This window comes from Protopterus annectens, chromosome 13.part0, assembly GCF_019279795.1.
Source record: "Protopterus annectens isolate FY-2018-M chromosome 13.part0, PAN1.0, whole genome shotgun sequence".
NCBI classification, from domain to species: Eukaryota; Metazoa; Chordata; order Ceratodontiformes; family Protopteridae; genus Protopterus; species Protopterus annectens.
The window spans coordinates 67,577,554-67,649,642 of record NC_056747.1 but is presented as its reverse complement, the minus strand read 5'-3'; positions in this window follow the sequence as shown (position 1 = coordinate 67,649,642).

Genomic DNA, 72,089 nt, shown 5'->3' with positions numbered 1-72,089 from the left:
CCTTAAACAAGGCTTTGAGGACCTGCTCTTCAGATATGTAAGGTGGGGTGGGGGGAGTTTGGGGGAGGGTTTTTGTAAGTTAGGAGGGGATAAAGGAGTGAAATTTTTGCCAAACCTATCCAGGTTTGCTATCTCTGTGTTGTCAGTGTGTGCAATGCCATTGGCCACCAGTTCTGCACATATTTGGGTCCTACTGTTTAGGTTATGTATGTAGCTGTAAAAGACCTTATGGTTATCCTTGGCAGTACTTGCTAGGTTTCTCTCAAAGGAGCTCTTGGGGGATTTGACAAGTTGTCTTATTTGCCTGTTTATGCTGACGGGGGTGCTTTTCTATTGTTGGGTCCTTGTCTTTGTTTTCTTGGACAGCAACCTTTTGTATTTATTGTAGAGTTTGTTGATGCTGGAAGCCCACCATGGCAGCTTGATTTTACTTGGGGGTCTGGCTTTGAATCTATCTTGTACAGCCGAGTTTATACACTTATGCAAGTGATTGTACAGGGCTTTAGTGTAAGCTTTGGCATAGTAACCACTTTCAGCTTGGGTTGGGGCTTGGAATGCATTTACACCTTCACCTAGGATGGTATTGTTTGCCTTGGTGAAGTTTTTTAGTCTGATTTCACACTTTGTGAGTTCTACTGTTAGCATCAGTTTGAAGGTGACTGATCTGTGGCCAGTTTTATCTAATAAGGGTCCAACAGTTGCAGCAGTGCACCTGTTTAAGATGTTGGTGAGGAACAGATCTAGAATGTCTGTTCCTCTTGTCAGGGTATGGATAATTTTCTCCAGGGCATTTGAATTCACAAAGTCAAGGAACTCTTGTGCTAGCGAGTTTGGGCTAGAGTATGTTTCCCAGCTGATGGTGTGATAATTGAAATCCTCCATTACCAGTGTGTTTGGTAAAATTTGGATTGTCTTCAGTTTGGTTAAGTAGGCTTTGTGGGTGTTGTGACCTATGGAGGGGGATCTATAACTGGCTAGGACTTGAATGGGGGGGTGTTACCCACTGCAACCTGGACCTGGAGTAACTCCATGGAGTTGTCCAGTCTAACTAGACGGGAGATGAATTTATCTCTAATATAGACTGAAACACTGCATCCTTTGGTTTTCACATGTTCATTTTGTGGTCTAAAGGTGTGGAAGGCATTGTAGCCTTGCAGGGCTGGGGTACTTTCTGAAGCCTTAAACCAGGTTTATGTGACTGCACAAACATCTACATCTTCTAGTGACAGAAGTGCTTCCAGGAAGTGCAGTTTTTGGTTTAAGCTACTAGCATTTAGCACCATGACCCTTATTTTGTTTTGGTTGGTTAATTTCATGTCGATAATGTTGTTTTTAAGACTTTGCCTTAAAAGGCACTATAAGAAAGGCAAGAACTTTTCCCAGCAGCCAAAAGATGAGGAGTGCCAAGTGCAAACCATCTCTGGCAAAGCAGCGAGGTTTGTCGACCATGGTTTCCCAGGCAGACAGGAACTGGATCTCCTTGAAATTACACCAAAAATTGAGCCAATTGTTGAAATCAATATTTTTTTTTATAATGTGGCATCATTCTAGGTGAGGGTAGTATGCTGCTCAAGGCTAGGGACATACCTGCCTGAGACTCATATTCAGAAAGCTCAATCATGTCTCTCTTCATATAGTCCTGTGAGGTACATCTCAGGTCATTCACTCCAACATGAACTATGACAGTCATAATGGTAGTTGTTGCCTAGAGACCTGAGTGCATGTGTGATCTGATGAATTTTGGCACTAGACAGGCAGCTGACTGTGACTTTCTCCTTATCTAACATGTTGAATGGGACATCCCTGTGTCTCACTATGGAGTCTCTAATGACAAGAAAATTTGGTTTATGAGTGTTACACCTTACGGGCTTGGCAGGTGACACTGGTGTTGCTATGTGTCTTTGGCACTGTGGGAACTGTGTTAGTTATAACAGTCTTGTGTTTTGGAAGTCTCTGGTGTTTTAGTAACATTTTTGAGAGAACATCCATGTATGTTGATTGATGTGTTGGATGCATACTATGTGTATGAGTAGTGGTACTATGTGCATGAGTAGTGGTGGGTGAGATGAGAACCTCTTTAGTGCTACTGCTTTGAGTGCTAGAGAGCAGGGTTTCAAGATTCTTGGAGTAGATACTTCTCTCAAACTCTCTACTAGCATGAGTTATTAATAGAGGGTCATCTGTGTACATGAAGCAGTTGGTAAACTGGCTCAGGATATCCAAGTCTTGTCTTTGATATGGTCACTTATAAGCATCAGGAATACCTCTATCTCTTTTCCTTCAATTGACTTAGAATACTACTCAGTGTTTATTCATTAACTACATGTTGGCTGGTGGCCTAACCAACAGAAATTCTGGCTTAATTCTGCGTTATCTGACCAACAAACCATTCTGGCAAGGAATGGCTGGACCTGTCTACTTATCTGTGCATGAACAATCTATTTGTCATTCAATGGCCTCCTGTACGACCTTAGTGATGAGAGGCTGTGTTAACTGAATTTCAATTTGTAATTTTTCTTTAATTAAAATACCATGCCAATGCATTCAATGTGGTTGTTTATATACCCACATTTATGGGAAAGGTACCCACCTACTGTTGTGGACAATTTGGCACTGCACTGGTCTACAAGGAAATCCATACTGATGTGCTACTAGAAGGAATGCAGAAAAATGTGAAGAAAAATAGTTTCTTAAAATATCGTTTCTGTTGGTAGTTTATAATAAGGATTTTAGCTAAAACTGATGAGGAAGTATTTGGCCTTCGAGAGTGTATGGTATTCTAAGTTAATTACATTTTTTTGATTTTGGCAAGCCTTTTTATGTGCATGACAGTAGTACATGTTTAGTAACTGGCTAAAAAGGTCATACCCTATGTCACAGTAAAAAGAATATAAATACCATCACTAATTAATTCAGGAAAAGTATCCAATATGCAGCTATAACAGAAAAGGTGCTGTGATGATTTAGGTGAAACAAGTATTAAAAAGTGTCTGTAAAAAAGCATTCCGTGACAAAGGCATATTTGCATTGATGTAAGCTGAGTTACAAATAACAGTTCATATATCATGGCAATGCAATTGTCAGGTAACAAGAAGGTGCGATTTTTCAAGACAACATTGCATCTGTTTTAACCTCTCTTGCAAATTGTTTGAACAAGGGTAAATTAAGTTTCTGTATTTCTCATTTTCAATTGGAAACAAGATATATCTCGGTACCTTTCCTAGCCAAAGAATTACTATTAATCTCCATTAGTTTAGCAGCTGAATTTTTAAAGCTTGTGACTAAAGTTCTCCATTAATCCATCCATTCTTCATAACTATGAATGTTAACTCTGCTAAAGAAAGCAAAAATGTTTAAAATGTGATGCAGCAAGATGCGATATCTCTGCAATATGCGATATCTCTTCCCCTCTCCATGAGGATGTACCAACGCCAGCCTAGATACTTATATGTACAAACTGCCAACCTCTGGCTTGTTGTTTACATGTACTAACTACAATCTCCAGCCTTGATACTTACGTACTAGCTACCAACCCCACCCATGATACTTATATGTACAAACTGCCAACCTCTGGCTTGTTGTTTACATGTACTAACTACAATCTCCAGCCTTGATACTTACGTACTAACTACCAACCCCAGCCATGATACTTATATGTACAAACTGCCAACCTCTGGCTTGTTGTTTACATGTACTAACTACAATCTCCAGCCTTGATACTTACGTACTAGCTACCAACCCCACCCATGATACTTATATGTACAAACTGCCAACCTCTGGCTTGTTGTTTACATGTACTAACTACAATCTCTAGCCTTGATACTAACGTACTAGCTACCAACCCCACCCATGATACTTATATGTACAAATTGCCAATCTCTGCCTTGATACTTACATTCACTAACTACCAACCCCAGCCTTCATACTTATATGTGCTAACTAGCAACCCCAGCCTTGATACTTACATGTACTAACTACCAACCCCAGCCTTTATACTTATATGTACTAACTAGCAACCTCCTAGCCTTGATACTTACATGTACTAACTACCAACCCCAGCCTTGATATTATTATGTACTAACTACCAACCCCAGCCTTGATATTATTATGTACTAACTACCAACCCCAGCCTTGATATTATTATGTACTAACTACCAACCCCAGCCTTGATATTATTATGTACTAACTACCAACCTCTGCCTTGATACTTATATATATATATACAAACTGCCAATCTCTGCCTTGATACTTACATGTACTAACTACCAACCCCAAGCTTCAAACTTATATGTACCAACTAGCAACCCCAGCCTTGATACTTACATGTACAAACTGCCAATTTCTGCCTTGATACTTACATTCACTAACTACCAACCCCAGCCTTCATACTTATATGTGCTAACTAGCAACCCCAGCCTTAATACTTACATGTACTAACTACCAACCCCAGACTTTATACTTATATGTACTAACTAGCAACCTCCTAGCCTTGATACTTACATGTACTAACTACCAACCCCAGCCTTGATATTTATATGTACTAACTAGCAACCCCAACATTGATACTAATATGTACTAACTACCAAACCCAGCCTTGATATTAATATGTACTAACTACCAACCCCAGCCTTGATACTATTATGTACTAACTACCAACCTCTGCCTTGATTTGTTTGTTTGTGTCTTTTGGCTTTTCCCGGTTAGGGGTCGCCACAGCGGAACTCCGGTCCGCTAATGATTGGCAGTAGATTTTTACATGCTGGCTTGCCGGGCCTAACGCACAACCTTCAACGAAAGAACGCCCATTCACGCATGTTGCCACACAGAAGATGCTCTAACTCAGAATCGAACGGGCAATGTCTAACTGTGAGGCAACAACGCTACCGCAGCATCACCACCGCAGTGAACCTCTGCCTTGATACTTATATATATATATATACAAACTGCCAATCTCTGCCTTGATACTTACATGTACTAACTACCAACCCCAAGCTTCAAACTTATATGTACCAACTAGCAACCCCAGCCTTCATACTTACATATACTAAATACCAACCCCAACCTTGATACTTATATGCACTAACTACCAACCCCAGCCTTGATACTAGTATGTACTAACTACCAACCCCAACCTTGATACTAATATGTACTACCATCTCCAGCCTTGATACCTATATATACAAACTACCAATCCCCAGCCTTGATACTTATATGCACTAACTACCAACCCCAGCCTTGATACTAGTATGTACAAACTACCATACCCAACCATGATACTAATATGTACTAACTACCATCCCCAGCATTGATACTTATATGTACTAACTACCAACTTCAACATTGATACGTGCACTAAGTATCAACCTCAGTCTTGATACCTATATGTACTAATTACCAACTCAGGCCTTGATACTTATATGTGCTAACTACCAACCCCAACCTTGATACTAATATGTACTAACTACCATCCCCAGCATTGATACTTATATGTACTAACTACCAACTTCAACACTGATACGTGCACTAAGTACCAACCTCAGTATTGACACCTATATGTACTAATTACCAACTCAAGCCTTGATACTTATATGTACTAACTACCAACCCCAACCTTGATACTAATATGTACTAACTACCATCTCCAGCCTTGATACCTATATGTACAAACTACCAACTTCAACATTGATACGTGCACTAAGTACCAACCTCAGTCTTGATACCTATATGCACTAATTACCAACTCAGGCCTTGATACTTATATGTGCTAACTACCAACCCCAACCTTGATACTAATATGTACTAACTACCATCCCCAGCATTGATACTTATATGTACTAACTACCAACCCCAGCCTTGATACTTATATGTACTAACTACCAACCTCAACTTGGATACTTACCTGTACTAACTACCAACCCCAGCCCTGATACTTACATGTACTAACCACCAACAGCATCCTTGATGCTTACATGTTCTAACTTGGAGTAAATAAATTTCTCTGATTTACAATGCCAAATGTGCAGCTTTTAAACAAAGTAGCAAAACTCTAAACTTGCTGCAACATGTTCCCCAACAATCCCCAACCACCTAACATGGGAGAAATTGCCCCCATATCCATCCTCAGACAATGAATAGCTCATAGAGATAACAGTATGTCACATTCAAAGGGTACTTATAGAGAAAACATTGCATCACATTCAAAGGATACTTACAGAAACAACAGTGTGTGACATTCAAAGGATACTTATAGAAACAGCAATGCATCACATTCAAAGGATACTTATAGAGAACAGTGCATCACATTCAAAGGATACTTATAGAGAACAGTGCATCACATTCAAAAGATACTTGTGGAGACAATAGTGCGTCACATTCAAACAGCTGGAAAGGCCACAAAAGTACCTCACAAAGAGGATCCTAGGCCTTAAATGTCCTACATGGACAGACTCAAAAGACTCCAGCTATTCTCTGTCTCATATTGCCTACTTAGAGGCGATCTCTGCCTGACTTGCAAAGCCATGTCTGATCCAGCTCTGTTAGAAATGCTACATCTCAAGAAATCCCAATCCCTCCACACCACATGCTCCAGAGACCTCAACCTCATTACCACAATCAACAGAACGTGCTGGAGGGACAGGTTTATAACCCAAAGATTGGCCATGCTATGGAATAGACTTACCGTACACATCAAGCAGGCCACCTCACTGGCCATCTTAAAGAGAAATCTTGATGAGTGGATGGGAAATAGAAAGTTCACCTTGGGGATCACTCCAGTGGCTCTACTCGACAGAGGCACTGGGAACTAAGGTCAGGTGGCATGATGCCAGGGTAATCCTATGGGCTAGGCTTATAAAGACTCCAGGGCCATTAGCCTAGTACACACTTATGAACCTGTGACCCTAAGGATACTTACAGAGACAACATTGTGTCACATTCAAATGATATAACATTTACATTCATCTGTAGATAACTGATCCAAAGAAACATTCAGAATTTCATGAAAGAAAACCAACAGGTCATGTTTTTTTAATACATGTATCTCTTTAGATTACATCTTTTTTGGCAAGTAGGTATAAAACTAATGCATGCAACACTATAGAGTGTGTCAACCATATCTGCATACCTGATTTTGGGGCCTTACTGCTTTGTACATTTGGTCTTTCTGTCCTTAATGTGTGTCCTTAGTGACTGTGCTAAGTGTAGCTAAATCTGTCAGTCTCTCTGACTTCAGATTTTTTAATATGCTTGAAAGTATAAAATTCAGAGAAACTACAGGTTTCATGTAAATGTACACCTGGATTCTCTGATTTTGTTTCAGTGGCCTTGTCATATTGAATCAGTGTACTCTTGCTGAGACTGCTGCTTTAAACCACAGGCAATTTATTCACTCTTTGTTGGTTTGTTGATATGTGTGGTGTCCCAAAATGAAATGTCAGTTAGATACCAGATACTGCATGTCATTTGTTTGATTCCAAGTCAATTGTGTGAATCACACCAGTCTGAGTTTACCTTGAATTAAAAAGTCAATTTGAAACAAAATCTAAGTTGACTTTTATTTGAGGATCAGCACTGCCAACATCCCCTAGTGCAGAATAATCAACTCTGATATCACTGCACCTGAGAAAATGGCAAACTTCTCCATAGCAACTACACATAAAGGCTGTAAAACCGAATTCAGCGATGTTCATACTAGCGGTTGTCATCCTCATTGCAGACTATTAATATTTTCATATAGTACAAGTTTTCAGTCACAAACCATCCATCACAATTTTTAAAGCAGCAATAAAATTATTTGATTCAGACACAGTGCTGCATTCAGAACTGACTAGACAGCAAAGTTCAGAAATCCTACTTTATCAGCTGCCTAAACTCTATGACCCTCCTAGATGTTCATAAATACTGTATCTATGTCTCTATATACACAATACAGTGAGACTTCAAATCTCAAAAGGTACGTTATTAACTATTATAGCAAGCTGAAGTGCTCATTACCAGGGCACAAGATGGGAGGTGGAAGGCTATCTTGACTATCACATACCATAGTTTCAGCAGCTGCCATGAAGGGTCATTTTCTTTCTTTTTTTTTTTACATTCTGCAATGGAGGAAAATTACCCTATTTTGTGGTGTTATGACTAGATAACCTCACATCCTATATGCATGCTGAGGCATGAGGCAAAGCCAAGTGCATGCAATCCCTCACAATCAGACAATAATCATGAGACATCATCTTACTACAATTATAATATGGATATCAGAGAATTAAACAGCACTCATTGTAAAGGAGTCCCGACTATCACAGCAATGCTGCTGTGATGAATCACATGGAGTACTGATTGCTGAGATTAGTCAGATTTAGAAGTGGATGAACATCTGAAAACAATTCACGCCTTTCTGAAATATAACATGTCAGAAAAACCTCAGCTCACACAAACACACACTGCTTTAGCTGGCAGTCCTAAGACATGCTGGATCACAGTCTGTTCTGAAACTTGTGCAATATTACACAAACATAGACACCTGCAATATGACTGATGACAAGGTTCCAAGTTGAACACATTTTTCTGAAGTGCATTTGCCTTCCTTTGGCTTGAACATTTGAAACAAATTATTTTCAACTGTTTCAAAAAAACTACGGATGCTATAATTTAAAGCAGTTACTACTGGGACAATTTTAGTTGAATTCCATTCTAAATATAATATGCCAATATTCTTTTAAAACAAGTTTGTTGTAACCCCTGGTGGGCAAGTAATTACTGACTTGGAATAGAAGCAATGAATTATTTTCAGGATATGCTAAATGTAATAACTCAGAATGTATACATACGTACATCTATAAACGTATGCTTAGACATGAGTTTGCAAACTCATAGCATGAATTTAGTATGACCTATGCTACAATAGAATACCCTAATAAAATGGAGAGGAAAGGGACACTTGTATGTAAAAACAGAGAAGAACCAGCTTTTTGTGAAATGGCTGAGACATCTGAGTATATATGGCTGGGATTTAGTTTGTTAGATATTAGGTAGAGAACATTTACTTTCTGCAATTTGTTCTAGGGGATTTTTGAACTTTAACATTTTGCATGTGTTGGAAAGGAATCTATGTATTCCTTCTATTTAGCCCTTTTTCAGTAGTGTAGTGTAGTGATCTCCATGGCTTCTGAAGGCGATAATGCAGTCTTCCTCCTGATAAGATTGTTGAAGTTAATGGATGTAGTAACTTACTGTACATTAAAAATTTGCCAGCAACCTTTTCATCTTGTGCTGTCAATTATACTTGTTCTATGTACACTGAGAATGCCCTTGCAGAGGCAGGAACTACAGAACAGGACACTGCACTCCATCCTGTAGGAATGCATTGTTGGTAGAATATATCAGAGTTTTATGGGGCTGAGAAGGTAACGGAATTTTATTTTCATGATCTGGCATTATAATAGCTCAGCAACTGCAATGAGTAAATAACACTTGTATTTTTATCCTAATTTAAATTTAGTTTAAGAAACAAAGCAATGTCTGTACAACAAAACTACTCTTTTGTTTCAGTACAATGCTTCAGAGGTTCATGTGATGAAACTAGGCTATTGGCCAAGAGGGCCCTTATAAGCCTAGCCAAAAACTTTACCCATGTTCCCACAAAGTCAGCACCTGTTTTTCCTGTCCATTACAGACACAGGTGTGATCCCAGGGGTATATTTTATGTTTCCCATCCAGTCATCCAGGTTCCTCTTAAAGATGGCTAGAGAGGTACTCTGACAGCAACCTTTTCTTCTTGTTCCATCGATTATATTTGTTCTACATACAATGATAATGCTCTTGCAGAGGTAGGAACTCCAGAACAGGACACTGCACTCCATGACGTAGGAATGCATTGTTGCTAGGTTACTCTTCTATGAGAGGTTGACATTCCAAAAGAACAAGAAAAAAAAATATGCCAGAAAACTATAATGATGAAAAACTAATTTTTTCTTGTTTTTTGGAAAGGGGCAAACCTCCATACCTCACGAACTTAAATATGCAAACCCAGCATGACATCCTGCAGGTATAAGTTTCCTGATCCTGTAGGAATTCTGTCCCTGAGTACTGCCAAAATTATAACATGGCATCATGCAGGCATTCTGTCCCTGAACGCTGACTTCATTATAACAAGGCATCATGCAGGTTTTCTGTCCCTGAATACTGACTAAATTATAACATGGCATCATGCAGGTATTCTGTCCCTGAATACTGACTAAATTATAACATGGCATCATGCAGGTTTTCTGTCCCTGAATACTGACAAATTATAACATGGCATCATGCAGGTATTGTCCATGAATACTGACTAACTTATAACATGGCATCATGTAGGTTTTCTGTCCCTGAATACTGCCTAAATTATAACATGGCATCATGTAGGTATTCTGTCCCTGAATACTGCCTAAATTATAACATGGCATCATGTAGGTATTCTGTCTCTGAATACTGACTAAATTATAACATGGCATCATGTAGGTATTCTGTCCCTGAATACTGCCTAAATTATAACATGGCATCATGTAGGTATACTGTCCCTGAATACTGACTAAATTATAACATGGCATCATGCAGGTATTCTGTCCCTGAATACTGACTAACTTATAACATGGCATCATGTAGGTATTCTGTCCCTGAATACTGACTAAATTATAACATGGCATCATGCAGATATTCTGCCCTGAATACTGCCTAAATTATAACATGGCATCATGCAGGTATTCTGTTCCTGAATACTGACTAAATAATAACAATACATCATGCAGGTATTCTGCCCATGAATACTGACTAACTTATAACATGGCATCATGCAGGTATTCTGTCCCTGAACGCTGACTTCATTATAACAAGGCATCATGCAGGTTTTCTGTCCCTGAATACTGACTAAATTATAACATGGCATCATGCAGGTATTCTGTCCCTGAACGCTGACTTCATTATAACAAGGCATCATGCAGGTATTCTGTCCCTGAATACTGACTAAATTATAACATGGCATCATGCAGGTTTTCTGTCCCTGAATACTGACAAATTATAACATGGCATCATGCAGGTATTGTCCATGAATACTGACTAACTTATAACATGGCATCATGTAGGTATTCTGTCCCTGAATACTGACTAAATTATAACATGGCATCATGCATGTATTCTGTCCATGAATACTGACTAAGTTATAACATGGTATCATGCAGGTATTCTGTCCATGAATACTGACTAAGTTATAACATGGTATCATGCAGGTATTCTGTCCCTGAATACTGACTAAGTTATAACATGGCATCATGTAGGTATTCTGTCACTGAATACTGCCTAAATTATAACATGGCATCATGCAGGTATTCTGTCCATGAATACTGACTAAGTTATAACATGGCATCAAGTAGGTATTCTGTCCCTGAATACTGACTAAATTATAACATGGCATCATGCAGGTATTCTGTCCATGAATACTGACTAAGTTATAACATGGCATCATGTAGGTATTCTGTCACTGAATACTGCCTAAATTATAACATGGCATCATGCAGGTATTCTATCCATGAATACTGACTAAATTATAACATGGCATCATGCAGGTATTCTGTCCCTGAATACTGACTAAATTATAACATGGCATCATGCAGGTATTCTGTCCATGAATACTGACTAAGTTATAACATGGCATCATGCAGGTATTCTGTCACTGCATACTGCCTAAATTATAACATGGCATCATGCAGGTATTCTGCCCCTGAATACTGACTAAATTATAACATGGCATCATGCAGTTATTCTGTCCATGAATACTCACTAAGTTATAACATGGCATCATGCAGGTATTCTGTCCATGAATACTGACTAAATTATAACATGGCATCATGAAGGTATTCTGTCCCTGAATACTGCCTAAATTATAACATGGCATCATGCAGTTATTCTGTCCATGAATACTGACTAAATTATAACATGGCATCATGCAGGTATTGTCCATGAATACTGACTAAGTTATAACATGGCATCATGTAGGTATTCTGTCCCTGAGTACTGCCTAAATTATAACATGGCATCATGCAGTTATTCTGTCCATGAATACTTACTAAATTATAACAAGGCATCATGCAGGTATTCTGTCCATGAATACTGACTAAGTTATAACATGGCATCATGCAGGTATTCTGTCCATGAATACTGATTAAGTTATAACATGGCATCATGTAGGTATTCTGTCCCTGAATACTGCGTAAATTATAACATGGCATCATGCAGGTATTCTGTCCATGAATACTGACTAAGTTATAACATGGCATCATGTAGGTATTCTGTCCCTGAATACTGCCTAAATTATAACATGGCATCATGCAGTTATTCTGTCCCTGAATACTGACTAAATTATAACAAGTCATCATGCAGTTATTCTGTTCTTGAATACTGACTAAATTATAACATGGCATCATGCAGTTATTCTGTCCCTGAATACTGACTAAATTATAACATGGCATCATGCAGGTATTCCCTGACTACTGCCTGCATTACAACATGTGCACTTATTCCATTCCTGACTAATGCATATATTATAGCACAGCATCCTGCAGGTATCTGATTCCCAACTACTGCATGTATTATAGCATGGCATCCTGCAGTTTGCCCATTCCCAGCTACTGCATGTATTATAGCATGGCATACTGCATGTATTCCATTCCTGACTACTGCATATATTATAGCACGGCATCCTGCAGATATCCCATTCCTAACTACTGCACATATTATAGCATGGCATCCTGCAGGTATCCTATTCCTAACTACTGCATGCATTATAGCATGGCATCCTGGATGTATCCCATTCCCAACTATTGCATGTATTATAGCATGGCATCCTGTAGGTATTCCATTCCTAACTACTGCATGTATTACAACATGGCATCCTACGGATATCCCATTCCTAACTACTGCACATATTATAGCATGGCATCCTGCAGGTATCCCATTCCCAACTACTGCATGTATTATAACATGGTATCCTGAAGGTAACCCATTCCTAACTACTGCATGTATTATAACATGGCATCATGCAGGTAAATCATTCATAACTATTGCATGTATTATATCATGGCATCCTACAGGTATCCCATTCCTGACTACTGTATGCATTATAGCATGGCATCACGAGGTATCCTATTCCTGACTACAGTCAGTATTATAACATGGCATCCTACAGTATTCCATTCATGGCCACTGCCTGTATAGTAATATGGGATTCCTACAGGTATTCCATTCCTGGCATGGTGTCCTGCAGGTACTTTGTGCAGTTAGAATGCTGACTGCAATCCCTGCACTGTTAGATATGTTATGTGGAATAATATTGAAGTTCAATGACTGTCAAAGTTAATATTTTGTTCATATATTTATATATATATATATATATATATATATATATATATATATATATATATATATATATGTTACTACCATAGGTTTAGTTATGGAAATTTAGGGGGGGCATGGGAGTGTATCCCTCATGCAAGCGATTTTTGGTTGGTTCAACTTTTTAGAAAACTGACTTTTTGCATGAATTCAGTTCTAGTAGTCATGCACTGAAGGATATTTTTCTGTGCTACAGTCATATAAAACTTCCTTGTCCTACTCACATCACTGCTCTAGTAAGTGAGACGGGCTACTTTCAAGTCATCTCTGGTGCCTGTGCTCTGATTTAGTTACAACTGTTTACCAAAATGTAAATGATTTTTAATCATCTTCTGCTTCATCTCAGCACTACTCAACAGGCACTAAAAATCAGCTGTTACTCATATCAGAGCTTAGGATATGAAGATACAGGCAGAGAAGCATTTTTTTTCTTTATGCTTCAGTGTCTGAGCTATGTATTGCAACCCTCAAGCTCTCCTTGCAGGGTAGGTCTGAAAGTGTAAGGAAGTTGTGATGTTATTAATTGTAAGTGCTTATCGCTGTATATTCTGTTCTTGTTGCCCTGTCAATCAAACATCGCCATCACCCTGAGAATTCAGAAATGCCTTCTGAATGTCTTAGGTTTCTAGTAGATTGGAGCATCGAATGCTTAAATTCAAAAACCAGCACTTTCCAAAATAGTTAATTTTGCTACTCTGAAGTGTATAACTGTTATTATCAAGATTCTTCAGTCATGAGTCCTTTCTCTGGTTCGTTTCCAAGCAGTCATAACATTATTTCTATTTACTTGTTTATTAATGTATGCGTGTGTTTGTTTATTTATTTATTTCCTTTGTTACCTGGGTAAATGAAATAGTCCTAGCCACTGAATCATCTTCAGCTTTGACCTGGGCCACTTTGCAACACTACATGTTGTTGTCTTTTCCCGGTTAGGGGTCGACACAGCAGAACTCCAGTCCACTAATGATTGGCAGTAGATTTTCACAAATGCTGAGGTGCCAGCTTGACATTCAACCTTCAACGAAGGGACACCCATTTACGCATGTCTTTCGAACGTCCACCCAACTGCGGGGAGGACATGCATACTCCACACAGAAGGCACTTCCCGCACTCCAGCCGAGAATCGAATGGGAGAACCTCTTGCTGTGAGGCAACAACGCTACCACTGCACCACCGCAGAATAGTCTCACCTCAGAAAGCCTCACCTAATAATTAATACACAGGGAGATGCATGAGATATATGCATGTATTTGGACATGATACCTACATGTAAAAAAGGATATGCATGACACAGAGGAATAAACTGTAAAGCACATGTCAACAGCAAATCCATTTATTTTTCCCATTCAGGAATATGTGAGTAGCAGGAATCATTTCTCTATGGGAGAGAACAGGAATATAAAATATTATTATTACTATTTCCCTGAAACGTGTTTACAGATGCTAGAAATTATACTGCCAAATGACAGGCAATCAGTTTACAAGGCACTAGCTAATGACAGAAGTTGCTAATGGCTCTGTAACAGTAAAAAATCATTTAAGTGGAATATTTACAAATGCGGTTTAACCAGGATCCTTCAGACAGTTGCATTGTTATCTTTCTGCAATCGTATTTTATTTTATTTGCTCCCATTTAAAAGAACTGGTACATTTTTTGCACTTCAGCAATTATGACATAATGTAATCTTGTCTGCCTTACAAACTGTTAACAGGATTTATCTCTGCTGTTTTAATGCATTTCCTTGTTCTTCACTTTCTAAAGACTGTAATAAAAATGCTTGTAGAAGGTTTATGTCAGGAAAAAAGGTGAATAATATTTTGGTGGTAGTGCCCTGTATTCTGCTAACCACACAGCTAAGCAATTTACATAATTTTCCCTGAGACTGCACAATCTCAGCTGATGTTGCGTTAACTAAGACGTGTAGCCCCCACCCACTTCACCAGAGCCGTCATTTTCTCCATAAAAATATGATGAGAAGCTTTGTACGATATAGTAAAAAGGTACACATTTCATGAAATAAGCTGATGTTATCAAGGGAACAGTGAAGTACAAATGCCCTTGATCCAAAATGCTATAATGAATCATTTTAACTAAAATAATTTATTTATGCACAGGTATAAGGCTACATGTAAAAGGTTATAGGGTTGGTTCCTGGCAATACAGAACATCTTAAAAGGTACTCGTAATGGGAATATTATATTATATTATTATCACTGTGTGATAAAGCAGACTATAATGACTTTATATAGCATACTGTAAAAGATCACACCAAACACATGATCAGTCTGGTTGCAGCATTTTGAGGTTGGTAAAACAGGTTTGTATGGGGGGAGAGTTTGGTATAAGAAATTATAAAACAAGAGAAACAACATTATTTACCATGAGCAGCTGAGAGGAGGTCCTGTTGTGTAGCTATATTTTAGACCTAACAATATGATTTACCTGATGACTTGAAACTTGATTATAAAGGGGTGAATGGTACAACTAGAATTGTTTGGTCTGACAGAGTAATTGGAGACATTTCTCCTATAAGTGGTAGAGTATATATCAGAACATATGAGTTTCCAGTTGGTAAAAGGTTAATTAGTTTTAGACACAGTGTGTTGCAAGCTAAAGATATGGAGACAGTAGGTAAATGATGCAGGACTGGTGTGGTTTAATATATAAGGGGGTAAATAAGTAGCTCGAAGGAGGATTTGTTAACTGGCAAGTTATAGCATCAAGTCTAGGAAGATATTCCTGCATGGAAGTCTCTGTACAAACAGTTCTAGATCACACAAAGAATAAGAAAAATATTCCCAGATGCACATTTGTATTGCAGAAGAAATGAAGAAAGGATGACTGCTCATGAAAACACACTTTTGGTCCTTTCCAGTAATAAGTCTGATTAAAAATGAACTTCATTTTTATTTTTTGTCAGGAGTAAATTCTTGAAGTAGCAAAGTGTAGACACAGTCCTGGTGAAATCCTGTACTCCTACACAGTTGCCAAAATCTGGATTTCTCTTCCACCAGATATCAGAATGCAAAGGAGCAGTCCCATCTTTAAAACCCAGTTAAAAGCCCACCTCAAGCTTATCTGGCAATGTAACTGTGCTGACCATGGCTAGCACTACTACCACCATTCATATAAACCTTCCTCTGGCACTACTCAAAGGTCAAACACATAGAAAAAAAACCTACCATAACGAATTGTATTTTTAAATGTATGTATATAACTGTATATAGTATTACTGCACTTTCTTAATCAGATACATTATATTTTCTGCTTTGTTACTGTACACCCTATATATTGTATACTTCTGTAACTTCTCATCATACTATGTCATGATATACTATTGTTTGCTCTATTGTTTGTTTGCTCTATTAATTTGTTCTCATCCCTGACTTTTGTATTTTTATCATGTAATGTGGAGCTTTTGTATTTTTATTATGATTGTCTTGTATGTGAAAGCTTTTCTCCCTGGGTCACCTGATTGCCCAGTCAGACCAACCCAGTAATCAAATATTAAATAAATAAATAAATAAATAAATAAATTAAATAAATATCGGGCTTATCAAGATGTTAAAATTATTAGGATATTGTAAAAAGTTAAGATGCACAAAGTTAGATTAGAGTAGTTTGTGTTGATGTTAGGAGCTGAGCTATAAAAGCTATTACAACGGAATATAAATCAAAAGATTCATGTTAAGTGGATGGCACTATTGAAATTATGGATTCACTTGACAAAAGAGTGAATTGCATAGCCAAGAAAGCTTCATGGGATAAATATTTTCATAGGTTTGTATTAGGCTATCAATCTGCAGACTACTAAAGGTCTAGTTAATAACCAGAGGTCAGAATGACATCTTGTACTTTGCATTTGTGAGCTAAAGACCTTAAGCATTATGCCAAATCATTTTCTATTACTGGATGGTGAGGTGTATGTATATATATATATATATATATATATATATATATATATATATATAAAATATATATATAAACCTACACAAATATACTCACAGGCATTTACCTTTAAAGACATATGCATTCACATGTGCGGACACACACACACACACACACACACACACACACACACACACACACACACACAGAACTGCAAAAATAACTTTTTTGAAAATGTTTTGGCATCCCACTGGTGCTCACCAACATCTCCCAGAATCTCCCCTCAGCTGTAGAATCTACCAAGCTAATCTGAGTCTACCCTGGGCTAATCCCAACCCAGTTTTTCAGGGCCAATGAGAAACCTGATGTACCTGGGTCAGCATCACACCGCTGTCACCGAGTGCATAAATAATTCCTTGTCCATTGCATGCTCTTGTTTCATATCCAGGAGTTGGCATGCATTCGTCTGTATGGCCTTTTGCCCATAGTTCCTCATGCAACTAAGCAGAACCCCCAGTCCCCCATCACCAACAGTTCAACACCTCTGCTGTGAGTACCTGGCCTCCCCAAGGGATGTAGCATAATGGTGGATGCCCTGGCTTCCCCCATGGATCTAGATTAATAGCGCATGCCCATTATCCTTACTCATGTCATCAAGCACCACATCGGCTAATCAAACATGGGTCATTTGGGATGTAGTCATGGCTTTATCCTTCTCTTCCACCAGGGCAGGCTTTTACTAGGAAATAGAATACTGAAGTAATTTACTTTATCACTCAGGTCCTCATTCACTAAATAAAAATGCTAAATTCTGAAATAAAGCAGACAAAATAAAATGCATTCATCATTGCATCACTTAAGTAAAATAGCTACTAAACAAAAAATGTACAGATATTGCAACAAACCAAGATTTCTCCATCTTACGCTTCTTTTTTTCTCCTGGTTACATTTGCATGTTTATTCTACATGAATGTGGCATTTTTTAGACTCAATTTGTATTTTAAATAATTTTATTCCTATAATAATGTCAATGTAAGCTTTAATCTTTGTAAAAAGCAAAAGCAGTGTGCCCATTGTAAATCGAGCATATACAAAATGAAAAAGGTCCAACTGCTTAAGTATCACTGGGCAGGCAGACTTTTGATTGGCATATATTTAGAGGACAAAGTAATACAACCAAAATCAGTATGTTATGCAAAACTTAAGAATCAGAAATGTACCTGATTTTCTTTGCATTTGTGCACTATCCCTTGTAAAATCTCAGCAGTAAAAAAAACAAATAAAACTTCCCCTGCACTGCACTCATGTAATGTACAAGTGTGGGAATGTAAGTCCCATACACATGCACAGTATATCAGTGACCAAGGAAGAATGCAGAGGAACATTATAGCACCCTTATGCAAAGACATTATTTAAGAAAGGTATACAATTTCTTTCTTAAATAAATATCATTTTATAATAGCAATAATTCACTCCTGCTTGTAGGAAAATCAGGATTTACCTATGATTAGTTTCACCCTCATGATCAAACCATACCAACCATGGGTAAATCTTGTTACAAGCACAGTCATGCATTATTGCTTAATTATAATTATGATCCTGACATGAGCTGAACACATTGAGGCATAAGAGGCAGATTGTGTGGCTGAAAAATAATACCAAGAAAATTGTCGTAAACATGCTTCTATACAATGTTTACCACCCACATTAATGAGTGCAATTCCAATTGAATAGCTGTGGAAATGTTAAGCAGAGTAAGTGACTTACTCCATGACACTTGCTCAGAGAGCATGTCTTTTGAAAATCGGTCTCCTGGTGTAAGCTTATTTATAGATACGCCTTACATAGAAGTAAGTCAGGTACTACCAGGATACTAAAGACAAGTAAAAGAATACTCTGTGACAAACCCAGTCAAAAAAAAAGAAAAATAAAAAATAAAGTCAGTAGAGAAAGAGTCAGTAAGTGCTAACAAATTTTTGCATTTGACTGCAACTTAAGTAAGTATACATCCTGAGACTAAGTACAACTACAAGCAGAACAAGCTTACTTTTAAGCCAAGATTTTAGCGACCACAGCTGATTCAGTGAACAATGTAGTATTTTATGCGGGTCAATTTAAATAGCCTTAAAAAAACGTAAATAACTAAAAAAATGTCAATATAAAAATAAAATGATATAAATGAAATTAAATACTAAATGCCTTGCCTAAATGAATACAATAAGCAATCCTTCATTCATTTGTATTCAGGGTATGTTGCTAGTAGAAAAAGAGATTATAAAGGAGAGAACTATATTAATTTGTTAGAACTTTTAAATTGAAATGGATTAAAAAATTGAAAGACAAACCCCTCCAGGTTTAATTTAAATTCATCTCATCAAAACCTCATCTTAATGCACGCAGATAATTGAATGTGAGCTGACAAAATGCAATATATACCTAATACTGGAAATATAGTCCTTGATATATGATATGAATTAATTTAATTTCTAATATTTATGTGTTTATGTGTTTTATTTTTATTTCCTTTTTTTTTTTTCTTCTTTTCTTCTTCTTTTTCTATCTTTTCTTTTATTACAAATTGTTTAATCATTACATTTTACATTTGTAGATTATTAGGGTTTACAATATTACAATATTATAATATTTACTATACACTTACATATTTAAAATAATCGCTATACTGTGCTATCTCATCTATCTTTAGTCTTCATAAATTAAATTTTTTAAAAAACATCTTTTGAATGCTATATACATATTTATATCATATTTATATTTATATATTATATATTATATATATTTTTATATTATATTATTATATCATATTAAGTATACTATATAATATTTATATGTTATATATTCTGAGCTGTCTTTGTCTGTTCCTTTTGATTCGATTATGTTACACAATTTATTATTTATATATTTTATATATTTATATGTTTAGTGATTTTTTCAGCACCAAAAATCAAAAACTCAAGCCCCTTTGAATAAATGGTTTTTTAGCATACCCTTTAATGTTTGTTTTAATTGTTTTTGTTGTTGTTGTTGTATAATTTTAAATTATTTAATTATTATAAGTGTTTGAGTCACAGTATATAAAAAAGCTGTAAAATCTGCTGTGTAATTTGTGGTCTGAAGAAAGGAAGAAGAAAGTAAGAAAGCGCTTACCAAATAAAACATACAGTCTTTTACCTAAAGTGTTTGCTGAGTCGTGTTGAGTCCGAAGTTTATCATTCATTCCATAGAAGTAAGTCACTTACACAGAGAATACGTCTTTCAGAATCAGGGTACCTATAAAAGCTTTCCCTATAACACTACCACTGTTCAGACAAATTTGAGATCAATATGGTTGGGTTATTGGAAGAGCATCAGAAAAGGAAATTTGTTTCCATTTTTATGTACCGAGTGTCAATGTGAATAGTGTTTGACACAATGAATGTTTGACATGTTGTGATCGATGTTGATCATTCGTTATATAATCATGCATGCATGCGCGCGCGTGTGTGTACGTGTGTGTATTTATATCTTTCTCTCTATAAAAATATATATACATTCATACATATACATACAGAAAGAGAGAGAGCTGATATATATATATATATATATATATATATATATATATATATATATATATATATACACACACACAGTAAGTAAAAAACCTAGGGATAATACTTTCAGATACAGCTAAATTAAACAAATAATGAAATACTGTCAGGGAACATTCATTTTCATCCAAAAAAGCAACATACAAAAAAGTTCTCATGTTCATTTTATAACTTTTGCTAATCGCATAACCTTTGACACTAACCAGCTGTACATTTTGTGTGTTTAAAAGAAACATGAAAATATATAAAAAGTTTTTATTACAGAATTTATATTAAATTTAAAATCCCAGCTATAAAAGACACACTGCAACATTAAAAAGTATATTCATCTATTTTTCTACTATACAACTCAGGTTTAATAGTGACTCCTTCATTTCAATTGGTGAAAGCTGAGCTTCTAGCTACAGCAGCCATTGCTTTTTTTTTTTGTCCATCAAAGTGTCCAAATCGTCACCTATTTCATCTACCATCACAGCATCCAACACAAAGAATCTATTTTGTTTGCCTGTCCCATACTTCTTTATATGCCTATATACAACATATTTGTTGCCAGCTTTTATTATATAAAGATGATCTCTTACCCTTAAAAGTAATTTCCTAGTAATATTGCCAATATAAAAACTTGTACATCTATAATATCCATCATAAATCTGCAAACAAACAAAAAGGACCTTTTCATATGGGCTGATCAAAGTTTGTAGATTTAAAATGAATAGTACATATTATGTGAAGAAAGAGACAAAATATAATGGGCAAAGGATTGATATTATTGTAACTTGAAAAATGTTGTTTATTTTAATAAATCATAGGCTTGATATTTGGGCAGAGGTTGCCTTTTGAGTGCACCTCCTTGCCCAAATCAGGACATCCAAAAGTCATAGCATCTTTCAATAAAAAAATATTTTTGGAAAAAAGATCTTCATAGGATCTTGAGGAGTCTCAGAAAATAGACTTACCTCAACATTATGTCACCTTCCTTTTGTGAAACTTACCTATCCTATTTTACTAAACTTGTAAAAGTGACAAACCCACCTGCTACATTGAACAGTAGAACTCACAGCACAAAAGCAGAACAAGGATTTAAGAAAAATGTAACACAAGCAAAGTGGGCTTCAGAATTGATCTCAATAAACCCTAATGATGTGCTGCATTCTTCCCATGAACTTCTCAAACTTTAATGTGTAGACACGTTCTTATTAATACACATCCATACAGAGGGGAATTGCAACATTGGATTGAGGGGCTACATGAGACATCTTTTCCAATCAAATAGTTTCCATAATAGACAAAAATACATTATTTAATGGGACCAGTGCAGAAAACATCTAGTCAGTGCGGTTTTATTCCATAAGGAGGGGCAGAGCAGACATGTTGGCCTCAGTCTTGGCAGTTCTAGAAATATTTGATTGATCATTTTTGATAAGGGAGTCTCCTTTTAAATCCAATCACTTTTGTATTAGTAACAATTCTATAAATAATCATCAATAACCTTATTGTTCTAGTGTTCCTCGTCATCCTAGCATACTTATAACCTAACAACCAGCGTTACAACAAATCATCTCAACCCCTGTGACTTATTTGAACTCTGTATGCCCATCTTTCACTTTCAGAAGTCACAAGAAGGCAAGTACATAATTATTAATGACATCACAACATTTGCACTCAAGTAGGCAACTTTCACTATCAATACCTAAAATTAGCATTTGATTTCATCAGCACATTCCTCACACATGACGTCAACCTAGCATTAATACAAACTTTTTTTCCCCAACATTTGGAAGAAGACACTAGTCATAAGCAGCTCCTGTTAAATTGTTTAGTGCCACAATAGCTTCAACTTTCATTATACAAGCACAGTGTCCTGGTCAAACAACAGCTTGGTTACTGCTACTGTCCTGTGGCTCTTTTAAAAGGCAATTACCTCCTGAATGGTCATTTATTTGTTGATTTAATCCAAGATTTTATTAAGTAACTACACCTGTTTTATTCAAAGCACTGTGAAAACCTGGCCTAGCTGAAGCTGCATTTTGCTGGTTTAATTGCTGCCATAACTATAGGTTCCATATGTTAAAAGTACATAATTTCCAAAGCCCACCCTATATCATAAGCATAAGAATTCCTCCAAGCAAGGTTATTGGCCATCTTCTATTATAATATTTATCAGTGATCTCCCTGCTGTGGGTGCAGAAATGAACATGACAGAATATTGTCCAAAATCCCAAATGAGTGCCATATCACATTCTTGAATGGATCACACAGATGAAAGAATCTCTACATTCAAAATCTTGGGAAATGTTTTAATTCAGCTCAGTCCCTTAAACTCTAAAAAAACAGGATCATTAAACAACTACATGAGCCCTGAAAATGTCAGTACTCCTTGTTGAAAAACATAAAATTACTACTGACATACTTATAATGCAGCTGGAATAAATATTACCACTCCTCGTATATTCCGTTATCGAACAAACGCATAGAAAATTGCAAAAAAATTAACGGTTATGTTTTTGTCTCCTAAAAAAAAGCATTAATTAAGTAATTAATTAATTAAGGCAAACTGCTTCTCCTGACATGCTGAACAGTAACTTTGTTCCCTAATAAAACAATAAAGGCCTGAAAGCAATTGCACACGCAGTGATTATTTGGCAAGACAAGAAATAGTTCAGTTATTTATAAACCTCCTTTTAACAAAACATCATGTCAGACAAATTTAAAAATAAAATTGTTAGCGTGCATGCTGTTCAATGCACAATTGCGTGCCATACTTCTCAACTGCCCAGAATTTTGCAGAATGTCCAGATTGTTGCCTCATATTATTGGTCTATTCCTTATACAGTTTATGTTTTTTCTGGAAAATCTCTGGGATGATGAGAGGATTGAAGTCACTAAATTATGACATACATTTGAGTTTCCAGACTTCAAATACTTCAGAAAATGTATGTTAATAAAGTAGCAAGTTTCTAAGTTTGTTAAAAAACAATATTTTAAATTTGTCCAGATTTCTTGCAGTAAGAAGTTGAGAGGTATGTTACACACTGACCAACAAATAGCTATATAAATGCTTCTCACTGTTTGGACTTGTATGTCTGAAATCTAACTGTACCATCATCTCTTAGTCTATGACTAGGAACCAAATATCTTGAAATAAATGAGGAAACATCCTACAGCAAATGTATATGGGACATAGCCAGAGAGACTTTGGTAAAAGAAAAAACATAATAACAAAGATCTTTGCATCCACACTTTATCACAGCATCATGGGATAAATGTATACATTCCCTAGAAAAATAAAAATAATCATATGTCATGATACAGATGTGGTACATGACTAAACAGGGACTGCAAAAAATAGTTCACTTATTCAGTCATTACACATAAAAATATTATATCAAATCACAGCAGTAATAAGCTAAACTATAGAAAATATCATAGAAGTCACAAAACATTTTAAGGATAATTAAATAACGTAATAATAAAGCCTCCTTGATATTAATCTGACTTAGAAGATGGAATCCCCCCACCTTAATAAATAAATAAATAAATAAATAAATAAATAAATAAATAAAAGCCAGTAAATATCACATAAGGAAACCAATACACTCAAATTCTACCACACCATTCTTCAATTATAAGCACTTTCCAAGACAGGAAATATTCTAGTAATTCCATCAAAGCCTCTAGTATTTGAAAAAAAAATTGTTTCAACCTTTGCTCCACTTATTTATTTTGATTATCCTTTATCTGCATTTTATGTAAATGTGACTCGACATTATCCCAGTGTGTCTATCTCAGAAATGAATTTATCCAAAATCCCCTATGTGGCCTTGCATCACAGTTACGTATCTAGTTTGACCCTTCTGTTAAACACCAACTCAGTCTGACCACGTTGAATTATAGGTATTGATTTATTTATTTATTTAGCTTTTGTTATCTTGGAAGGTGAGCTGTAACAAGGACCATTTTCAGCCATGACCCAAGCCAAAGGCAGGTTAGCAATACTGAGACATGCACAGGTGAATTAATCATATCCTGACAGCAGTATCAATACAAAACACTGACAATATTGTCCCAGACATAGTCATATGACATACTGACAAACAAAGTAATTTACAGCAACAGAAAACATATTCAGATACAATTTCATGATATTCATGCAGTCTTATAGACACTATAACAGGAACATTAATGTGCATTGGAATTTGATGCCCTACTGACAGGCATTACTGTAGATCAGAGAACATTTCTAGAATATATATGCAATAGCAGAACTCCTGGACACATTTCTGCCTCCGTTTAGATCAAAGTAACATCCCATGTACATAACATTTTGATGACTCTGTATGTATGTAATATCTGTTAGTAGTAATGATTGTGTAGATATTAATTTTATGCCCTATATTTTATCTTGAAACACTTATTGTAAATGCAAGTGTACACACACACACACACACACACACACACACACACACACACAAATTTATCCTACCTTATCCAAATGCAAGGTCATGATATGGCATTTAAGCATTTGCAGCCAGATCTTTTCTAAAAAGGCAAAATCATGCATTGAAGTTTTCTAACTTTATTCATTATATTTTTTATTCAAATTGCAGTAAAGGATTTACCTTGTTAACATTTTAGAAATCGACTTCTTCAAAATGTGGTTTTAAATGTTTTGTTGGTAGAAAAAAAAACATCATCTATGAAGCCAGCATTTTATCCTACCCTCAAACTAAGTAGCAGCTCAGTGTAAGCAAAGGACATTGCTAGAAGGGTATCATTAATTTTCATCCATAATATTACCCAACTTCATCTTTTCTGTTTTAACATTTTATTACATTTCTTCAATAACTGATTATATTCGGAACTGCAGCTCTGTGTTACATGCTCCTATGTATAGCACAGCATATATTCTAGCATCTTCTCAAACTGTTAAGCACATGACCAGTGTGTAGCACTGAGTGGTTAGGTTCCATCTATCCTTATCCTATTTCGGTTAGTAATTTCTTAATTTGTAGACAGTTGTGTATTTGTTATCAATTTGCCTAATATGTGCTCTTTGTTGAAATGTATATAGTTGAAACAAAACCTGATATGTCTTTGCCTCTATAAAATGTAGTCACCTAGACTGCATTGTTGTTGTACCTGTACATACACAACTTGTCTTCGGCTGTTTAGAAAATTATAACTGTTTTGTAGAGCGGCCATGCCTTGCTTATCTCTTAAATCCAATTTTGGATCAACGGCTTTCCAGAGAGTTACCGACAGAAAAAAGTTTTGATGGAAAGACAGGGCCCCATACATTGGATTAAGTCACACACACTAAGTGCAACCCTTCTGAGACCAGGACACACATACACAATAAGTCACTTACACTGAGAGTGAGTCTTTTGGAATCTGGCCCACAAATATGAAAAAGAAGGCTAGAAAAAGACAAAAAGTGCCACTGTAGAGGTAACATTTAAACTACTGGCTTATGTTGTTGCTCCCTCACTTTCTAGCTAGCTATTAACAAATTGTATTGACCCTGTGTATGTCTAATACAACATTTGTGCTTACTCACTGCAAGTAAGAAAAAGGCTAGCTTCAAAGTAATGATACTCGCAGCTGTAATTATAATCCTACAGGCAGCAAGTATAGAGGATGTGGAACAATACTTGTTTAAAGATTGTTAACTTCCATTTTTAGCATTGTGTGTTTCAGTTGTTTTTACTTACATACATGTCTTCTTGACTGACTGTGCATTGAGGTCTATATATAAAATTCATCCTAAATTGTAATCTTATGTAAACATTAGTGAGCTGGCCAGTAAACATGTTTGTTTAGCAAATTTCCCAACATTCCGAGTTACTAAATTTACTTGTTAGCAGCAGATTACCACACTCCGGAACTTGGATTCCAAACATTCACAATTGTTTAATAATAAATTCTGCAGTATGCATTTAATAACTTAAAGTCACCGAAGAACAGAAGTAAATCATCACGTCTTACACTGATTAATCCGTAAAGGATGATTGTCTGTGGCTCGGCGATATCTCTGTTGCCTTCTCGTTGCTGCCGCTGCTGGTGATGAAGAGGATAATGAGGAAGATGCCAGATGATTAAATTTCTTTTCTCCAGTGAGCATGATCTTACAGATTAAGGCTGATAACATGGAACTAAGGACTATCGAGACAATGGCTGCAAACTTCCATACCTTCATCTTAGGACGTCTCAGAACATGGAAACTCTAAACGAGATAACATGAAAGGGAAAAGTAGTCAGACCACTATAGTATATGATCTGGAAACTGTTTCATTTTATTACTTAAGAGAACTCTGAGTTGACTAAACAATTTATGTGTTGCTTTAAAAGAGGAAGTAAAGAATATAACCTTGTTTATTTGCAATAATTCAACAGAGCTGTTTATATCTCACTGTGAAACTCTATGCTGTTGCTTAATTCAAAATATACAGCAAAGTTATTTACATTTGTACACTGTTTAAATAAAACTCTTTTTTTAACTGATTTATCTATTTTAATTACTTTTTAAGGTCAGGAACATTTTTTGGCAGAGAAATATGAATTTCTGGACTGTTCTGTTTACAGTGGCATATTATTTTTAAAGTGTTTCTTTCTTTTTTTTTCTTTGGTAAAAATGGCCATAGTGTTATAATTTCACAAACTCAAATGGATGAATGGGAAAAATAAAAAAAATGCATCTTTATATATTGTTCAACAAAAATGTGTGTGTATGTGTAAAGATAAAGCAGTTCAGCACTCTAATGCAATTGTATTTTAACTGTAATATAAAAAAGGTCATCTAATAAAGGACTACATGAGAAGAAAAATGCTTTGTACACAGAAGTTTGCAGCTTATCACTCATTTGATCTATACAAATTTACTAATACTTTGCAATATACAAATTGTTCATGGTGATGCACAAAAAAAAAAACAATGCACAGTTTTTGATAAAATGTCAGTATCAAACTAACCGTACTATTCAATGCATACTTATGGAACCTCTGACCCTTTAACTCCAAGTAGGGAAGTAGGGAAGTTTACCCACTTATGGAACCTCTGACCTTTAACTCTGAGCAGGGAAGTTCACCCACTTATGGAATCTCTGACCCTTTAACTCTGAGCAGGGAAGTTCACCTCCTTATATTCTTATCTGAATGTCAAGTGCTTTTTCAGGTTGAAGTTATGATCCTACTAAGACAGCCTAAACAAAATCATTATATAACATAACTGGTCTGGGTACCTGTCGCCTGTGTCTTGTTCCCCCTAAACTATAACATGCAAAATTTGTATTTTGAGTTGTTCTTTTTGACTCATCAGACTCACGTAAAGTAGGCTAGTGTGATTCCTTACTTTTTTGCCATGTTAACTTTGCTAACTTTAGTTTTGCACATAACAGTATGAAGGTGAGGCGGGACATATTACTTGAAACTATTCCAAAACTGTTGGGAAGGATCACACTCCTTGAAACCCCCACAAGATTACATGTCCCTTTCTTGAAACATTTTCATAATGAGTACCAGGAGAAAAGGAAGTTTGAGTCCCTCTTTTTAAACCACCCCTCTATCATCCCTCTGTTTTTCTCCTACTCATTTTATATTTCATGCGTTATGTGAGTTCTAATCCCACACCGGTCTATTTCTTGCTTACAAATGAAAGAGATTAATTTGCTAAGAATTGACAATTATGACATCATACCACATAATGGCATTATATATATTTTATATATATATATATATATATATATATATATATATATATATATATATATATATAGCAGTCCCATTCATAACTCATCACTTAGCCTGCAGAAAACTTCGAATTGTTGGGCTGAATTCTCGGCTAAGTGCTAAACTGCATCTGCACTACATTTTTTGAGTCTTTTAGTTCAATTTGAATAGAATGATTGTGGCTGATACTTTCCCTGCCCTTTTTGAATTGTGAAAAGCTCTGGGATATAATAAATAAATAACCTTGACTGAATGTTCATTCTCATTTTCAAAAGCACCATTGACAATATAATTCTATAAAACGTTATGATAAAAAATTCTCAAAAAATTCCACATTGTGGAAGAACAGTGGTTGAAATCCCATAGCAACGAAAACACATGGAATTGAAAAATAATGTATTTAAAAGAAATGTAATGCTTCTGTCAGGATACTACAACGAAGTAAAAAAATGTGCAGCACTCCAAAAAAAAACAATAATCCAACCAGAAGAATGCTTCAGAGCCGAGAAAAACACCAGTTGTCCAGTTTACCTTGTTTTATTCACGAACAATGGAACAGTAAACACTTCTGTTAGGATACCAAACTAACTAGTAAAACTTATCAATGAATTTCTTTATTTCTAATAGTTAAAACAGACACAGACAAGTCAGTAAATCATTCAATCATTCTTTAATTTGTCAAACAAATTTTTCAGTTAGTATTGACAACCTGATGGTCTATGATACGTATGTGTGGGTAGTGTAAACATTTTCTCTTAGATAACTTTCCAACAAATACCTGCTTAGTTTTACATGAATATACATAATAGAACTAAAGTTATTTTCAGCATTTATTTTCAAAAAGTCCAGGAAATAATTTTCCGATGTCCTTTAGCACTGTTTTCGTCTGAACGTTTATTTCCTCCTCCTCCTTGCTTCCTATGTAAAGAGAAACATGGCATTGCTATTCTGTTTTTCTATAATGTAGCTGGAGTGCATTATTTCTTTGTCATCATACCATATCATAACTGAGTGCCAATGAACACCTTCAGGTGCTTCGGTAGATACTAGGCTAACTGCTCTTATGAGCCATTTTAAGTCTAGCCAATTGTCTTTGGTAAGAATCAAATCCTATATCTTTTGTTTGTCAGGTAAACACCTTAACCATTATGCCAACCCCAACCCCATATACAATATCTATCTATTTTTATCTATATGTACATGTGTGTATTAATACGGTCTATATTATATGTTCGAAGTTTCAAAACTTCAAACTTATATGACCGAAGTTTTAAAACTTCGAACATATAAAAAAAAAACATCTATAAAAAAAAATCTGAACACTGTAAGCTGGGGGGCAAGCCCCCCTGAACCCCCACACCCCCCGCTACTTAAATATACCAACTCCGAGAATGCACTATGGGGAAATATTCCCTATGGCGAGCTGACTTCACTGAAGTGCAGTCTCAGAGTTGGTATATTTAAGTAGCAGGGGGCTTGTAAAAGTATCACCAGAACCTTCACAAGATTTGATAAGATTTTTGATAAAACTTGATAAGATGACTTAGCTAGTGCATTACTCCTATCTAATTTACAAATTTCACAAAGATGCTCATTTATACATTGACAAAGGGCCACATTTTTTTTATTTTTTTAGTGCTGTAGCTGATTTCAGAGAGTATGAGAATAGGAGATCTTACTAACAAAACAGAGCTTTGGCAGTCACTTTGTTTCACATTGTGTATTTAAAAGTGTGCTTGTGTTGTTTTTATGGTCTGATGAATGATTTTATTTGGGTTTTAAGCCATGCTCTTGGATTTATTTGCATGTTTTTTACCTTTGATTGTTTTTGCTGCCTTAGAGAAATCTGTATACTTGGACATCGTGATGTTTTTGCTGTTGTTTAAAATAAAAATAAACAAATAAAAACAAGCAGATAAACACAAACACAAATAAGTTAACAAATAATGTTAGCATGTAAGTAAATAACATAAAATGAAATAATGTGCTGCTTAAATACAAGGTTATGGAGTAAGAAATAAATAAGTGGTTACACACAAAACATTTCTTAAAATTATGCAACAAATTAATTTACAATAATGTATTATACAGACTGGACTGGGCTTTCATAAGCTCTATTCTAATATCTTTAAACTGTCACTGTTACGACTCATGAGGCCTGCCTTTAATGAGAGCTTCATGGAAGAGTTGGCAAGCTGAACAGACCACAATACGGGAATATCATTAAAAGGGGCACAGAGTTTGTTGGGTGGGAGAAGAGCCTGGCTGCAATGCGACTTGTTAGCGCAGTAGTGGCCAGATGTTTTTTGATGTACAGTCCTGTAGTAAAATTCCCACAGCACCTCTTGCATGCAGGAAGTCAGGCATTAATGCAAATGTCTTTGCTTCTTCTGTTTCTACACTGGATTTATTCTGTTTCATTGCTCAGTGTCTTTCTAAATATTGATACTAAGTGCACCATGTGAAAGAATATCTGACTGCAAGCCTACCTAAATATTTTGTTTGTATTTTTAGATAAATAGACAGACAAACCTAGATAGATATGCAGACAGACATGGTTATACAGGTAGAGCAATAGATTGGCAGACAGATACACAAACAGACCAACAGATAAATACCTGTTTTAAGTATATCATGTCAAGAAACTGAGACATTTTTGCCTTTTCATGAAAATCATACTCACATCACAAAGAAATTTGTACAAAAATGTAGCAAACCACCTTTAGTCCTAGAAGAATGAACATCACTCTCTCTTACGGAGTAGAAGATAAAATAAGAAGTATGAACAGTCTGGTAGTTTGCTGCACAGGATTAAAGCTCTGAGCTATAAATGAGCTTCATGCTCTAGTCCTAGGTTAGATTCTCACAGTCTCCACATCATACTTTGCTATTTAGAGCAAGTTGCTTAAACAAACAATGCTCCCAGGTCACTCCTGAAAAGAACTTAATGCTTAGTAGGTTTATGGAGTTAACACATAAGTAAAAAAAGATGGCATATTAACTGCAAGAATGTCAGATATGTGCAAAGGGGTTTGAAGTTAGTAGGTCTCGCAATCAGTTAGACCTTAAAGATGGCTGAAGATAACAATGTGAACATTTTTATTCTAGGAGAAAAACTAAACAAATCATGAATTGTAAGACTAGGAGAATCTCCTAGGACATTGTGGATACTGGAGAATGATGTGTTGACCAGTTCCTACCTCTCAACCTCTTAGAGCAAGAAATCTGGACAAAGCGATAAATAATGGAGGGAAAAAAGCCCAATAATTCTGCTATTACAAATGCTCTTGGCTAAGCTAGGGAACGAAATGAAAAGGGATGATTCTTTTCAATGCCCAAATCCTCAGTTGAAGGTAACAGAAAATGTTTTTAAATAAAACTTTTTTTTTAATTTCAGGAAGTAAAATTGGTAATCATAGAAGTCATTTGTGTCCCTTAGTAGATTTCTTATACTGGGGTAAATACACACCTCTAGTGTCTGTATAAACAGTTCTTCACTGGGTGAGGGTGTCAAACCATGGTGATACCGACTTTGCTAGGGCCTTTTTTTTTCCCTTGATACGTGTAATGAGCCCTAAACCATGTTCACTCAAAAACGTAGGTTTTCTGTCCTTTTGAGAGAAATAGGGAAAGAAGAGGTATTTTTATATCTGCCATTGCTATCTCACATTTTCAAGCAAAGCAGCATTGTCATGTAGTAGATTGAATCTTAAAAAGGCATCATGGTTCCAAAACTTAAATATACACTGCAGTCGAACAGTTCACAATAAACAAAAGCATGACATTAGTTTCCAACAACTACTTGTCATTACAGAGTATTACAGTTTGCTCCTGTTGTTAAATTGATCTGACAGAGACAGAAAGTTTTGAAATATTCAAAAGTCACATATGTGTCTTCAAGAAAATCTAAACTTTGAGCAATAATGCACAAATATGGATAATTGAAATAAGGACTTTCTTACAGACCTCTAAATATTTTCCACACAGTCCTCAGAAAAGGAGGCAGTGGGCCAAGGCAGTAATATGAAAGCAATTAATTTCTAATTGCATCCGATCTCTTTATGGTACCTGGTAAAGAAAATTCTCATTCCTTTCAAAGGCTGCAACTCCTCTTGATAAAAAAACAGTCTAAGCACAGAGAGAGAGAGTGTGTGTGTTTGTGTGTGTGTATAAACGTTTTATATATAAATATATATATATATAAGTCAAAGTAAACTTTGTCATACAGATCAACACAAAGGAAATAGTACATGTCACTGCACGAAATTTCGAAACTCAGGCTCATACCATAAGAATTATAGTTTACAGAAGGAAGATTAATAATAATTTAAAAATACTCAAAATAGAAATCAAAATAAGATACTAAAAATAAATACAATAAAAAAATAGATAAAAATTTGAAAGTTCTTTACAGCAGAAACAAAAAGAATACAACAGGAACAGACTTAGTAGAACTATAAGGATATATACCAAACAGTACTATAAAGAAAGAGGCACACACTTAAAAAAATAAATAAATAAATAACTTACCCACCACCAATATATGCCATAAACCTACACACACACACACACACACACACACACATACACACACACGCACATACACACACACACACACATATATATATATATATATATATATATATATATATATATATATATAATCACTACTGAATCCTGACGCTTAAAACACTGAGACCACATGCCCGAAACCCCACAATACCGAATATGTAAAACCGCGAAATTCAAAATCGCGAAGGTTACACAACCAAACAACACACACACACACACACACACAGACCTTCCCCCCAGAACCAAACAATGCATCCTACACTAGACATAGGTGGGGGGGGGCAAGCCCCCCTGCACCCCCACCCCCCCTCTTTATTATTCTAAGTCCGAGATCACACAGACACACAAGGCAAGCTCACACCCACACATTACAGTCCCTCACACACACACACCACAGTCACAAAACACACTTACACACACTACACCCCTCACAAACACACTTACACACACATACTTACATGAACCGCAACATCAGAAGCGCTAATGCAAAATCCCTTAACATCGAGATTTTGCATTTCGCGCTTCTGGTCTTTCTGTAATGCGGGGTTTCGGTCATCTGGTCTCGGTGTTTTCTGCGTCGGGATTTTGAGCGTTCGGTATTTCGTAGTGATCATATATATATATATATATATATATATATATATATATATATATATATATATCAACAGAGAGAGAGAGAGAGAGAGAGAGAGATTTAAACAGTAACCTTAATTTTGTGCCTTGATGAAGTATTTTATTCATACTTTTATTAAAATGTATTGTAATAGTAAAGCAATACACCATGGTATAGGGTATGTATGCCATATTTTATTAATGCAAGAAAAGAAAAAAAGCACTGATATATTCTACTGCATCAGCAAATACAACTGAAAAAAAGAAAAGACTTTACATTATAGAAAAAATAAAACATAAGGTGTTCAATCTTACTGTGTAATGTTACTATTATCCACATGGTAGGTGTGATAGAGACTACGGCTATTTGAGTGGCCTATACAGTGTCACCAAATACATACACAAGTATTCTAAGAGCTTAAATATCTCTAAACAAACAAGTCACAATTAAAAGGTTGAACTATATTTAATAATAAATAATAAAAGAACAAGACAATACTCAATTAACACAGTAACTACAGAGTTCAGAATCACAGGAATATTTTAAAATAATATTGCAGAACAGTCTCAAATAAATACAGAAAACATCTAAACTAATCTTTACTATATTCCTATCTATATCTAAAAGAAATTACTGTACCCTAGTTACTTACGTGGCAAATGCAGATGAGTGGATGTTCTTGCTAGGTCTAAAACAAGATACAAGATACCAATTATCTCTGTTTGAGAGAGTTCTTAAATTAATGTTACATATTACTGCTGGCTTAGCATGGATGGCATCACTCTTTGTCACCTGCCATTAGTTTCCAGGCTAACAGAAACTAAGAATTTTATCATCTCTGTGTGAGAAGTACATATCTCTCAGATGTGCAACTGCTAGGAAGCAATAAAACACTTTACATTTTAAACCTAATAATTAAAATTACTTTCAAGACAATAGAAAAACGTCTAGCTCGAGACATTATGTCTGCTTATGGATAGATAACACAATCATAAAACACTTTACTTTTCAACTTATTTTCTAGAAGTTTTGCAAGTTAACTCTGTATGTTCCAGCTTCAACTATTAAAGCATACATTTGCACAGGTATATTCTTTATATACAGTTCTATTCTTTTCCAGTAGGGTACACTGTGGTTACATTCTTGAAGCTCAGTACATAACATACAGTTCAACACACACTTCTGCACCAGTAGTTTAATACACACATAACATATAGCTCTCTTATATTTGTAAGACAAGCCCATGGCTCATATTAATATTCACAAATGACATAGAATTATTTACAAAATTCTAGCTAGCTGCGCTGGCAGTGTCACATACATATAGACAAAGACTGTTAGCAAGTGCAAACTTTTCCTAACTTTAGTACTGTGGCTAGGTATATATTTGAAAATGTATTTCTTCATAGGATCATAGAACGTTACTATGCTAAGTGCTCAAGAACCTTTTTAAACCTTTTCATTCATGCGCCAATTGGCCTGTTTATTAATGCTTATGTCTTAGGGCCTCTTTCTATGTCATGAGATGGGCTGCCAATTGGCTCTCAGACAGAACCCTCACGGTAAGAGTGGCAGGTGCCATGTCTGACTCTAAACCAATCACAAGCAGAGTCCCACAGGGCTCAGTCCTGGGACCCCTCCTGTTCAGTATATATTTCTCCAAAGTACAGGCAATGGCAGAGGGACTGTGGTTAACTAAGTTCGCAGATGACTGCAAATTGGGTGCAATAATTGACTCTCCAGCTGACACAGACATCCTGCAAAAGGGTATCACAGCGACAAACACCTGGTGTCAAAGTCATGGCCTCAAGCTAAATGCCAAAAAATGCATAGTAATCTCATTTGGGAAAAACAAAGTACCTACAAACTACCACATAGATGGGAATCCACTAAGTACAGAAGAAGTAATTAGGGACCTGGGTACCCAAGTAGATAGCATGCTCTCCTTTGATAACCACATAGCCAAAATGGTCAGGAAATCCTTCTGTGTGGCACACCTGATCACAAAGGGTTTCTCATCCAGATCCAAGGAGGTGATTGTGCCCCTTTACTCCTCACTCATTAGGCCCATAACAGAGTACAGTGCCCCATTTGGGATGTACCTCACTAGACACCTGCAACAACTAGAAAGACCACAGATGTACCGCACTAAGAGGATTAAGGGCCTTAAACATATACCCTATGAAGCACAACTAAAATAGCTCCAGCTCTTCTCAGTCACTTACCGTCTGCTCAGAGCTGACTTATGCCTGACCTATAGGGCGATGTCAAACCCTGAACTAATGGACATGCTTCACCTCAAAAAAATGAGATCCCTCAGAACCACTCATTCTAGTGACTTGAACCTATGTACAACAATAAACAGGACATGCTGGAGGGATAGATTCCTGTCCCAGCGACTCCCCTCACTCTGGAATAGAATCCCAATCCATATTCGACAGAGCTCCTCTCTGACCCTCTTCAAGAGAAATCTTGATGAGGGGATGGGTAATCGTAAGTTCTACCCTGGGATCACTTCAGGAGCCCTGTTGACAGAGGCCCAGGTTACTAATCTAATGGGGAGGTGAAAGCCATCACTCTGTGGCTAGGCTTATAAATGCCCATGGGCAGATAGCCTAGTACTTACCTATGAACCTATGAACCATAAGGGAGACAGGTGACAAGCCAGGGGTGAATTTGTGATTTTTCACTCATTGGTCCAAACTGCATGCGACTAGACTTAGGGAAGAGCTCTGCTTCACGTGAATGGCGACTTCGTTCCAAGGAAGGAGTATCTCTGATACACATACCTGTTCATCCAACATGTTTTTATTTATGTCACAGGTGAGGTTTCGATACTTAGATAGGGTAATTCTAGTGCTGTTTGTTTTATGAACATGTAGCAGATCCATCAGTGCTGGATCAGAGAATGCCTTGTAGGTTCTGCATAGATCGCCCCTCAGTAATCTGTAGGTAACAGAGTACAGGGATACGGCTTAAAGGTAGTCTGCATAGGACATGTTATTTACACCCTCTGTTCTGTTAAGAGGAACCTCTGTGGCCACTCAACCTATTGCAAATGCATGGTCAGGTACATGCCAAATGGTGCATTGTACAAAGTTATTGGTATAATGAGGGCTGAGTATAGTGGGACTACGGTCTCCTTAGATCTGGATACTGTGCCCTTAATAATAAATTGTGCCATGTAGGATTTTATCACCACCATGGACAAATGGGGATCAAAGTTCAGGTTACTGACAAAGTGAGTTCCCAAGTCCCTTAACACTGGGTATAGGGAAGTGTTATTAATGTTGTAATTTGCAGGGGTCATCATCTTCCCAAAGAGTAAATTATGGAATATTTTTTCATTGAGTTTTAAACCATGGCTCAGACACCAGTTATTTGTCTGTGTCAGACCCTCCTGGAGGATATCTACATTATTTAGAGGATTCAGTGATTGCAACCAGCTTGCAGTCCTCAGGAAATTTGGTCAGCTGAAGGCCCTCTGCATTTCCCTTGACTGCAGATAAGTATGTGGCCCTTACATCAAATGTAATGAAATGTTTCAAAAGACTGGTTAAAAGGCATCTGACTACAGTACTACCCCAATCCTTTGACCCCTGCAAGTTGCCTACAGGGCAAACAGACCAACTGCTGATGCCATTTCGGTGGCACTACACCTCACATTGGACCATTTTGAAGAGAAGAACAACTATGCCAGGCTGTTGTTCATAGATTTCAGCTCGGCAGTCAATATGGTGATTCCAGTGCAACTTACAGAAAAGCTAATCAACCTTGGCATAAATAAGGGGATGTGCAAATGGATCCTTGATTTCCTGACTGGAAGACCACAAAAGACTTGTGCTGGTATTATGATCAGCACCGGAGTAGCCCAAGGCTGTGTGCTGAGTCCTCTACTGTTCACAATCCTTACCCATGACTGCTGTGTGAAAGTTAACAACAACCACATCATCAGATATGCAGATGACACCACAGTGATGGGACCCATAAGGTGATGACGAGAGTGGGTACAGGAATGAGGTCAACTCCATGACTGAATGGTGCAACAAAACAAAAGAAATTATTATTGACTTCAGAAATAGCTCTGTCATGCACCTGCCCCTCAAGATAAATGGTGAAGAAGTGGAGAGAGTCCAAACTGCAAAGTTCCTGGGGGTAGACATATCAGAAGATCTTTCTTGGAGTACAAACACAGGCCAGCTAATTAAAAAAGGCCACCAGCGGCTACACTTCCTAAGGTATCTGAGAAAAGCAAATCTCTCTATGAATGCTGTAATAACCTTCTATAGAGGAGCCATTGAGAGCATTATCACCAGTAGCTGCACTGTATGGTTCGGTAACAGCACAATGACCAAAGGGAAGAAGCTGCAAAGAATAATAAGAACAGCAGAAAAGATGGTGGGCACTAGTCTTCCTACCTTACAGGAGCTCTGAGATCATGGACACTAGTCTTCCTACCTTACAGGAGCTCTAAGATCGTGGGCACTAGTCTTCCTACCTTAGAGGAGCTCTAAGATCGTGGGCACTAGTCTTCCTACCTTACAGGTGCCCTAAGATCGTGGGCACTAGTCTTCCTACCTTACAGGAGTCCTAAGATCGTGGGCACTAGTCTTCCTACCTTACACGCGCCCTAAGATCATGGGCACTAGTCTTCCTACCTTACAGGAGCTCTAAGATCGTGGGCACTAGTCTTCCTACCTTACAGGCACCCTAAGATCATGGGCACTAGTCTTCCTACCTTACACGCGCCCTAAGATCGTGGGCACTAGTCTTCCTACCTTACAGGTGCCTTTGAAATGAGATGTAAAAAGAGGTCCCACAAAATACTGAGTGACACTTTTTATCCAGAGTATGAGTTATTCACTAAACTTGCTTCTAGTAGAAGGTTATGGAATATCCGCTGCAGGACCTCCAGATTCATGAACAGTTTTTATCCAACTGCAATAAGACTCAATGTAGACATAAATCTGGATGTATCAAAACTATAACAGATTGTTAAGCTCTCATTCTTTTTCTTTCTTTTTTCCATACAGTAATTCTATTTATTTATTGCATACTAAAATGAATATATTCTCATTTAAGTGCAATTCCAATCACTTCCTTATGTGTAATATCACCCAGTCTCACCTCTGTGTATAGTGTACTTCGTGTTAATTATCCAGTAGTCAGTGTTGTCCAATGTAATAAATAGTGTACAAGCATTGCAACAGCTACTTAGATATTTAGTTTTCTACTATAGTTATTGTTTATTATACAACGACCCCCCCATTAATGTTCAAAAATGTGCACTCTGATTGGTCAGCGTGCATGTTGTAAATCAGAGTTATAGTAATGGAAAAAGGTCCAGTTGCCCGGACTTTTTCCATTACTATAACTCTTTTTTTACAGCAACGGAGAACACAAGATCTCCGTTGCTTCAGACTGTCTCGCTATGTTAAACGAGTTTAACATAGCGGGACAGCTTTAGAAAAAGCAACGGAGATTCTCCATTGCTTTTTTAAAGCTGTCTCGCTATGTTAAACTCCTTTAACATAGCGAGACAGTTTGTAAAAAGCAATGGAGAGCTCGCTATGTGACTAAACCACACCAACCGTGGGTAAAGCCAGCATTACCCACACCCAGGCATGGGTTATTGCTATATTCTTTAATACTTATCATGTCTGCCTTTTTATGTTTGTTTTCTCCTGTAAAAGAGCTGACATTTGAAATTTCATTTGGGTAGCACTTGTGCTTCCTAAATGGCAATAAAGTTTGTTTTGAATCTTTGAATGTGGTAATTAATAGGTTTTGGATGACCTATGACAGTGGCATTCACAACAACACAGCCCAAGTGAACAGACTGATAAGCAACTAAAATGTTGGGGCTCAAGACTGCTGAGTCCTAAAATGTGGAAACTGAATTACTGAAAATCTCTGTTTATATCTACTAGGCATGAAATTGCCATTTGTTGGAATATTCCCTTTTCTCCTCGGTATGGTGATCTCAGAGCTGAAATGTGTGGGTGGTTGTAGGGGACTTGCTCCTCACATCTAGAATAGAAGGGGGGGATTGCATAATTGCAAAAAAAAAATAAGTCTAAAGGTGAAGTGGTGAATTTTGATATTTGCTCATCTGTATTTTCAGTTTTTTTTCTTGCCATCAAGAGACGGCAATCTGAGTCTCAGCATTTCAGTATAGAACCAGCTAAACTAGAGCTTCTGACAACGCAAGTAAAATCTAAATTACAAATTATACAACAACATTGTTTAAATAAGAAATATCTTTGCTTTCCTAAATGTCACTTCTGTTCCAAGTAAACTCAATTCCTTGCTTTCCTCCCTGTACAGATTTAAGTCACGAATTCACAGCGCACTGTGTGAGTACTGCTAGTACTTCTATAGAATGTCTGGCTACAAGAAAGAGCTCCTCAGGTTATAAAATCATAGAACATAGATGCATTTGATTTATATTTTACTATATTGTCACAGGGAAATGCAGAAATGAAACATTAAATGTGAAGAAAAATCTTCAGATATGATGTATTACTAAATGGTGATAAAAAATATCTGGTGGTTCAGTGCTGTTCTTAGTATCTTATCTGTGCTTCATTGCAGCTACCTAACTCATTGGTATCTGATATTCAGTTTGACCTTATACTTTGCTCGTAATGCTTTGCACTTGCGTGGCAAAGCCTTCTAGTACAATTGCATTTACAACAGACATATTCACATTTTTCAACCTTATGACACTAACCATATTTAAAGTCAGATAACATATAGACAAAAGCAGATACATAAATACCACAATATCTAATACAGAAAATGTATAAAGCAGCATTTTTGCATCTTAAATGAACTTTATATGCAAGTCATTTGAGAAATTACAAAAATATAAAAATAAATATTGAAAAAATGTGATTAACAAAAATTTTTCAGCATGCAAATCTTTGTAAAAATAATTGTTTCATATATACAAATCTTAACTATTTTCATAGGTTCATAGGTTCATACTAGGCTATCTGCCCTAGGGCATTTATAAGCCTAGCCAGAATGTGTTTGGCTTTCGCCACCCATTTTAAATTTATTTTGCTATGCCCTTTTTCGAGGTTAGTATACTGTGCCTCTGTCTAACAGTGACACAGAAGTGATACCCAGGTTAAACCTACGATCTCCCATCCACTCATCAAGATTCCTCTTGAAGAGAGTCAATGAGGGACTCTGCCTAACCTGGACTGGGATTTTATTCCAGAGTGAAGGGAGCCTCTGTGTTATGAATCTGTCCCTCCAGCATGTCCTATTTATTTCAGTGCTGAGGTTCAAGTCTCTCAAGCGCATAGCTCGATGGGATTTGGATTTTCTGAGGTGCAGCATGTCCATTAATTCCGGGTTGGACATGGCTTTATACGTCAGGCACAGATCGCCTCTGAACAGGCGGTATGCCACTGAGTAGAGCTGGAGTTTCTTTAACCAGGCAGCATATTGCATCTGTTTGAGCCCTTTGATCCTCTTGGTGAGGTACTTTTGGGGTCTTTCCAGTTGCTGCAGGTGTCTGGTAAGGTACATCCCAAAAGGGGCATTGTACTCAATTATGGGCCTGATGAGGGATGAGTAAAGAGGCACGATGACCTTCCCTGATCTAGATGTGAATCCCTTCATGATTAGGTGGGCTATATAAAATGTTTTTCTAACCACTTTGGCCACGTGGTTGTCAAATGAGAGATTGCTATCAACTTGGGTCCCCAGGTCCCTAATTACTTCTTCTGTATTTAATGGATTACCGCCTATGTGGTAATTTGTGGGCACTTTGTTTTTGCCAAAGGGGATGACTATACACCTTTTGGCATTTAGCTTGAGGCCATGGCTCTGGCACCAGTTGTCTGTTTCTATGAGGCCCTTTTGGAGGATGCTTGTGTCAGCTGGAGAGTCGATTATGGTGCCCAGTTTGCAGTCATCTGTGAACTTGGTCAGCCACAGTCCTTCCGTGTTGGCCTGTACCTCCGAGAAATATATACCGAACAAGAGAGGTCCCAGGACTGAGCCTTGTGGGACACTACTTGTAACTGGTTTGGAGTCTGACATGGCTCCATCAATTCTAACCATGTGGGTTCTGTCCTTGAGCCAGTTTGCAATCCATCTAGTGACATAGGGGTTTATATTTAAGCTGGTGAGCTTATCTATAATGCCCGAGTGGGGTATTGTATCGAAGGCTTTTGCGAGGTCCAGGTAGGCTGTGTGGACCACCTTCCCCTCGTCAATGGCCTTGGTGACTGTTTCAAAGAAATCAACCAGGTTTAAGAGGCAGGATCTGCCCTTAACAAAGCCGAACTGGGTAAGATCCAGTGTCTGTAGGTCCCCAATATCTTTATTTATGAGGTCCATGATGATCCTTCCCATAGCTTTACAGACCAAGCTAGTCAGGCTTATGGGGTGATAGTTTCCAGGATCCGTTGAGGCACCACCTTTATGTAGAGGGACCACTGTTGCTGTATGCCACTCTTTGGGCACATATCCTGTAGTAAAGCTGAGATTGAACAGTAGTTTTATGTTTGGGTTTAGCTCTTCTTGGAGTTCATGTAGGACGCAGCCCGGGACACCGTCTGGTCCCATTGATGCTGTGTTTTTTGCTTTGGAGAGGGCGGCTCTTACCTGAGCATCTGAGATGTCAGGGGGGCAGCACTCTGCTGGGATAGATATTTGCCCTTTTGGTGGAGAGGGGGGGAGAAGTTTGCACTGAACCTGTCAGCTAGGATGTTGGCAATGTCTGTGGGTTCAGTGTATTTTTTGTCATTTTGGACTAATTCTGAGCATATCTGGGAATTACCACCCAGGTTCCTAACATAACTAAAGAAAGCCTTGTGATTATCCTTAGTGTCCCGTGCAATTTTTCTTTCGAAGCTGGCCTTAGACAATTTTATGAGTGCCCGTAGGTTTTTGCTAATACTGATCAGTGATGCCTTCCCTTTTTGGGATTTTGCTCTATCATTTAGTAGCTTCCCCCTTCTATTGTATAGATTGTTTATTGCTGGGGTCCACCAGACAGGACGTCTGCCTTTGGAGGATTGGGTCTTGGTTTTATTTGGGATCGCATGATCCATGCATTCCTGAAGGTGTTCATAGAATGCGTTTATAAAGGATTCTGTGGTCTGGGCCGTATTTTCCACAGGCCCGGGGGCTTTGAAGGATTCCACCTCGGTTTTGAGGAGTGTGAAATTTGCTTTAGAGAAGTTTTTCACTGTGGTTTTCTGGGCAGGGGGTGGGGTCGGGATGTGAATATCCAGTGAGATTAGTTTATGGTCTGATCTTACCAGTGAGGGAAACACTTCTGGTCTGGAGCATAGAGTCCCCATGTTGGTGATGATCAGGTCCAGTATGTTTTCCCCTCTTGTGGGAGTGGTAACAAGTTGTTCCATAGCATTTGAGTTTATAAATTCTAGGAACCTTTGGGCTAGGGTGTTGGAGCTAGAGTAATGCTCCCAGTCTATGTTTGGGTAGTTGAAGTCGCCCAATATAATGGTGTTTGGAGAGACCTTCATATTTTCCAGTGTTCTCAGAAAGGCCGAGTGGCGTTACTGGGTTTGGGAGGGTGGTCTGTAGCAGGTTATAAACTGGAAGGCAGTTTTACCCACTGTTAGTTGCACATGGATAGTCTCTGATGCTTCGTGCTTTGCCACCAACCTGGAGGTGTGGGTATCTTTGATGGATATCGATACTCCCCCTCCTTTTGTGGTTCGGTCCAAGTTTTGGGGCCGAAAAGCATGGTATGAGGTATAACCTGGTAGTGCTGGGGTGCTCTCAGGAGCCATGAACCAGGTTTCTGTTACTGCACAGATATCGATGTTCTCCATGCTAAGGACAGTTTCGAGTACGTCCATCTTGAGGTTTAGACTTCTGGCGTTGAGTAGCATTACTCTTAGTTTCTTATCCCTTGTGATACCTATGGAGGTGGGTTTGTCTTTTGAGCCTTGCCTAAAAAAGGCACTATGGGGGTAGCAAGAACCTTTGCCAATATCCGAAAGCCCAGGGGTGACAGGTGCAAGCCGTCCCTAGCAAAGCATCGTGGCTTGTCGAGCATATCATCCCAAGCTGACAGGCATTGGATCCCATTTGAATGACACCAGTACTTAAGCCAATTGTTGAAATTGATCATCTTGTCTTCATATTGTGGCATCATTCTTGGTGAGGGTAAGATGCTACTCAAGGTCAGGGTCATATCAGGGTCATAATTTGTTAATAATTAAAAAGGAACATAAACAATGTTATGTTTTTAATATATAATATGAAGGGCTTTAAAATAAACAAGGTATTGAAAGCACAGATGATGTTCAGCAATCAGCTGTCTACAAGCTAAATGTGATTTTTAATGCATGTACTTTGCATTGTTTAGTAAATTGGAAACACATGGAACTATTCAATTTTCTATCAGTTTGCAACATTTCCCACAAATAAGTAATGCTCTTACATAATGAAAAAATAGTAATGAAATAGAATGTGTGTTGTCCAGGATACCATTTTTATTTGCAGCATAGGTGGGGTGTATACTTGTATTTCACAAGTGACTTTAGCACTTAAACACTCTTGAGAACTTGACACCCCCACACTAAACTAGGTTTATAGATTCTTGCTAACTTATGGCCAAGGAGACCAAGGAGAATCTGAGTCACATCACCCAATACTTATGGAAGTTTAACAATGTCTCCCATTAAACTGAATTTTTCCACATATCCCTGGTAAAAATTTGTGATCACCCATCATGTCAGGGTAGGTAAAGACTATTCCAGAAATTGGGTTGGGCACTTTGGGTTGGGTATCTGTCATGCCATTTGGTGTTGTTGATCTGATAGTGTAGGTTTAGGTCTCTAGAAAGGGTGTTTGCATTACCACTGGTACTGTTTCAGTAAAGGGGTTCAGAGAGTGCTGTGTCCATTTACAGTGTGGAAGGCTAAGACAGATCACACCTCAGAAGGGGTATGAGACCAAGTTGAAGGAATGGACATTTAGTCAATCAAAGTAGTGAATGGTGCTTGAGGAAACACTGAGGTCTTTCAAGCTGGTTTAGGTGCTTAGAAAGGTACATGCTGAAGGGTGCTTTATTTTGAATAGGCCAAATAAGTGATGAATTAAGTGGGACTATAACTTCCTTGGAATTGTTGGTGCTACTATGAAGGATATGCACAAGAAAGAAGGATGTTCTAACCACCAAAGAGACTTGATGGTCAAAGGAGAGTCTGTTATCAACGTAAGCACCCAAGTCCATGGTAACTGTGCTGCCTTTCTTGGTTTTTAGGTGTAAGCCTATGAAGAATATGCCAAACATTTGTTTACTCTACCCCTTGCTGGAGAATTTGAGTATTACAATGGGATTTGATCATCTCCCCCATTTTGTAATCATTACAATTCTTAGTCAGCCATAATCACTTGACATCAGTGTTGATATCACAGAAATATATGACAAAGAGAAAGGAGGTCCATGGAAGTGGATAGTACTGTTGATATTTCTCTGTTTTAAGCAAATACTCCTGACATTAACAGCATGTATCCTGTCAGACAGACAATTACCAATCCAGTGAGCTATGTGTAGGTTAATATAGAGTTGTCAGTTTGTCAACAATCTTAGCATGAAGGATAGTTTCAAAGGTATTAGCAAGGTCCAAATAATCTGTGGGGACTACAATCTCCTTATCCATGGCCTCAGTAACCTTTGCAAAGAATTCAGCCGGGTTGAGCATGCATGAAGTGCTTTTACAAAGTCAAACAGGACCATAAGGTCACTTGTATTACTGTTTATTACTTGTATAGCTTTGCAAATAATACCACTGAGACTGATCATAGGATCATAGATTAGTACTAGGCTATCTCCCTTGTGGGCCATTTTAAGCCTAGCCAATTACTCCACATGAGCATCATACCTTGTACATTGTGTTTATAAGGTAAAGGCCATAACCATTGGAACAACTTCCCAACCAAAAGTTATTTATTTATAATTGTTTTCCACGGTAGAGCACAGATCTCCAAGTATATTTTTCAGACTCAGTTCAGGACTGGTGTCTGGTTAAGTGATTTGCTGAAAGTCACACATTTAGGCAAGGGAATGAAAGCTTGCAACACAGGAAATAGAGGATTAAGGAGCTGCTAACAAGCTAAGTCAACTGCCAGACTTAAGAAGAACTTGTAAATATCATTCAAGCATTCACCAGAGGTCAGGACTGAAACATGTATCTTGTACATGGGAAGCAAAGACCTTAACCATTATACCATCTGGTCTCTTTAGGCTTGTAATTCATATTGGGACAATTTCTGTGCAAGGGCACTACATCTGCCATTCCCTTCACTTCAAATAACCAGTGGAGAGACTCAGGTTGAAGAGCTAATGGTGGGATTTTGTTAAGTGTGACTTTATACTTCTCAGCTGACATCTAGATAAATCATTAGCACCCAGAGATGTAGTTTTTCTAATTTAGAAAGTGCCTAAAGAGCTTGGCCCAAACTAACCTCTGGAATAAGGATGTTACGGAGACTGAGGGGAGTGGTGGTGGAGCCATATTAATCCCAAGTATCTCTATTTGTTCTTTATGGGTAGTTCGCAAAACAAATGTATGCACAGAGCAGGTCTGTGATCAACATTGGCTACCCCTGTCCTTGGGGGACATGGGTGCCACCCCAGGGGCAAATTTGAAGTCTCTCATCCTATTATCTAGTGTGACTAGAATCAGTGAGGAGCTCTGTTTTATGTGAATAAGAAGTCTATTCCAGAGAAGTATCAGTCTCTGGGAGACATATCTGTCTGCATGTCCAGCATTTTCTGTTAATGTCACAAGTTAGGTTGAGATCTCTAGAGTTAATGACTCTTGTGCAGCATTACCATTAGGGCAGGGTTGGAGATTGCCCTATAGGTCAGGTACAAGTCACCTGTCAGTAGCCTATAAGATACAGAGTAAAGTGACAGGGTGTTCAGCCTGTCCATGTAAGTCAAGGTTTTGAGTCCCTGTATTTTCTTAGTGAGAAACCTCTGAGGTCTCTTGAGCTGCTGCAGGTGTCTGGTGAGGTACATGCAAAAGGGTGCATTATACTCTATTAGTGGTCTAATGAGGGTCAAGTACAGTATAGGTATAAGATTCCTTGACCTGGATGCTATTGCCTTTGCTTATGAGCAAAAACGTCCCAAAACTAGACAGATTAGCCATCTGGTTTTGTGTACCGCTCCACTACTGTTCTGAAGATAAGAAGAGCAGTCTTAGTTTAAAACTGATAGAAAGGTACTGTCTTTCCTTTTGCTTTTCTTGCTGGCATGAAGTTTATGATTCATTGCTAAAGAATATACTTACAAGAAACAGTTGTGGATAGTATGAAAACAAACACTAGTAAGCATAAAAATAAATAAGCAGATATTGTGATGACAGGTAACGTCTGATCACATAGACTTATGAAAGCTACCAATTCAACAATATGGCAGAGAAATACATGCTGCAGTCAAGGCTAGGGCAGAAAATAGTCCCCAACAAGTCAAATATGAGGTGTTTGTCCTGAGTGGTGGGCATCAGGGGTGGACACTAAAATTATTCACCTGGCTGAAAGTGGAAAAACAGTAACAGAAGCAGTTTGATTCAAATGTACTGCATGGGTATCATAGTTCAGTGTCACATACAAAATGGGGGCAAGCAGAAATGTAAACATAGAAAATGATGGACTGGACTGGGGAGGAGGTTTGGAAGGATGTGTATTATAGGAAGATGAACAAACTGTATAGGTTTTGAATGTTCTCCCCATATCCTTATAGATTTCCTTAAGGCATGCGGATTTCCTCCCACCTGACAAGACATGATGCTTACTGACTACAACAAATTATCCCAGCATGCAGTTCTTACTATAACACTTATGACAGGGGATATAGTTGCAAAAGATCTGAATGTATTAGTCTGTTTAGACCATTTAACAAATAGCTAAATAAATAAAAATATACTTTCAGAAATAGATATAGGGTGGAGGTACATGATCAATGCAATGTCCACGGAGAGGCTTGGGGTTATTGCTATTATTTTTGGTGAGCATGAGAGATAATATGAGGTAAGAATTTATAATGGAGGTAAGAAATTGTTCATGCTTTTTAGCAGAGCCCCATTGACTCATTTATTTACAGCTATTTGGCATCTGAGGGTATTGGGGGTGAGAACAGGTGACTATAATGAATCAGAAGATTTAGCAAGTTTAAGATTTCTGAATGTGCTTATTTTAGAGACGTATAATCTTCTTTGTGGTATATATAATACATCTACAAGATGCTCAAGTACTTAATTTACAAAAAGAGGTTCCTTATATATTTTTAACATCCTAAGAAAGATAGAGCACTGATCTGCCTAGAGCATTTTCAGACACTTTATGGTGGAAACACAGCCAAAGAAATTATACATTTTAATCAATATTAATTTACCAGTAATAATGTAAGGGTAAGGATGGAAAGAGGTGATAAGTCAGGATAATATATAGCATAAATGAGCAAAATCATAAGTACACAGATACAAAAATGTAACCTCTAATATCAGTAATTAGACTACCTGTGCAGTATAATGATCCCCCCTCTAAGTTTCTCAGGATTTTCCTCATCCACATATAAATTTCTTTCTTCCTTGCAATATTTTAGGCTTTCAAGTTACTTCTACCTATCAGCAATTATTCTTTTAACACAAGCTGCCATAAAGTGCAGCTTGCCCCATTCTTCCCGACCCCAAAAGGGTGTATTCTTTTCACAGCAAAGATATAAAACAGATTATTTTCTTCTAGAGCTTTCCCGTAAATCTCCTGCCATCATTTCCTCAGTTCCTTCCATTGTCTTCTTAGCTTCTTACAGTACCATAACATATGTATATCATCTGTTCTGTCCTCTCAATACAACTAACACACTTTTACCCTTTCAGATTTCTTGTGACACCTGTGTGTATTTCTCTCTGGCTTATTATATTGAGCCTATCACTTTCAACTGCCACAACACTTGCCACACTCCTTCCTAAACTGCCTCTCTTCATGTCCACAAATCCCATCTCACCCATTTCTCCCACATAATGTTCACCTCTTCAGTTCCTCTCTTCATTCTTATCTGTTTGGAAATTATTTCTATGCCTCCTTTCTTTGTATTGCCATCTACATTATTCCCTATACCTTCTTCTTCTTTTGGCTTTTCCCAGTTAGGGGTCGCCACAGCGGATCATCTGTCCGCTCATGATTGGCAGTGGAGTTTTACAGTGTCGAGTTGCCAGCCCGGTGCACAACCCTCAACAGAAGGCACACACACACACACACACACACACACACACACACACACACACTCACACCTAGTGCCAATTTAGAGTGTCCAATCCACCTACTGCATGTTTTTGGGATGTGGGAGGAAACCGAAGCACCTGGAGGAAACCCACACAACCACAGTGAGGACATGCAGACTCCACACGGAAGGCACCCCATCCAAGAATCGAACCAGAGAACCTCTTGCTGTGAGGTGGCAATGCTAACCGCTGCACACCCGTGGCTGCCCACATTATTCCCTATACCACTCTAGCTTTTTTACTATTCCAACATTCGCTGTGCAGTCTCCCTTTTTCATTTTATTTATTTATTTATTTATTTTACATTTGCTGACCGGGCTAGTCCAGCTGGATATATGTCCATTTTCAGTGGAGGCTCGAGGAGATTATAAAGACAATGGCATTTACAAAGGCATTGGTACAGTACAAAGCTTAGGCATACATTACATTTCATAGGATTTTGCATTTGAATACGTAAATTCCTAGTGCAAACAGTTTTGGATATTCCTAATAAAATATGTATAAAGACACTATTTATTATAAAGTCACACACACAAATGTCACACAAAAATGCTAGTGTGTAACAGCAATGGATATTCATACAAAGTATGTACAAGGACACTCTTATTCTGTAAAGTCTCACCAGAAGTCCTAGTGTAAGATGGCTATGGATAATAATTCAACATATGTACAGGACATTAGTCCGCTGTATAGTCACATTAACTTTATTATCAATAGAGATCATTCAACATATGTACAGGACATTAGTCCGCTGTATAGTCACATTAACATTATTATCAATAGAGATCATTCAACATATGTACAGGACATTAGTCCGCTGTATAGTCACATTAACGTTATTATCAATAGAGATCATTCAACATATGTACAGGACATTAGTCCGCTGTATAGTCACATTAACGTTATTATCAATAGAGATCATTCAACATATGTACAGGACATTAGTCTGCTGTATAGTCACATTAATGTTATTATCAATAGAGATCATTCAACATATGTACAGGACATTAGTCCGCTGTATAGTCACATTAACGTTATTATCAATAGAGATCATTCAACATATGTACAGGACATTAGTCCGCTGTATAGTCACATTAACGTTATTATCAATAGAGATCATTCAACATATGTACAGGACATTAGTCCGCTGTATAGTCACATTAACATTATTATCAATAGAGATCATTCAACATATGTACAGGACATTAGTCCGCTGTATAGTCACATTAACGTTATTATCAATAGAGATCATTCAACATATGTACAGGACATTAGTCCGCTGTACAGTCACATTAACGTTATTATCAATAGAGATCATTCAACATATGTACAGGACATTAGTCCGCTGTATAGTCACATTAACGTTATTATCAATAGAGATCATTCAACATATGTACAGGACATTAGTCCGCTGTATAGTCATATTAACGTTATTATCAATAGAGATCATTCAAAATATGTACAGGACATTAGTCCGCTGTATAGTCATATTAACGTTATTATCAATAGAGATCATTCAAAATATGTACAGGACATTAGTCCGCTGTATAGTCACATTAACTTTAATATCAATAGAGATCATTCAAAATATGTACAGGACATTAGTCCGCTGTATAGTCACATTAACTTTATTATCAATAGAGATCATTCAAAATATGTACAGGACATTAGTCCGCTGTATAGTCACATTAACTTTATTATCAATAGAGATCATTCAACATATGTACAGGACATTAGTCCGCTGTATAGTCATATTAACGTTATTATCAATAGAGATCATTCAACATATGTACAGGACATTAGTCCGCTGTATAGTCACATTAACGTTATTATCAATAGAGATCATTCAAAATATGTACAGGACATTAGTCCGCTGTATAGTCACATTAACGTTATTATCAATAGAGATCATTCAAAATATGTACAGGACATTAGTCTGCTGTATAGTCACATTAACTTTATTATCAATAGAGATCATTCAACATATGTACAGGACATTAGTCCGCTGTATAGTCACATTAACTGTATTATCAATAGAGATCATTCAAAATATGTACAGGACATTAGTCTGCTGTATAGTCACATTAACGTTATTATCAATAGAGATCATTCAACATATGTACAGGACATTAGTCCGCTGTATAGTCACATTAACTTTATTATCAATAGAGAAGACACAAGACTATACTCATAAGAAGATAGGGGTCTAGGGAAGGGTTTGGTAGTTAGTCTGGGTTGACACGGGGGCATAACCAGTGTGATTTAAGGTAGGGTTTTAGTTTGCTTTTAAATAGGTTAGCAGAGACTAGGGAGGTTAGGTGATTAAGGAGGCTGTTCCAGGTTTTACCCACTGTAATAGGGAACAATGCATCACCAGCTGGATTACTGGATTTAGCTACTTGTACTAGTAGTTTGTTAGATGAGCATAGGATTTTGAGATTATTATAGGGGGTGACTAGGGTTTTGAGTATTGCTGTATTTGTAGGTTGATACAGGATCTTATGGACTATTGTTAGTTGGTTGAAAAGTATTAGATTTGGCAATTTCAACCAGCCTAGTTGATTCAGATTGATACAAGGATGGGTCCTATAGGAGGACCCAGCTGCAAATCTGGCAATATTGTTATAGCAGGTAGGCAGTTTAGTCAGGTTGCTTTTACATAATGCAGTATTTTACCCTAGCTCTTATATTGACTGCTGACATTAGTAAGAAACCTTTCTTCCACTCAAATTTCTTTCATCTTAGTACAGTTTAACTAAAGCTTCTCATTCCTTCTACCCAACCCTCGTCCCTCATAATACAATCATTCATCAAACTCGTCTGCAAAGAATAACTCAGCAACATTACTCAGCCCAGCCACACCCTAATATAACAATCAACCACCAAATGTTAACATTTGTAATTGTGAGCAACCGTGGGTCACTGTGACACCACCCTCCATGTAAAACAGACACCATATAGATACGCATGCATAACCATATATTGCAGATCTGTACAGATGTGTATACAGAAATGTTGGCATACATCCCGCAGTAAGATATATAGTCTTTTATTCAAACAGAATGGCATCTGACGTTAACTACTTACACTTAGGTAGCTCAACAGCAAAAGAAATTCAACTATTTTTTTTCATATGATCAGTGATTTACTGTACCCAAGTAAACATTAATAAAAAAAATATATTTTTCTTTACTTTTAGAGGTAGCGTCTTCCAAAGTTCACATTATGGAACCAGAAAATGTAATCTTTCTCATCCCTTTACACGTCATTTTTGTTAAATATGGATTCTTAAGTTGGACAAGCAACGTATCAGGATACAGAATTATTATAAACAAGTGTCAAGTATAAAAGTTTCTTGCCCTTTTCAGTGTTAAGGCTATGGGAACCTATCAGTCATGTAATAAAAAGCATCAACACAGTCAGAATGAAGCATCTGAGACTAACCATGTAAGTGAGGGATATACTGGCTGTTTATGGATGGCTACTCTGTCAACTTCCTGCTGTTACTTATTCTCAGAGAAGGACATAACAAAACCCTTGAGAACTGTATCCCCATATAGTTGAATGACATCTTCACAGAAGCATGTATTAATATTTTCTGCCATCCACATTAACTGCTGTCTCTTCTCTTCTTCATAAGTCAGTAGTTGTTGCCCTTTTTCTTCCTCATTTCTACTTGTTTTTTTTTCCTCATTCGTTCTTGTGGCCCAGCCTCTGACATATTTTGTGTCTGCATGTAAATACTGTACATAATGTACCTCAGAACAATGGTATAATGAAAATATTTACTAATGCGTAATGCTTTTTGTGAGATGGGATGTGCCAGGTCATCAGTCTGTCATCGCCTGATCTGTCAGATTTGATAGACTGAATAAACTCCTGACAAAGGGAGTTCATATGGGAGAAGAGAAAGTCCTGCCTCTCATACGCTATTTATGCAGAAACCTGGGCTTACTTTCACTTCAGTGAGGCATTTTCCTGTTGGCGAGTTTTGGTCAAGTATTGAAGATCATAGTATGTTTTAATGCAATTGCTGATGCGTCATTTTTTTATGCAGTTTCACTGTTTTTCCCCTTTCTGCAGTGCAGTACAATTACCGATTTCATATGTGTATATATATATATATATATATATACATATATATATATATATATATATATATATAGATATAGATATATATATATATATAGATATATATATAGATATGTGTGTGTGTGTCAGGGGCTTTTGGAAGCAAGTGAGGGGATATAGGGAGCTTAAGAACAGACACACACACACACACACACACACACACACACACACACACACACACACATGCGTATGCACACACACACACACACACACACACACACACACACACACACACACACACACACGCACACAAGGATTTTCTACTGTTTTTTTTGTGTTTTTCAAGTTATGGCTTCCAATAGTGAAAATTTATAAAGTGTAACTCTTTATACTGCAACTCTACTGAATGCAGAGAAACCAGAAAATTACACCCTTTAAAGCTATTTTCAAGATCATAAAACCTCAGAGATAACATAGAATGTATCCAAGGTTATCCAAGTGCAACTAACTCTGGACAAAACTGCAATCCAAATTGTAGCTTGCTACAGATCCCCCACCATGCCCCAGGATTCCCACCCGCCTTTTCTTGATATAATGGAAAATATTAGGGTTCAACCAAACACCCTAATAATGGGCGATTTCAACTATCCCACCATTAGCTGTAAAACTACACATGTACCAACGCCTTCACTCAATGCTTTCTGGAATTCATAAAGTCCAATGCGCCCTGGATCAACTTACCCCCCACCCCGGGCAACAATATCTTAGACCTAGTCATTACCAACATGAGTGACCAGTGTTCCACACCTGAAGATAACTCCTCGTTGGTCAGTTCGGACCATAAGCTAACCATCCTAGATATCCACATCCTGCCCCTACCCCCCATTAAGGAAATCATGGTAAAAAATTTCTCCACAGCCAACTTCATGCTTCTTGACACAGAAGTGGCGAACTTCATGACACCCATGTAGATGGATAATACAGTTACGACTGCTGAATCTTACACAGATGCACTCTATAAGCACTTACATGAATGCATGGATCGTGCTATCCCAAACAGAACCAAGATGCTATCCTCCAAAAAAAGGAAGCCAATCTGGTGATCACCTGCCATAAAAAAACTCTACAACAGAAGGAAGAAACTGTTGCCAAAGAGAGTAAAATCCCATGAGTGGAGGAGTTCCCTGGTCAGCCTCAGTAAGAAGCTGAGATCTCTTATATGATCCTGTAAAGCTAGCTACGAAAACAAAATCACCACTGATTCTAGGGACAACCACAAATAATTCTATAGCTATGTCAAGAATCTCAATGGCAACACCCAGATCTGCTCTGAGTTACAGCACAACGGCATGAAAACTACAAAACCAACTGATATTGCCAACGTCCTGGCAGATAGGTTCAGTGCTAACTTTACTCCCCCTCACACCCTAAAGGGCCCATAACTATACAGGAAGAATGCAGGGTCCCTGTAATCACAACTATGCAAAGTCCCTGTAATCACAACTATGCAGGTAAAAGCTGCACTCTCTAAAGCCAAAAACACAGCATCCATGGGACCAGACAACTTCCCAGGCTGTGTTGTACACAAACTTCAAAATGAACTGGCTCCACACCTAAGCACCATGTTCAATCATAGTCTCACATCAGGTTTTGTGCCCACTGAATGGTGCACAGCAACAGTTATCCCACTCCACAAAGGGGGAGCCACCACTGATCCCGGGAGCTATCGCCCTATTAGCCTGATGAGCATGGTCTGTAAGGCCATGGAACGTATCATCATGGAACTCGTAAACAAAGACAATGGTGACCTCCAAATTCTGGACCCCACCCAGTTCAGGTTTGTGAAAGGCAGATCATGCCTCCTGATGGCAGTCTCCAAAGCTGTAGATGAGGGTAAAGTGGTTCACACAGCCTATCTGGACCTCGCCAAGGCTGTCGACACCATCCCCCATTCTGGAATTATAGCTAAGCTTGCTAAACTAGGTATAAATCCCTACATCACAAGATGGGATGCCAATTGGCTCACTGACAGAACCCACACTATGAAAGTTGCATACTCCAAATTTGACTTCAAACCAGTGACAAGTGGAGTACCACAGGGTTCAGTCCTGTTTGGTATCTACTTCTCTGAAGTAAAGGCTAACACAGAAGGCCTTTGGCTAATGAAGTTCGCAGATGACTGCAAACTAGAAGCCATAGTTGAGTCCCCAAATGATGTGGACATCCTACAGAAGGGCCGCACTGAGACAGATGTCTGGTGTCAGAGCCATGGCCTCAAGCTCAATGCCAAAAAGTGCACTGTCATCCTCTTTGGCAAAAACTCTGTACCCATGAACTACCACATAGGTGGCAGTCTACTTAATACCGAATGTGTGACAAGAGATCTGGGGACCCAAGTGGACAGTAGTCTCTCCTTTGATAATCACATCACCACAGTGGTCAGGAAATCCTTCTACATGGCACACCTCATCACAAAAGGGTTCTCATCTAGGAAAAAAGAGGTCATTGTTCCCCCTCTACTCAACACTCATTAGACTCATAATAGAGTACAACGCCCCTTTTGGAATGTACCTCACAAGACATCTGCATCAGCTGGAAAGGCCACAGAAGTACCTCACAAAGAGGATTACTGGCCTCAAACAGATGCCCTACACTGACCATCTCAAAAAACTCCAGCTTTACTCTATAGCATATCACCTACTCCAAGGTGATCTCTGCCTAACATATAAAGCTATGTCAACCCCAGAGCTGTTGGACATGCTACACCAAAAGAAATCCTAATCCCGCCGATCTACATGCTCTAGGGACCTAAACCTTGTCACCACAATAAAGAGGACATGCTTGAGGGATAGATTCCTGTACCAGAGACTTCCCATACTCTGGAACAAGCTACCCATCTATGTCAAGCAAAGTTCCTCATTAGCACTCTTCAAGAAAAATCTTGATAAGTGGATGGGAAATAGGAAATACACCCCGGCGATCACTTCTGTGGCTCTGCTCAACAGGGGAACAAGAAAACAACTTTTGTGGGTGGCGTTAGCCAGGGAACCTTGTTGGCTAGGCTTACTTAGGACCTTGGGCCGATAGCCTAGTACCTACCTATGAACCTATGATAAGAAGGTTATTTCATATGTTAAGTTTAATCAATGAGGCTTTAACAGAACAATGCACAAGGAGGTGAATGGATGCAGTGGTCCAGTGCTGTTTTTCTCTGTGTCTGTCCAATGTGTTTGAGGTTTGCATGAACAATACTGTTAGATTCTACATAATCCATTAGTATAACGTGCTAGACCCCCAGTGTTTCTGCAGTTACAACCTACTAAAACCTGCAGGCATCAAATATTGTTTCCAAAACAATGTTACATTCAAGGGGATTTCATCTTAAAGCTTACACAATGGCAAACATAACTGCATTGATATTTTACCTTGGACTATTGCAGGTAAAGAGACATTTAATATAATTTGTATGCTGTTTATTTGTACTGCAGTAATTTTCATATTCCTCCAGGTGTTTTAACAATGAAGTGACACAGACAGAGTAGATGTATGAAAAAAATAATGCTGGCAGTGAGCGTTTTGCTGGAATGGGGGATAAAATCTATTTATAGAATAGGACATAATTCATATTTACTATGGTTATTCAGGTGAATAAAATTCAGCTTAAGACCTAAAACTGAAAGGATGCAACTACTGTAGAGCTCTCTTTGTGATGAACATTTTACTATTTACAGTTTTCTAGTAACATTTATTGTAACAGAACATTTGTTTCGAGTGTGAAGTAAGAAATTTATTTTTAAAAGGACTCACACCATGCCCATTGAGGGTTTGAGTACAAACTGAAAAGGACTCCATTGGATGGAATCCGTTAAGTAATTAATTATATGCAGTCTATGTACTACTAAAGTTTATCTGTAGATCAGACATCATGTAATACATTGGCATATGTATACTATGGTGTTTTGTTTCCCCTGGCTCATCCATAAAAAGGGGCCACTAGCTCATTGGGGTTTACCTGATAAGCAAACATGAATAAAAAAATAAATAAATGTACTGAATTAAATGCACAGTTCAAAAACTATAATATGTTCAAGTCATCCAACAGCTGCATTTAGCTACCTGTTCTTGCATTATACCTTAGACTGGAAAAAAAATGTTAATAGGCTCACGTGTTTTCATATAACTTTCACTTTATCAGAAAAATATAAGTATGGGATTTTCATTATTAATGTAACTAGTAATTAAGTGGAAAAACTATTCAAGTATAAGAGTATGATACTCTGCTTTTTATATTTTCAGAAGGATGAAACATTTAGATTTTTATATATATATATATATATATATATATATATATATATATATATATATATATATGGGATCCGGACACATGCTTGACTAGCATATGTCCGAATCACAAAACATCGAACACACATACACAAAAGCGCTTGACATCAACAAGCACTTCCATGTATGTGTGCCTCTTTTGTAGATCAGACTACAGTGCGGGTAAGGGAAAATTCCCTTTTTCCCACTGTAGTGCGATCTCAAAGTGAGAATTATGAAGTAGGGGGTGGGGGTGGGGGGCAAAGCCCCCCCTGCAGAAACGTAGATTTTTTTTTTTAACTACACATACACGGAAGCGCTTTTCGATGTTAAGGGCTTTCATGTATGTGTGTTCGATGTTTTGTTATTCGGACATATGCTAGTCGAGCATGTGCCCTAGACCCATATATAGATATATATATATATATATATATATATATATATATATATATATATATATATATATACACACACATATACATATACAGAGAGAGAGAGAGAGACATATATAGGCAATGTGTTTTTGTAGAAAATTTTTAAACACCACTGTTGAATTATCACTTGTGACATAGGCACATTTACATTTATATAAAAGTAATCAAACTGTATTAACAAGTTCACATTTACAAACATTACAGTTCATATATACTGCTATATATCATATAGCCTAAGCAACATTAAATAAATTATTCAATTCCTGTCTTTTTTTAAGCAAGAAACATCATTATTAAACCATTACTTATGACATAAGCAATCATACATTTATATAAATGAAAACAAATCATAACAACACAATTTCAGCTGCAAGCACTTTACATCACAAACCATACTGACACTCTTCCAGTTGCAAACAAATGACATTACTTATAATCTGCCCAATCTTTTTTTAGTCAAACATTACATAGCTCATTTAAGCCATGCCTTCTTTAAAACCTCATTCTTCCCTTGTATGTATTGTTTCCACAATTCCCATTTTTTCCTATATAGTTTGCTCCTACCCCTATCTAAAGATCTCAATTCCAGTTGTTTTATCTCTGTTACTATATTCACTGCTTCTAATATAGCTGGTTTAAATTTTGATTTCCATTTTTTAGTAAATGCTTTTTTGACAGTCACCATAATTAGACATAGCAAGGTCTTACCATGTCTAGGCAATTCTGACTCTGTATCATTGTTCAAAAAATCATCTCCCTCATCACACCAATTTGCCTGCCCAGCATCTCTGACAGTCTGTGACAGTCTTTATCTTTTACTGTATTTAACTATCATTCATTGATGCAGTAATAAGGACTAGACAGGTCTGCATTAGCACTCCTGGTTCAAATGACATGCACAAAGAGTACATGACATGACACATAGGATACTGTGGCTGTACACAAAGAATACATGACATGACACATCGGGTACATTAGCACTCCTGGTTAGAAGGACATATACAAAGAATACATGACATGACACATCAAGTACTGTGGCTATACACAAAGAATACATGAAATGACACATTGGGTACATTAGTGCTCCTGGTTAGAATGAAATACACAAAGAATACATGACATGACACATCAGGTACTGTGGCTGTACACAACAAATACATGACATAGCACATTGGGTACTATGGCTATATACAAAGAATACATGACATGACACATTGGGTACTGTGGCTGTACACAAAGAATACATGACATGACACAATGGGTACTGTGGCTATACACAAAGAATACTTGACATGACACATTGGGTACTGTGGCTATACATATAGAATACCTGACATGACACATCGGGTACTGTGGCTGTACACAAAGAATACATGACATGACACATTGGATACTGTGGCTAATTTTGGTTTCAGAATGGTCAAAAGTAAACAGCAAAATAGCAATGCACACAACAATGAAAACAGAATGCTACTTACACAGACCAACATCTAGGTCACATAAATTATAAAAAAGGGAGCATTTGATTATAATGATAATCTCCTTTCTCTGAATTCTAGAGTCATTCTTAAGAAGTTTCCAGTGTTTTTTTTTTACACTTTGAGTTTTACGGTCTTGGTATTTGCTATGAAATCCTACCCCCTTTTGAGGACCCAGTCCATGAAGGCTAGCTTGTGAGTTCCCTCTGGCTGCTCTGGTTTCCTTCCACATTCCAAAGACATACTGAAGGTGAATTGGACGCACCAAATTGGTCCTAGGTGTGAGTGTGTGCATGTGTGTGCCTCCTGTGGATGGGCACCAGGCTGGCAACCTGACACCATATAACTCCACTGCCATTCGTTCTGTGGACCTCTGTTCAGCTGTGGCCACCCCTAATGGGAAAAGACAAAAGGAGAAGAAGAACTTTTATTTGGGGTTCTGTAGACTTGGCCATGATGTTGTCATAGTGTTAAACTTGGCTATGTCAGATTCTGCCATGGGAAGCTGAGGTTTGCTTGCGGAATAAGTATCCATAACACTGAACTAGATATACACTCCAGAGTAATTTATGTCATTTCACTAGTAATGTAATTTACAAATGAAAATGAGTACAAACTGAGTCACAGCTGTTATTCACAAAATGCTCTAAATGCTATGATACAAATCTAGAATGTCTTGTAAACATGTGTAAAGTATATTTTTCTTTCTTTTTTTGTCAGTAAAGGTCACTAAAGGGGACTCTCCCTTCCTCAAGTACAATCATCACAGATGTTTATATAAAGTATGGTAGCATCTCCTGTATGGGAGGTTTTAGGGTCTTTGCCCCCACAGATTTGTTTTTAAATTGGTAGAATGATGTTTCCAACTGTTTCTTTAAAACTGGCATTTAAACAATTTGTTCTTCTCCATTTTAACCCAGACCCATTTTTCTCTCTGACTTCATTTAAGAGAACTGCAACAGTTTTTGTGTGTGTTCTGTACAGGATCTTCATAATGCAGAATACAGTGATATACTGTAACACTGCAAAAGAAAACATCTACGGCTCTCAAATCTTCTGAGAGAAATGAAAACTAGCAGCTGTACTAATTGCCACATTGTCTGCATACAACAGCTTTGCTGATCTGCCCCCTATAACCTGTTTCCTAATGTAGCCCATCACGAGTATGAACAGCACTGGGTTCAAAGTTGAACCCTGATGCACCCCACTCCCACTGGGGACCCTTCTGTTAGTCACAACACTATTAACACATATGCCATTGCACCTCTCTTACTCTACCACAGTTTCTGGGACAGTGTAAAAGCTGTCTGTAGGTGATTAGGTCATGCGGATATCATCAAAAAGGGCTATCATTATTTGCAAGTGATTGAGGACCCAGACTACTATGACTTACATGGCAGGGGGCTATGTGGCTCTATTGGCAAATTCTGGAAGTAAAAGCAATCAATCTGCCAAATATGAGCTAAGGACTACAAGACTTAATATAGGTCCCCTGGCATGACAGATTGAAAGAGGATAATATGACAATAAGGCAGAGGCTGGACATCTTAAGCATTCAGGATACAAGATGAAAAGGCAGTACAGCAATGCCACTTTGCTTGGAATCCAGAGTCTACTACACTGGGGGAGGACAGACTAGAAAAGTTATGAGAATCGTGGTGAGGGACAGTCTCCTGAAGACAGTAAGGGATGCCATCAGAATAAGTGATAAACGCATGTTAACCAGACTCTAGTGTAAAGATAGTGGACTGTTCATAATTTGAACCTGTGCCCCAGAGCAAGGTTATGCTAATGAGGAAAAGACTGCATTCAGGCAGCAGATACGGGCCCTACGAGATAAAAATACAAACACAACTGCTTAAACTTAAATGAAGATATTATTTTAAAATGTAAAAAACAGCCATGTTTTTCATAGCTTTTTACTTGCCCAGCAGCTGACATTTTTTCATGTTCAGGCTAAACTGTATTTTTCATTCTCATATAAGACTTTGTGAAAATACTTTTTGTCACGGTCCAATTAAAAACTAAACAGACACCCACAGACTTTTGACGACCTTTACTGTAAGGAATCATAAAATAGTAACATGAAAACTTTATTGAAACAATCAAATTCAACTCATTGCAACAGAATAACATAAATAAACATAAGGGCAGAATACCTGCTCAGCCTTGGATAAGCAGCGTCCCCCACTTGCTCACTTATCATTGTAATAACAAGGCAGCGTCCCTGCTCACCTTAGCATATCACTAATCCATCCATTCAAAGTCTTCCACCATCAAATTTCACCACCTCAACTTCCAATTATCCTCCTGAGAAGGAACAGAAGAGAGTCAAGCCTGTCTTCTTCTCCGCACACCAAATGAACACCAAAACAGGACAGGCTGGGAGGGCAACAAGATCACACCAAATGTGCCTCCCAACACTAAATCCCAGCTCAAAAACCTTTAAGATCCGCCCCTTTATCCTACCTCACTTCCTCCCTCAGCTTGCCACTTACTTAACCCTTTCCTATCTGCTCCCGACCCACACACACAATCCATCTTACCTACCTCCTTGCATCCCAACCCCTCCCCCCCCACACTGTTCCTAAACTTAATTTACAAACATGCAGGGTTTTATCCATGCTTGGCTTCTCTAAGCATTGTCACCTTTCTCCTTCTCCTCATCATCTTTATCAACATCACCATCATCCTTTTATGTTGTTTATTTATTTATTCATTTATTTCTTGACATATGATTACCAGGAAAGTCCGATTTGGTAGAATCCCATTTTCAGCATAGGACCGAGAAGAAAAGCTCCAAATTCTTACAAAACATTTTAAGAACAATAATTTTCCAATCTTTAAAAATAAAACAAAAACATTTGCAGTTTAAATAATTTTAACAAATTAGACATAATATAAAAGCATTTGTTAAGAACTGATACGAGTTATATGACAGTTTGTAGAGAAATTAAAGGTACGTTAGTTTAATACAAACAGGAATTGCAATATGAAGTGAGGGAAAAACAGGCTTATGGTATATTTAGAGAGAAAGTCAGGGAAGAGAATTTGATAGAAGTAAGGAAATAAGTGAAGATAGGAGAGTAAGAGTTGTAAGGAATGAAAAGACACGTGTTCACATTTAGGGATTTTGGAATTTGCAGTAAAGGAATTGATAAATGACAGCATTATATGGTTGTGTTTAAACTGATATTGAATCTTACCTCCTTACCTTAGCATGTTTGAACAATTTCTCTGCTCTTTTGAAATACAGTAAGTTCTTCATAAAAATGGTGTCATTTTTTAAATATATTTGGAACAGATCATTCCAAAAAGTTTTATTCTTGATTTGCTAGTTCATTCATTGTGCCATATGTGAATATTTCTGATCCATATATTCATAAGGTGCCATTAAAGGACTATTACACTGAACGTTTGCAGAGAAAATATAGAAAATAACTAAAAGTGTGATGGTACATTAACTTCATAAGTTGCAGACGTTGACCTTTCCCGTCAATTTTTAAGTTCAGCAAACATTTCCTGTGCAACCACTTCCTTTGATGAAATCATGAACATAAGCACACCCTCACTTTTAACATCAAAGGTGAAAACTATTTTTTACCTGTACTTTTCTCCTCTTAACTGATGAAATCACCCTGTTTAACAAATTTAAATATGTTCACAGCTTGCTTTTTAAATACTACATTATGAAGTTAAGCCACTGGCATTCTGTGACATGTTTATTGAAAACTTGCACAGTGCCAATATTTAATCAAGTTAAAGCAACCTCTTAATTATTGCAGTCTTCAATATTTTCACCCAAAGCTATTGATACCACAGTTTATAAATATACCACAAGTATGCGGCATGAATGTTTTCAAACCTAATAAAAAATAAATTTGCTTTTTCTTGGAAGGGTGAGCAACAAAACGGCAATATGTATGTATTTACTATGCATATTCTCAAAAAAATCCACACATTAATAGCTCATGACAGATGTCAATAACACTACTCTAATTTTAAGATTTAACTTTTAAAACAGCCACATTAGTTTTCAGTGTGGTTTCAATTATTTATTCCTGCCCACCGAGATAGTGGTTACTACATAGTACATCAGGCATATAACATGCCTTCAAATAAAGATGGCGGCAAACATATTGTTTTGCATCCAGAAAAAAACAGCCTAGCTGTAATTCCTGAGTATGTACTGTCCAGCAAAACAATTGTAATAAAGTTGAGAATCACTGTCTTTGTTTTCACTTATCTATTGAATGCATTTAACTTCTGCTATTATAGTTAGCCTCCATATATATTTGCATTGGCAAAAGATTTAATTTCATCTGGAATAAACAGACAACATATCATTTTAAACTTATTTTCTGAAGCTAACATACAGTAGAATAATTTATCATTTTAATTTCTGATGCACTTATTAACACAGTGTACAGTTCCCATGAAGATAGCAGACAGACTTATGCAAGTCATCCTTTCTGGGGGCATCATCCCCTTTTATCATCTCAGTAATGTGTGCTGTCCCAAACCCTAACTCTGGTTCTGGCTCTAAACAATGCCCTACACTTAATTTGACAAGAACCCTTTTCATAACACTACCCCTTTTCATAACATTAACGTGACACTCAGACACACTTCACCTACCTGCAGAGTCACACAGTGCAAAATCTATCCTTATTCCCTAATCCTTACTCCAACCTTAAACTGCAAACACACAAACACACACTTTCACCACTAATGCTGAAACTTTTGTTATTCGAAAGCCTTAGCATTAAAACACAGATCAGCATGTACAATAACTACAAGCTCTCAATCTTACTTCCTACAACACCTCCAACACTTGACAAAGAGTACTTTTGGTACGTTTCCAAAACAGTTCACTCTGTTGATGAACTAACTGTGGTAGAAAATAATGCAAAATAAAATAGCACTTATGCATAAACTAAAAATAATGAAAGCTTATTAAGCAGAAAGAAATGTGTATATATATATATATATATATATATATATATATATATATATATATATATATATATATAAATGGGTAAATCAATAAAAACTGTATAAAGGATTGTTTCTTTAAGCCACATGAAGTAAAAGAAAATGCTGTTTATTTTCTTGATTTTAATGCAGTTCAAATGTGCTTTCCACCAGCTTCATTCTTTCTGGATAACTAATGGAAGATGGCGAGGGTTTTTCAGATTATTCTGGAATGTCCATTATTTTGCTGCAGCACACTCTCCAGAATCTAACCCGCAATTTATTTTACAGCAGATGACAAGAAATAGAAACCCAGACACACAAAACTTCTTTCTGTTTTGTTTTCCATCTTTAAAGAACAGCATACCTTCATTTTCATTGGATAATTAAGATTTTCCTGGTTGAAGGTGTTTTTCTATCAGACTACATGCTATGATTAAGCAGCTTTCCTAAATGCTTACTATTACAGTTAAACTAATTATATACACATAACTGTCATTAAATATTTCTTATAAATGTCATGTGTCATTTAATTTGTTAAAACTGATATAAAATTATATCTTTTTTTGGGGGTGGGGGGTTTAACTCATCTATATTGTGAATTACATGGTAATGCCCAGGCTGTCTGACTACACAGATGGACTAATTAATTGAAATCAGCAGGGACAAAGTATATTTAAAGGACTACTGCACATAGAGGGGGTGAATATATGCCCCAGATAATGAAGTGATAGCTGGCATTTTAGCAGCAGAATAGTAAATGTCTCTTTATTTGTATGTTTGTGTAAAAGGGGTAATTACCTAGCTGTTCTAGGCCAGTAGATTAATATTTGATGTTTCTATGATGATATAATTTTGATTACTTCTTCTAATTTGACAAAAATGATAAAAGAATAAAATAAGATAATTGAAGAGTGGGTGTTTTATAGGAAAGTTGTTTGATACCAGACCAGGTCTTAACCATTTATTGTATTAAATATGTGCAAGCAAATGCTGCTAATTTAAATAAAGCTGTGGTGGTAAAATGAATGCACAAATGTTGGAAGGACATGATAGAAATGACTTCCTCGGGGGTTTCCAGAAAGAACTTACTGTTATCTGCTTTTTTAGGAAATATTTGTCCACCTTTAGGAAGTCATAGTAAACATCTGAAGAACATTATCAGTTGGGATGCAGTAGTTATAAATAACAAAGATATATTTAGCAAGAGACTAGAATGTTATTTAGGAGTAAGGATTTGATGGATCTGCTTTGTAAAATAAGTACTGTCTTACTTTTAAAGTTATGACTGTATATTGAAGGTATTTCTGTATTTACACAATCATTAAAGGTATATGAAGAGCTAAGAGTCCCACAATAAAGGATTCTGCACATAAATTGAAATCTATACTTTTGTAGGTACAACTATCTAGAAAAGACATGACTTTTTTCTGTTATCAGAATGTGTCAATATAGATGTCATTCATTTAATTCTGGTTTTGTATCAAAAATATATCTTACCATTATAACTGTTTCTACAGGTATCCCTATAGCAAAGAAAAGGATGCCAGATTTTCCCTACATGTTTTCTAATGGATGAGTAAGTAATTTACTATCAACAGAAGTAAATCCAACCAGTGAGCCATGGCAGTTGCAGTATAAAATCATGGATTTTATTCAAAAAAGGAAAATAAAAACCATACAAGCAAGGTAAAATACAGATAAGCACTTTCACGCTTTTCAAAACAGGCACCTCATCAGATGTAAAAACGTTTACAAACTATCTTTTAAACACAGTTTCCTCACCAAGTCACATGACCTAAGAATTGGTCTTAAAGGGACAGTTCAATTAAGTCCCTTCCTACCATCTGAATGTTTTTCTAAAATCCACTTCATCTCTTTTCATTCTGTTTTCTTCCTTAGATCACCTTTTCTATTGCTAGGTGTAAGTAATTCCAAAACTAAAAATTTAAAAGTATGACTGGTGTCATTCTCTAGCACATGTTTATACAGTGCATTACGACATCATTCTTCCTGATGTCATTTAAATGTTCTCTAATTCTGTCTTCCAAACATCTTTTTGTCTTACCTCCATAGTGGGTTTCAGATTTCACACAGAATGCCAAATATACTAGGTTTTGACTTCTACAGTTTGCATAAAAAATGAAAGAAATAACTCTTCTTACTTACTGGTTATATATAAGAATCAATGCTATGAATATATTTGCACATGTTGCAGTTTGTACATGAAATGTACCACATTTATCAGAGACTGAGATCTTCTTATTAGTGGATTTATAACAGCAACTGTTTTAATGATCTATTGCTGTTGCAGCAAAACTTGGGTGCATTACCAAGTACTGACCTATACCTATCATCAGATACAAGTAGTTACCAGTTTGGTGCAGCGGTAGCGTTGTTGCATCACAGCAAGATGTTCTCCCGTTCGATTCATGGCTGGAGTGTGGGGAGTGCATGTCCTCCCCGCCATTGGGTGGGCATTCGAAAGACATGCGTAAATGGGCATGCCTTCGTTGAAGGCTGAACGTCGAGCTGGCACCTCGGCGTTCGTGAAAATCTACTGCCAATCATTTAGCGGACCAGAGTTCTGCTGTGGCATCCCCCATCCGGGAAAAGCCAAAAGACAAACAAACATTGCAGATAGTTTGAAAACCCATAGAATAAGTCATGCACATTCTTAAGTAAGAGCCTCTGGATCACAGATCTTTCTTTTCATTGTTCACTACTCTCTCAGAGAAGTAAGGTTTAGCAGCATCTCTCCTGTGGTGGAGGACCTAATCATAGGCAGGCTTGACCTCCACATCATGGTAGCCTCTACAAGTCACTTTTAAGGTTCTTAAATGATTCATACACAATACAATCATCAGCACTTAAATGTACATATATGTAGAACTGTCTTTTTAGCACATTAGTGTGTACCTGTTTTGGATGAATGCCCTTATGATGTAAAACTTTATTTTTACTACACTCTTTCTTGTATAATTTGTTAGTTATCCCATTCTCAGTAATCGTTACATGCATATCCAGGAAATCAACAGATGTAAAAGAAGAGGTCAGAGTAAATCTAAGAAAACTAGTTGTAGAATGTAAGTACTCAAATTCATGCAAAGTTTCTATAGTAAAATACAACACAGGAACAGCAAAAACACCAAATTGTTTCACCACAAAACAAAAACCACAGAAGCCAGTACAAAAAGTTTATTTCTCTAGCACCTCGGCTACAGTCAGCCTTCAAGGAGTAACATACCACATGTAAAAGCAGTTTATATAACACCAGCTACAAATTGATAAATCATTAAACAATTAAACCATTACAAAAACTGACTAAAATTTAAAGTCACACAAATCAATTTAAACAATGCTTTTCCAACAACATTCTGTGTTCAAACCCTTCGGTACCAAAGTATCATATTTTAAAATGAAAACAGTTTCTTTTCTTAAAAGCATATTTTTAAATCTATCTTTATCAGAATTATCCATTTCAATGTGTTCCAAAATAGTTACGTTTAAACCCACAGAATTACCGCCATGATATTCATTAAAATGTTGGAATAAAGGACTTTCCACTCTATTTATCCTGATGTTTCTTAAATGTTCTAATAATCTTATTTTAAACATTCTGTTGGTTTGCCCAATATAAAACTTATTGCACTCACATTTAATAGCATAGATAACCCCCTCTGTTCTACAATTATAAACCCCATTAGGTCTAAAATGAATGTTATTAATATATAAAAAGGAATTTACTATATAGGGACATCCACTACATCTCCCACAAGGCTTCATTCCTTTAATAAAAATTTGGTGATTAAATCTAACCTCAGGCCTCTGAAATCTAGTATGGACTATCATGTCTTTGATGTTTCTGCCCCTTTTATAAGAAAATACTAGTCTTCTGTTAGTTAAACCACTAAGTTCAACAAAACTCTTTAAAAATTCCCATAAATATAATATATATTGTTTAATACTCTCACTAAGAACATTATATGTAGAAACTACAAATAAACTATCTACATTTTTGTTATTATTAATATTACTGATATTACCATTAAACTTCTTTACTTTTCCACTAGTATTATACCTAATATTAAATACTTTTTAAATATCTTTATCAATTAGTTTTACATCAAATTGTCTATTCTCAAACATTGTCTTTGTGTGCTCTATTTCCTTTCTAAATACATTTTCTTCATTACACAACCTAGAAATTCTCAGAAATTCACCAAAAGGAAAAGACTCAATCGTATGTTTTGGATGGCAACTAGTGCCCATTAAAAACTCATTAATTGATTCAAATTTCCTATGAATACTTGTACTAATGTATTTTCCCACTGTTCCATATAAATTGACATCCAAAAAGGAAACCTGTTGTCCATATTGTAAACCATCAAACAATATTTGGAATCTGTTTAATTGAATTTCCTGTACAAAATTTGATACTAGATGAATACCACCTTCACATAAAAAAATGAAATCATCTATGTATCTAAAGTAAAATTTAACATACTTTTTAAAAAAAGGCTTATTACAAATACATTCTTTTTCTACAAGACCCATAAAAATATTGGCATACATGGATGCAAAAGGAGCACCCATCGCGGTGTCCTGTACTTGATGAAAATTTGATTCTCAAAATAAAAATAATCATTCTCTAAACAAAACTTGACTAAATTTAAAATATATTGAGTAATAGGATTATTTCCCATCTGACATAATAATGCTTCTAATCCAAATACATGCTTAATATTTGTATAAAGACTTTTCACATCTAGTGTTATCCAATACATATTATCTTTCCACATAACATTCTTTATTTTATTTATAAAATCAAAAGAATCTTGAATGTACGAAGGAAGTTTCTTAACTTCCTTTAATAATATTCTGTGCAAAATAACACCCAAGTTGTGCAAAAAGTATTTACTAGCTGAGACTATAGGGTGACCCGGTGGGTTCCTGATGTCCTTGTGAATTTTAGGTAAACAGTAAAAATAAGCCGGACCTGTATCTTCACACATTAATTTATTCTTAACATCATTCTCAGACCAATAGCCCAGTCTCAAACATTTTTGTATTAATAAAGCATAGTTTTTTCTAGCTTGTTCAATAACATCCTTATTTACTATTCGATATACTGTTTCATCCTCTAATAATTCAAGGCACATTCTTAAGTATTGTGTATAATGCATTATTACTATTTTATTCCCCTTGTCAGATGGTTTAATCACAAGCTCTTTTTGTTTAGAAAAATCAGCTAAAGCCAACCATTCCTGTTTAGACAAATTACACTTAATCTGTTTCAAATTAAAATTTTTAAATAACAATTCAAGTTCAAATTCAACCATAGCTTGAAACTTTTTAATTCCTTCATGCACAAAGGGTGGCATAAATTTACTAATACTTGCCACCGCAGAAGTATCTATCTCACAATAAGCATTCAAATCACTATTACAGGATACAAAAGAATCAAATGAATCCATTTCTGACATATAATCATCAGTACTATATGCACTGTCATGGCCTATATTTTCCAAAACACCAGAAGAAAACTGATGCTCAAAATGGTACCATAAATGCATTTTCCTAGCAAACTTAAAAAGTTCAATGTTACATTCATATAATTGTGGTATAACAGTCGGTACAAACTTCAACCCATGACTTAAAACAGTAATGCCACACTCATTAATGGAACAACCAGATAAATTAACTACATTATTATAACAACAATGTTTGTTAATACCACTTAGTCCTTTTGTTGTCACGCCACTGCCGTTGTGGTCCCCCTCTATATTGTTCGCGTTCAGAATAGCTTCTTTTCTGTTGTCGACTATTCTCTCCCTGGTGATGAAAATTGTCAGGAAAATAGCGTTCATTCACTGGTGATGGTAAGGGTGGAAAATCATTGTTATCTTCATTTTCACTGTAATGCCTACCATTGACTCTAGCAGGCATTTCCACACTATTGTCACTGACAAATCTGTCTCTCACCAAGCCCGCCCCTTCCTGGAAATGGACTTTGGAATGTGACCATTGATTGGATGATCTAAAAAAGGCAGTTCCTTTCTCAAAGTCTCGGAGATCTCTCTGAATTTTATGCATTTTTTGCTCAAGCACTTTCTTTTCAGATATATTAAGTTTTTCTTGAATATCACACAGACAGGACTCAAAACGAGCTCTATCCAGGGCAGTCATCAAATTAGTACACACACTGGTAATGTCTTTTTTAATGTTAGAGAGCTTAATTATGTCTCTTTCTATTAGAATATATATCCATTCTCTTGAGCAAAGGTGCGCCGCCTTCTTCCACCTCTGCTTAAAAACTTTGTCATCTGAACAAGTTACATTAAAAGGTTCAGATGGAAACTTAATAGCTCTCAGTCCACAAGGTATTATATCTAAATCCAGGTATCTATGTAGGCTAGTATAATTATAATAGGTAGCCATTTCCTTATTCATTAAATTACTCAACTTGGAAATTAAAGTTTTTACCTCAACAGGATAGTCCATGGAACGTTTCCCAATATTACCAAAAGGATTATTGAGACGTTTATTTCGTGTCTCTGCCAAAATACGTTCCCACATTGGTATAGCAGGACTATCTTCATTGCCTGTATTTCTGTCAAACCGATCTCTGTCCTGTTCTGAATTAGAATTCAAGAAGCCAGCTATTGTACGCTGAGAGGAACGCACATTATCCTCTCTAAAAATCCGTGGAATATTAGTAGCTGGATCACTGGCCATCAAAGTAGTAAAATACAACACAGGAACAGCAAAAACACCAAATTGCTTCACCACAAAACGAAAACCACAGAAGCAAGTACAAAAAGTTTATTTCTCTAGCGCCTCGGCTACAGTCAGCCTTCAAGGAGTACCATACCACATGTAAAAGCAGTTTGTATAACACTAGCTACAAACTGATGAATCATTAAACAATTAAACCATTATAAAAATTGGCTAAAATTTAAAGTCACACAAATCAATTTAAACAATGCTTTTCCAACAACATTCTGAGTTCAAACCCTTCGGTACCAAAGTACCATATTTTAAAATGAAAACAGTTTCTTTCCTTAAAAGCATATTTTTAAATCTATCTTTATCAGAATTATCCATTGCAATGTGTTCCAAAATAGTTACTTTTAAACCCACAGAATTACCACCATGATATTCATTTAAATGTTGGGCTAAAGGAATAAAGTTTCTATAGTGCCTGACCAAACAAAAAACACATCAACAAAACGTACATAAAAAGGGATAAACTTATGAAAGAAATCACCTTGATTAAATATGTAGCAGAACTCCCAGTAGGCCGACACCATATTTGCATAGCTGTTGGCGCACATGGTGCCCAAAACAACCCCAGTCTGCTGATGATATAGCTGATCATTAAATATAAACACATTATTGCTCAAAATGATGTATGTGGCCATGATGGTACAGTGGTTAGCATTGTTGCCTCACAGCAAGAGGTTCTCCCATTCGATTCTCGGCTGGAGCACCTTCTGTGTGGAGTCTGCTTGTCCTCCCCATGGTCGAGTGACGTCTAAAGACATGCAGGTAGGTGCGTGCAGGAATGGGTGTGCCTTCTTTGAAGGTTGGGCGTCGGGCTGGCAACTTGGAACTGTAAAAATCCACTGCCAGTCATTGGTGGACTGGAGTTCTGCTGTGGAGACCTCTAACCGGGATAAGCCAAAAGACTTTT